The following is a 59,788-nucleotide window of genomic DNA, read 5'->3' as shown; positions in this document are numbered from 1 at the left end:
TATAGTTTTGGCAAGTCGGTTAGGACATCTACTTTGTGCATGACACAAGTAATTTTTCCAACAATTGTTTACAGACAGATTATTTCACTTATAATTCACTGTATCACAATTCCAGTGGGTGAGAAGTTTACATACACTAAGTTGACTGTGCCTTTAAACAGCTTGGAAAATTCCAGAAAATGATGTCATGGCTTTAGAGGCTTCTGATAGGCTAATTGACATCATTTGAGTCAATTGGAGGTGTACCTGGGGATGTATTTCAAGGCCTACCTTCAAACTCAGTGCCTCTTTGCTTGACATCATGGGAAAATCAAAAGAAATCAGCCAAGACCTCAGAAAAAATAATTGTAGACCTCCACAGTCTGGTTCATCCTTGGGAGCAATTTCCAAACGCCTGAAGGTACCACGTTCATCTGTACAAACAATAGTACGCAAGTATAAACACCATGGGACCACGCAGCTGTCATACCACTCAGGAAGGAGACGCGTTCTGTCTCCTAGAGATGAACGTACTTTGGTGCGAAAAGTGCAAATCAATCCCAGAACAACAGCAAAGGACCTTGTGAAGATTCTGGAGGAAACTGGTACAAAAGTATATACATCCACAGTAAAACAAGTCCTATATCGACATAACCTGAAAGGCCGCTCAGCAAGGAAGAAGCCACTGCTCCAAAACCGCCATAAAAAAGCCAGACTACGGTTTGCAACTGCACATGGGGACAAAGATCATACTTTTTGGAGAAATGTCCTCTGGTCTGATGAAACATAAATAGAACTGTTTGGCCATAATGACCATCGTTATGTTTGGAGGAAAAAGGGGATAGCTTGCAAGCCGAAGAACACCATCCCAACCGTGAAGCACGGGGTGGCAGCATCATGCTGTGGGGGTGCTTTGCTGCAGGAGGGACTGGTGCACTTCACAAAATAGATGGCATCATGAGGAAGGAAAATGATGTGGATATATTGAAGCAACATCTCAAGATATCAGTCAGGAAGTTAAAGCTTGGTCGCAAATGGGTCTTCCAAATGGACAATGACCCCAAGCATACTTCCAAAGTTGTGGCAAAATGATCAACAAAGTCAAGGTATTGGAGTGGCCATCACAAAGCCCTGACCTCAATCCTATAGAAAATGTGTGGGCAGAAATGAAAAGTGTGTGCGAGCAAGGAGGCCTACAAACCTGACTCAGTTACACCAGCTCTGTCAGGAGGAATGGACCAAAATTCACCCAACTTATTGTGGGAAGCTTGTGGAAGGCTCCCCGAAATGTTTGACCCAAGTTAAACAATTTAAAGACAATGCTACCAAATACTAATTGAGTGTATGTAAACTTCTGACCCACTGGGAATGTGATGAAATAAATAAAAGCTGAAATAAATAATTCTCTCTACTATTATTCTGACATTTCACATTCTTAAAATAAAGTGGTGATCCTAACTGACCTAAAACAGGCAATTTTTACTTGGATTAAATGTCAGGAATTGTGAAAAACTGAGTTTAAATGTATTTGGCTAAGGTGTATGTAAACTTCCGACTTCAACTGTAGGCGTAAATCTAGCTATACATTAATACGCCGATATGTGAATTAGTCCATAGTAGCCGTTATACCTTGGCTAGTAGAAACGGTAGGAAGCAAAAATATATATAATTGTCCCATAATCTCCAAACTGTTCCCTGTTTATTTTGTAAGAACATTTTCTATTTAGCCCTATCTATATATACTCAGTGGCCAGTTTATTAGTTACACCACCCACGGAAATAGTTTGATCCTACATACCGTGAGTCACGTGGCCGTGGCTTGCTATATAAAGCAGTCAGACAGGCAACGAGGCATTCAGTTACTGTTCGATTGAACGTTAGAATGGGCAAAATGAGTGACCTAAGCGACTTCGAGCGTAGTATGATCATCGGTGCCAGGCGCGCCGGTTCCAGTATCTCAGAAACAGACGGCCTCCTGGACTTTTCATACACAACAGTGTCTAGGGTTTACCGAGAACGGCATCTCGGAACGCACAACTCGTCGGTCCTTGTCACGGATAGGCTATTGCAGCAGACGACCACACCAGGTTCCACTCCTATCAGCTAAAAACAAGAAGAAGTGGCTCCAATGGGCACGTGATCGCCAACATTGGACAACTGAAGAGTGGAAAAACATTGGTCTGATCTGACGAATCCCGGTTCCTATTGCGTCATGCTGATGGCAGAGTCAGGATTTAGCGCAAGCAGCATGAGTCCATGGCCCCATCCTGCCTGGTGTCAACGGTACAGGCTGGTGGCGGGGTTGTAACACGGAGGTGCACACGTTAGGTCCCTTGATACCAATTGAGCAACGTTTCCATGCCCCAAAGAATTCAGGCTGTTCTGGAGGCAAAGGGGGGTCCAACTTGGTACTAGATGGGTGTACCTAATAAGCTGGCCACTGAGTGTAGGCTAGCCTTTGTGGGTGCTATGGATCTCCACTATCGTCTGGACTTAATGTGCCCAGCCGGTAATACTCTCGTGTCTCCCGGCTCCCGGTTCGTACTTAAAACATTCTCCATTCAGGCAGCAAAGGCTTCGATTTCCTCCTTAACCTCGATTTAATGGTGAGAAGGTGGAAAGAAACAGGGAAAATATGCATATTTTCTTTATGAAACACCATTTTCAACCACCATGCTAGAGTTGCTATATGCTAGTCCCGGATGTTACGTATCACGTTCAGCCAATCAGGTTGCAGCAGTCTGTTTTTTCACCCCTAACCTAACATAGCAGGCTTAAAAGTAACGGAACCCCTGGTCTGACAGTTTGTAACTGGATGCATCTATTCTTCCTCTTAATGAGCAGGGCTGCCCCAGGGCACCTACCTTTTTTGGGGGAAACAGCTGTTATTGAGATAACAGCAGTTACTGCACTTGCATAATCATGTCTAGTCATTCTGCTTTTTTGTATTGATTAATTTATTAGATTGACAGCATTTTTCCCGCTAACCGTCCATTCTGAGACTGGACCGCAGCAGACCGCAGCCTCCACACTTCGTCTTGCTATTCTCCTCCTGGTTTATGGTTTTATCTGTTTATGGGGGATATTGTGGTTATTTTCCACAGGACTAGTAGAGGCAGTAATCCAGTGTTTCCGCTGCAGTCATTTAGTTGTGGCGCCCAGGCAACAATTTATTTTTTGCCACGCCAAACAAATATGGAAGATGAAAATAAATTTCTGCCGAGGCGCACTTTGAAAATGCTAGAACAGTCCACATGTACTTTTCCTCTAAAAAACAAAACGAGTAATGAATACAAAAAACAACCCCATAGTAGAATAGTTTATTTATCTAGTCGGCTTGTTGTTGTGTGTTCTATGCCCGATAAATATTCTCAAGGTGCATTCAAGTCGCGAGTGACATAGTAGGGAGGGAAACATGCATTCTGACAAGCAGTCAATGCACAACAATTGATCACAACAATCGCGGGGAAAAAGCAGTTTTGGCATTTGTTAAAAAGAGGCGGATCCCAGCTTTCCATTCTTACTTTATTTATTTAACTCCTAAATATGAACTGCACCATTTAAACCCAGAGTTTTTAGCAGCTGCATGTTTAAACACTTTATGATCTGCAATTTGCATGAGTGGATAGGGGAGAGTGGGGCTAAATGTAACACAGGTAAATTGTAGGTTAACTTGGGGTAAAACGTCACCCTAAATAATTTTGGGGGAGTGATTTAAAAAATTGTGATGAGACAAATAAAAGTTTTAGTTGAGCAAGAATAATGGCAACCAGGAAAAGTGTTAGGGGGGGAAATTGTGACATTAAGTGGTTTCTGTGAGAAGTACAGGGTAAAACGCCCATGTGGTATTTTACCCCAAGTTACCCTAACATTATATTCACTGTGTTTATTCAAGTTTTTTGGGACATAAAATGAATCTAACAATATAGTTAAAAGATCACATTTGGGATCTAGCTAATGATTAGCCAGTGTTGGGGATTAGTGAACTACATGTAGTTCAACTAGTAAATTAACTACATTTTGCAGTAGTTTGGTGGTAGTTAAACTTTTTTTTCAGTGGTTAATTATGTACTTTTTTGCCATGTAGCAGTGTAGTTAACTACTGGAACTACACAAGCTACTTAGCTAAAATGGTCATACCATGGATCATTTAGCTATTTGATTTAGAATTTTAGGACCCCTTTAAGTATAAAAAATATTTGATAAAATATTGAGTTTGGCCTTCACTACTATAGCCCATAGAAACGCATTGAATAACATATTCATAAATGGCAAAAAAGACAGTAAAAAGAAATGTCTTAAGAAATAAGGTTTTAAAGTGTCTGTCCTATATCTAGGAGACATAAGATTTTTGTTGGCACAAAACTACCTCCGTACTTCCATTCATTTGTAAGGGTTACCTTCAGACAAGTCCTGTGGGGCTTGTGAGAGTCATCTTTCCATAGAGTGGTCATATTAGTTAGGCCAAACCGTTCAGACGCTACAGAAGTTTTTGTGAGAAAACCGATTTTTGGGATGTCTCATGGTCTGACAAACACCGCTGTAGCTGGGCCACCTTCCACTCCAGATGCGGAAGGCCGACATAGGAGGATGTGGTGGATTGAGACACAGCCCATGCAAAAAAACTGATATCTACCTTAAACTGACAGATTTTGATGTGGATTTTTTAAAGTATGTTACTTAGATTAGCGCACGGGTGTGTCAATAGACTCTTAAGGATTAAGTGATCTGTTCTTGCCATTTGTAGTCATTGACATTTCAGATTTACATATAACTTTTCACGAAGTAGTTTGGATGTAGAACTACTTTTTCAAAGTAACTTTAGTTAAACCTTTGTGTAAAGTAATTGGAAGCTTGGTAAACTATCTTTTCAGAGTAGCTTCCTCAACACTGTGATTAGCCCATGGTACAGTGGGGGAAAAATGTATTTAGTCAGCCACCAATTGTGCAAGTTCTCCCACTTAAAAAGATGAGAGAGGCCTGTAATTTTCATCATAGGTACACGTCAACTATGACAGACAAATTTAGATTTTTTTTCTCCAGAAAATCACATTGTAGGATTTTTAATGAATTTATTTGCAAATTATGGTGGAACATAAGTATTTGGTCACCTACAAACAAACAAGATTTCTGGCTCTCACAGACCTGTAACTTCTTCTTTAAGAGGCTCCTCTGTCCTCCACTCGTTACCTGTATTAATGGCACCTGTTTGAACTTGTTATCAGTATAAAAGACACCTGTCCACAACCTCAAACAGTCACACTCCAAACTCCACTATGGCCAAGACCAAAGAGCTGTCAAAGGACACCAGAAACAAAATTGTAGACCTGCACCAGGCTGGGAAGACTGAATCTGCAATAGGTAAGCAGCTTGGTTTGAAGAAATCAACAGTGGGAGCAATTATTAGGAAATGGAAGACATACTGATACACTGATAATCTCCCTCGATCTGGGGCTCCACGCAAGATCTCACCACGTGGGGTCAAAATGATCACAAGAACGGTGAGCAAAAATCCCAGAACCACACTGGGGGACCTAGTGAATGACCTGCAGAGAGCTGGGACCAAAGTAACAAAGCCTACCATCAGTAACACACTACGCCGCCAGGGACTCAAATCCTGCAGTGCCAGACGTGTCCCCCTGCTTAAGCCAGTACATGTCCAGGCCCGTCTGAAGTTTGCTAGAGTGCATTTGGATGATCCAGAAGAGGATTGGGAGAATGTCATATGGTCAGATGAAACCAAAATATAACTTTTTGGTAAAAACTCAACTCGTCGTGTTTGGAGGACAAAGAATGCTGAGTTGCATCCAAAGAACACCATACCTACTGTGAAGCATGGGGGTGGAAACATCATGCTTTGGGGCTGTTTTTCTGCAAAGGGACCAGGAAGTCTGATCCGTGTAAAGGAAAGAATGAATGGGGCCATGTATCGTGAGATTTTGAGTGAAAACCTCCTTCCATCAGCAAGGGCATTGAAGATGAAACGTGGCTGGGTCTTTCAGCATGACAATGATCCCAAACACACCGCCCGGGCAACGAAGGAGTGGCTTCGTAAGAAGCATTTCAAGGTTCTGGAGTGGCCTAGCCAGTCTCCAGATCTCAACCCCATAGAAAATCTTTGGAGGGGAGTTGAAAGTCCGTGTTGCCCAGCGACAGCCCCAAAACATCACTGCTCTAGAGGAGATCTGCATGGAGGAATGGGCCAAAATACCAGCAACAGTGTGTGAAAACCTTGTGAAGACTTACAGAAAACTTTTGACCTGTGTCATTGCCAACAAAGGGTATATAACAAAGTATTGAGAAACTTTTGTTATTGACCAAATACTTATTTTCCACCATTATTTGCAAATAAATTCATTAAAAATCCTACAATGTGATTTTCTGGATTTTTTTTTCTAATTTTGTCTGTCATAGTTGACGTGTACCTATGATGAAAATTACAGGCCTCTCTCATCTTTTTAAGTGGGAGAACTTGCACAATTGGTGGCTGACTAAATACTTTTTTTCCCCACTGTAGGTTACTGTTGGCGACTTGGGGAATACAGGCCTACGCAAAGTGGGTAACAGGGATTAGATTTATTGGCAAAGCAACTGGGGTCTATAAGTAACAAATAGGACATTTAGGGATAAGATATTGGTGTACTGGTACTTGATTGTATGACTATGAGGGTGTTGGCATGTGGGTGTTAGGGCATGGCGGTAACAGGGCTGGGGTGTGTGGGTAATTGGGTTTAGGTGTGTGGGTTAGTGGGCTGATGTACTGTATGTATGTGCAGTGAGGAAAAAAAGTATTTGATCCCCTGCTGATTTTGTACGTTTGCCCAATGACAAAGAAATTATCAGTCTATAATTTTAATGGTAGGTTTATTTGAACAGTGAGAGACAGAATAACAACAAAAAAATCCAGAAAATGCATGTCAAAAATGTTATAAATTGATTTGCATTTTAATGAGGGAAATAAGTATTTGACCCCCTCTCAATCAGAAAGATTTCTGGCTCCCAGGTGTCTTTTATACAGGTAACAAACTGAGGTTAGGAGCACACTCTTAAAGGGAGTGCTCCTAATCTCAGTTTGTTACCTCTATAAAAGACACCTGTCCACAGAAGCAATCAATCAATCAGATTCCAAACTCTCCACCATGGCCAGGACCAAAGAGCTCTCCAAGGATGTCAGGGACAAGATTGTAGACCTACACAAGGCTGGAATGGGCTACAAGACTATCGCCAAGCAGCTTGGTGAGAAGGTGACAACAGTGGTGCGATTATTCGCAAATGGAAGAAACACAAAATACTGTCAATCTCCCTTGGGCTGGGGCTCCATGCAAGAGCTCACCTCGTGGAGTTGCAATGATCATGAGAACGGTGAGGAATCAGCCCAGAACTACACGGGAGGATCTTGTCAATGATCTCAAGGCAGCTGGGACCATAGTCACCAAGAAAACAATTGGTAACACACTACGCCGTGAAGGACTGAAATCCTGCAGCGCCCGCAATGTCCCCCTGCTCAAGAAAGCACATATACAGGCCCGTCTGAAGTTTGCCAATGAACATCTGAATGATTCAGAGGTGAAAGTGTTGTGGTCAGATGAGACCAAAATCGAGCTCTTTGGCATCAACTCAACTCGCCGTGTTTGGAGGAGGAGGGAATGCTGCCTATGACCCCAAGAACACCATCCCCACTGTCAAACATGGAGGTGGAAACATTATGCTTTGGGGGTGTTTTTCTGCTAAGGGGACAGGACAACTTCAACGCATCAAAGGGACGATGGACGGGGCCATGTACCGTTAAATCTTGGGTGAGAACCTCCTTCCCTCAGCCAGGGCATTGAAAATGGGTCGTGGATGGGTATTCCAGCATGACAATGACCCAAACCACACGGCCAAGGCAACAAAGGAGTGGTTCAAGAAGAAGCACATTAAGGTCCTGGAGTGGCCTAGCCAGTCTCCAGACGTTAATCCCATAGAAAATCTGTGGCGGGAGCTGAAGGTTTGAGTTGCCAAACGTCAGGCTCGAAACCTTAATGACTTGGAGAAGATCTGCAAAGAGGAGTGGGACAAAATCCCTTCTGAGATGTGTGCGAACCTGGTGGCCAACTACAAGAAACGTCTGACCTCTGTGATCGCCAACAAGGGTTTTGCCACCATGTACTAAATCATGTTTTGCAGAGGGGTCAAATACTTATTTCCCTCATTAAAATGCAAATAAAAAATGTTTTTTATGTACATGCGTTTTTCTGGGTTTTGTTGTTGTTATTCTGTCTCTCATTGTTCAAATAAACCTACCATGAAAATTATAGACTGATCAGGTCTTTGTCAGTGGGCAAACGTACAAAATCAGCAGGGGAAGATCCCAGAAATGTTCCATATGCACAAAAAGCTTTTCTCTCAAATTGTGTGCACAAATTTGTTTACATCCCTGTTAGTGAGCATTTCTCCTTTTCCAAGATAATCCATCCACCTGACAGGTGTGGCATATCAAGAAATTGATTAAACAGCATGATCATTACACAGATGCACCTTGTGCTGAGGACAATAAAAGCACAAGGTCCACTCTAAAATGTGCCGTTTTGTTACACAGCACAATGCCACAGATGTCTCAGGTTTTGAGGTAGCGTGCAATGGGCATGCTGACTGCAGGAATGTCCAACAGAGCTGTTGCCAGAGAATTTAATGTTAAGGCACCTCCAACGTCATTTTAGAGAATTTGGCAGTACATCCAACCGGCCTCACAACCTGCAGACCACGTCTAACCACGCCACCCCAGGACCTCCACATCCGGCTTCTTCACCTGCGGGATAGTCTGAGGAGGGGTGGTGCTGAAGAGTATTTCTGTCTGTAATAAAGCCCTTTTGTGGGGAAAAACTCATTCTGATTGGCTGGGCCTGGCTCCCAAGTGGGTGGGCCTATGCCCTCCCAGGCCCACCCATGGCTGCACCCCTACCCAGTCATGTGAAATCTATAGATTAGAGCCTAATTTATTTATTTCAATTGACTGATTTCCTTCTATGAACTGTACCTCAGTAAAATCATTGAAATTGCTGCTTGGTGCGTTTCTTTTTATGTTCAGTATAAATGGGTTGGCTGACAATGTCACGAAAACTATGTGTGCACTTCCAAAGGGCAGAAGTCAGCCTGTTGTTGTGATTCTGGATGGCCAGATTGCAAGCAAGAATGACAAGAAACTGCCATGTGGGGAATCATAAGTGGCTTGTTTCAGCTTGTTTCATCTTGTTATTGATACCATGTCTTATTTTGAGGTGTTTAGACTGATTTCATGTCAATACTTATATGGCAAAAATTCGCTAGCTAATCGACAACTGTAACAATGTATTTGAAAGACAACAAGTGGTCATTGTGCAAATGTATTTATGTTTTCAATAAACGTTGGAGACGAAATACAGCTTACATGTTGTCAACAATCTAAACCAACCTCATCTGGTCTGCCCCATTGAACCTTCGCCATTGAACCTTCGCCCCAGTCTGAGGTCCTGAGCGCTCTGGAGCAGGTTTTCATCAAGGATCTCTCTGTACTTTGCTCCATTCATCTTTCCCTCAATCCTGACTAGTCTCCCAGTCCCTGCCACTGAAAAACATCCCCACAGCATGATGCTGCCACCACCATGCTTCACCTTAGGGTTGGTGCCAGGTTTCCCCCAGATGTGACGCTTGGCATTCAGGAGTTCAATCTTGGTTTCATCAGACCAGAAAATCTTGTTTCTCATGGTCTGAGTCCTTTAGGGGCCTTTTGGCAAACTCCAAGCAGGCTGTCAAGTGCCTTTTACTGAGGAGTGGCTTCCGTCTGGCCACTCTACCATAAAGGCCTGATTGGTGGAGTGCTGCAGAGATGGTTGTCCTTCTGGAAGGTTCTCCCATTTTTACAGAGGAATTCTGGAGTTCTGTCAGAGTGACCATTAAGCTCTTAGAGTGCCCTCTAAGCTCATCACTAAGCTAAGGATCCTGGGACTAAACACCTCCCTCTGCAACTGGATCCTGGACTTCCTGACGGGCCGCCCCCAGGTGGCCCCTCAGGGGTGCGTGCTCAGTCCCCTCCTGTACTCTCTGTTCACCCATGACTGCATGGCCAGGCACGACTCCAACACCATCATTAAGTTTGCCGACGACACAACAGTGGTAGGCCTGATCACCGACAACGATGAGACAGCCTATAGGGAGGAGGTCAGAGATCTGGCCGTGTGGTGCCAGGACAACAACCTCTCCCTCAACGTGACCAAGACAAAGGAGATGATTGTGGACTACAGGAAAAAAAAGAGGACTGAGCACGCCCCCATTCTCATCGACGGGGCTGTAGTGGAACAGGTTGAGAGCTTCAAGTTCCTTGGTGTCCACATCACCAACGAACTATCATGGTCCAAACACACCAAGACAGTCGTGAAGAGGGCACGACAAAGCCTATTCCCCCTCAGGAGACTAAAAAGATTTGGCATGGGTCCTCAGATCCTCAAAAAATTATACAGCTGCACCATCGAGAGCATCCTGACTGGTTGCATCACCGCCTGGTATGGCAACTGCTTGGCCTCCGACCGCAAGGCACTACAGAGGGTAGTGCGTACGGCCCAGTACATCACTGGGGCAAAGCTTCCTGCCATCCAGGACCTCTATACCAGGCGGTGTCAGAGGAAGGCCCTCAAAATTGTCAAAGACTCCAGCCACCCTAGTCATAGACTGTTCTCTCTGCTACCGCACGGCAAGCGGTACCGGAGTGCCAAGTCTAGGTCCAAAAGACTTCTCAACAGCTTCTACCCCCAAGTCATAAGACTCCTGAACAGCTAATCATGGCTACCCGGACTATTTGCACTGCCCCCCCACCCCATCCTTTTTACGCTGCTGCTACTCTGTTAAGTATTTATGCATAGTCACTTTAACTCTACCCACATGTACATATTACCTCAACTACCTCAACTAGCCGGTGCCCCCGCACATTGACTCTGCAACGGTACCCCCCTGTATATATAGCTTCCCTACTGTCACTTTGCACCACAACAAACCTGCCAAGAGAGGGCCGCCCACCAAAACTCACGGACAAGGCAAGGAGGGCATTAATCAGAAAGGCAACAAAGAGACCAAAAATAACCCTGAAGGAGGTCCAAAGCTCCACAGCGGAGATTGGAGTATCTGTCCATAGGACCACTTTAAGCCGTACACTCCACAGAGCTGGGCTTTACGGAAGAGTGGCCAGAAAAAGCCATTGCCAAAAGGCATGTGGGAGACTCCCCAAACATATGGAAGAAGGTACTCTGATCAGATGAGACTAAAATTGAGCTTTTTGGCCATCAAGGAAAATGCTATGTCTAGCACAAACCCAACACCTCTCATCACCCCGAGAACACCATCCCAACAGTGAATTATGGTGGTGGCAGCATCATGCTGTGGGGATGTTTTCCCAGGGACTGGGAAAATGGTCAGAATTGAAGGAATGATGGATTGCGCTAAATACAGGGAAATTCTTGAGGGAAACCTGTTTCAGTCTTCCAGAGATTTGAGACTGGGACAGAGGTTCACCTTCCAGCAGGACAATGACCCTAAGCTTACTGCTAAAGCAACACTTGAGTGGTTTAAGGGGAAACGTTTAAATGTCTTGGAATGGCCTAGTCACAGCCCAGACCTCAATCCAATTGATAATCTGTGGTATGACTTAAAGATTGCTGTACACCAGCGGAACCCATCCGACTTGAAGGAGCTGGAGCAGTTTTGCCTTGAAGAATGGGCAAAAATCCCAGTGGCTAGATGTGCCAAGCTTATAGAGACATACCCCAAGAGACTTGCAGCTGTAATTGCTGCAAAAGGTGGCTCTACAAAGTATTGACTTTGGGGGGGTAAATAGTTATGCACGCTAAATTTTTTATTTATTTTTTGTCTTATTTCTTGTTTGTTTCACAATCAAAAATATTTTGCATCTTCAAAGTGGTAGGCATGTTGTGTAAATCAAATGATACAAACCCCCCCAAAATAAATTTGAATTCCAGGTGGTAAGGCAACAAAATAGGAAAAATGCCAAGGGGGGTGAATACTTTCGCAAGCCACTGTAACTGTGGTGATCCTACAAACTGTGTGATTCAATCAAACTAACTTTCACACTGTGTGGATTGATTGACTTTTAGCTGATTCCGCGCCAACCTATTTTATTTGTGTGGATTTTAACATACTTTTTCCAGCGGTCTTTGGTGAAATGGCTTTGGGGGATCCCATCCTGCTGACCAACAGTTTCGCCCACCTGCTTCCAGAGATTCCTGCTCCTTCATCCTCTACCCTGTCTCCTGAGGGTCCAATTTCTACCACAGGCCAGTAACTCCCAGGCTCCCTCTCACGACAGGATATCACAGTATTTCTTCAGTCTGTCCTACATCAGCAGCCAAGGGTTGCTGCTGTAGTATTGCATGTGGGATCAAATGATATTGTAGTGTATTAAGATTATGTCTTTGTTAAATGTTTTTCATGAAGAAATGGAATGTTGGTTATGTTAGTATCAAAAGGGAATGTTTAGTGTAATGTCACATATAACCGACAGGAAGTGTGTTGTAGACAGGGGAGACTGGTGATTGGCCAGAAGAGGGAGCCCATCTTTTTGCATTGTTTATAAATAGGGGTAAACGAAGAAGAGAGGTCAGAGCAGCCATTAGAATTGGAGGACACTGCTCTCCAGACCTCGCGAGTCTGTAAACTTATGCTGTAAGCTTGTGATCTGAATAAAGACTTCTAATCAAGTTACAGCTTAAGCAGACTTCTTTGTTTGACAGCAATAGCCACCAGCAGCCGACGCGACACGACAATATCAAAAAGGGTAAAAAGTGCTAATGAAAAATAATTATATTGAGCTGATCAACACCCTGAAAGGCTCTGAAAAGCAGTTGATTATCTCTGGTCCTGTGCTGTCGCTGGGTTGTGGCTGCGAAAGGCTCAGCAGGCTCTTAGGTTAAACACTACTGCCACTCTGTTGGTGTAACTTCTATTGACAATTTCGACACTTTTTGGAAACAAAATATGCTCTACAGAGATGAAGGACTCCACCCAAACCATCTAGGAGCCTGGACCCTCTCTTCATATTTCAAAGCTGCATTAAGATATTGACTCAGTGACAGACCAAGCCCTGCTCAGGTAATACCTCCCATCCTTTCTAAGCGTTATCCTCACATTGTTGTCTATACTGCCAGGGGTGTTGTCAGTTGTAATCTTGTACCCATTCGTTTGAATTGCACTCTTAGATCTGCTATTGTTAGCTCAAAAGAGAAGTCCACTGTGGTCTGCTCACCCAGTGCTTTTAGTTCAAATGTGAATTCCATAAACTTGAATACCCCCTCGGTTTTCAAAGCACATAGAGGGCTTGGGCTGTTACACGATAGCAACCAAAGCCCATGTAAATCAGTTTATAACATTAGATCATTGGTTACTCTGAGAGTTCCCCATATTGACATTGGCTGCGGCCTCAGGCCCTATGGTGTTAACCTTAGACAAGTACTCCAATTTTTACTCCTTCCTCTACTACTAATAGAGATAGACCAAATGGTGCAGTTCTATGCAATCTTATAGCCATGCCAACTATATCAACCATCAGACAGGGCCTGCAACCGTAAAGGACTTGGGTTGATGCATCTGAACATTAGGAGCTTACGCCCTTAACTGGATTACATCAAGATATGGGCTATGCAGACGAATCCGGAAATTCTGGTGTTGACTGAATCTTGGATCTCTGGGGACATTCTAGACTGTGATATTAATATTGAGGGTTATAATGTGTTCAGAGCTGACAGACAGGGTAGAGGTGGTGGAGTGGCCATTCTGATTTTAAAATAATTTCTCTGTCTCTTTACTGAAATCCATTTCCCTTGCCAAAAAATTGTAGCTACTATCTTTAAGCCTTTGTCTGGAGAAAAATATATCCATAACTGTTATAGGGGTCTACCGTCCTCCCCCGGCTAACCTTTGTGTACTCGAGGAGTTAACTAGTTTGTTGTCGTCTTTTATTAAATCAGAAGTTATTATCTTGGGTGACATAAATTATGATTGGGAAATGTAGGCTTCAGACAATCTAAAAGACATGCGTAATGATCTAAACCTAACCCAGCTGGTGACTAAGACTACACGCCGCAACCCTAAAGATCCTTCAAAGTCAACTCTGAATGATCTTATATTAACGAATACACCAGAGAAATATGTTACTGGTGTCTTCGCCCAATACATTACCAGACCATTGCCCAGTTGTTTGTGTTAGAGATGTGAGAATAAAAAATATCTAAAGACTTGTGTCATCACAAAGAGGAACTTTAAAACTTCAGTGAACAGGCTTTTTACATGATCTTTATTTTAGTGACCTTGATTGTATTTCAGCTATCCCTTAACCTGATTTAGCTTTGAGCCTTTTTAGATGTCTTCAATACTATTGTGGATTATTATGTAACCGCTCTTTCAGATTGTAATGGGAAGCCAGCTAAATTCTGGAAAACTGTCAAATCCCTGAAGGGTTCTACTTCCTCCTCTCTGACACATCAAATTCATTCAGTCACTGGCCTCATTACGGGAAAAAAAAGTCCATTATTGATGCATTTAATCACCATTTTATTATTTATTTTGATCTCTTTGAAAGAACTTCTAAGTCTATTCACGATGATATGGGGCTGGATGCTGATAGGGGAAACTTGCTGAACAATCAGAGAAATTATAGTCAAAGCTTTTCTTTTAGGCTATTTACAGAAAAATAAGTCCTGGATGCTTTGCTAGCAATAGACAACAATAAATCCACAGGGGCTGACCAATTGGATCCCGTTCTGCTTAAGTGTGCAGTGCCCATCATTGTTGGGTCAATAACCCACATTTTTTATTTAACATTGTTATCAGGAAATATTCTACAAGTATGGAAATCAGCTCTTGTGCTGCCACTCCATAAGGGCGGGGGTTGTAGTGATCTTAATAATTATCGCCCCATTTCAAGGCTTTACACAACATGCCTACCACTTTGAAGATGCAAAATATTTTTTATTGTGAAACAAACAAGAAATAAGACAAAAAACTGAAAACTTGAGCGTGCATAACTATTCAATACTTTGTAGAGCCACCTATTGCAGCAATTACAGCTGCAAGTCTCTTGGGGTATGTCTCTATAAGCTTGGCACATCTAGCCACTGGGGTTTTTGCCCATTCTTCAAGGCAAAACTGCTCCAGCTCCTTCAAGTTGGATGGGTTCCGCTGGTGTACAGCAATCTTTAAGTCATACCACAGATTCTCAATTGGATTGAGGTCTGGGCTTTGACTAGGCCATTCCAAGACATTTAAATGTTTCCCCTTAAACCACTCGAGTGTTGCTTTAGCAGTATGCTTAGGGTCATTGTCCTGCTGGAAGGTGAACCTCCGTCCCAGTCTCAAATCTCTGGAAGACTGAAACAGGTTTCCCTCAAGAATTTCCCTGTAGCGCCATCCATCATTCCTTCAATTCTGACCAGTTTCCCAGTCCCTGCTGATGAAAAATTGTTTTTGCCCAACCCTGATCTGTACTTCTCCACAACTTTGTCCCTGACCTGTTTGGAGAGCTCCTTGGTCTTCATGGTGCTGCTTGCTTGGTGGTGCCCCTTGCTTAGTGATGTTGCAGACTCTGGGGCCATTCAGAACAGGTGTATATATACACTGAGATCATGTGACACTTAGACTGCACACAGGTGAACTTTATTTAACTAATTATGTGACTTCTGAAGGTAATTGTTTGCACCAGATCTTATTTAGGGGCTTCATAGCAAAGGGGGTGAATACATTTGCACGCACCACTTTTCCATTATTTATATTTTAGAATTTCTTGAAACAATATATTTTTTTCATTTCACTTCACCAATTTGGAGTATTTTGTGTATGTCCATTACATGAAATACAAATACAAATCCATTTAAATTACAGGTTGGAATGCAACAAAATAGGAAAAACGCCAAGGGGGATGAATATTTTTGCAAGGCACTGTAGATCTCTACATTGCTCCCTTTTTGTTTACAAAGCCCTACTTCATAAACTTCCATCTAACTTTGCTGTTGAAGTATAGAAACCTGAGTTGCCTAACCCGTTCACAGGATTGGTTAACTCAAGGTTCCTAGGGTCTCCACCGAGCTGATTTTAGTTTTAATGCACCGTATTGCTGGAACAAAATATTAAAAATCATTTTATCTTGATGTTCTGGTGCCGTTCGGGCAATTTAAAGTATTGATTGGAGACTTACTGTCACACCCTGGCCTTGAGAGGCTGGTTGTCTTTAGTTGGTTTGGTCAGGGTGTGAATTTCTATGTGTTGATCTAGTTTTGTATTTCTATGTTGGCCGGGTGTGGTTCCCAATCAGAGGCAGCTGTCTATCGTTGTCTCTGATTGGGGATCATACTTAAGCAGCCATGTTGCCTACCTTAGTTGTGGGATCTTGTTTATGTTCCTGTTAGGGTTGTTGTGTGTCTATAGCCCATAGGACTTCACGTTTTCGTTATTTTGCGTCCAGTGCATCCTGTGCTAACGCCACGTACAGTGGGGAGAACAAGTATTTGATACACTGCCGATTTTGCAGGTTTTCCTACTTACAAAGCATGTAGAGGTCTGTAATTTTTATCACAGGTACACTTCAACTGTGAGAGACGGAATCTAAAACGAAAATCCAGAAAATCACATTGTATGATTTTTAAGTAATTAATTTGCATTTTATTGCATGACATAAGTATTTGATATATCAGAATAGCAGAACTTAATATTTGGTACAGAAACCTTTGTTTGCAATTACAGAGATCATACGTTTCCTGTAGGTCATGACCAGGTTTGCACACATTGCAGCAGGGATTTTGGCCCACTCCTCCATACAGACCTTCAGGTTTCGGGGTTTCGGGGCTGTCGCTGGGCAATACGGACTTTCAGCTCCCTCCAAAGATTTTCTATTGGGTTCAGTTCTGGAGACTGGCTAGGCCACTCCAGGACCTTGAGATGCTTCTTACGGAGCCACTCCTTAGTTGCCCTGGCTGTGTGTTTCGGGTCGTTGTCATGCTGGAAGACCCAGCCACGACCCATCTTCAATGCTCTTACTGAGGGAAGGAGGTTGTTGGGCAAGATCTTGCGATACATGGCCCCTTCCATTCTCCCCTCAATACGGTGCAGTCGTCCTGTCCCCTTTGCAGAAAAGCATCCCCAAAGAATGATTTTTCCACCTCCATGCTTCATGGTTGGGATGGTGTTCTTGGGGTTGTACTCATCCTTCTTCTTCCTCCAAACACGGCGAGAGGAGTTTAGACCAAAAAGCTATATTTTTGTCTCATCAGACCACATGACCTTCTCCCATTCAACCTCTGGATCATCCAGATGGTCATTGGCAAACTTCAGACGGGCCTGGACATGCGCTGGCTTGACCAGGGGGACCTTGCGTGCGCTGCAGGATTTTAATCCATGACGGCGTAGTGTGTTACTAATGGTTTTCTTTGAGACTGTGGTCCCAGCTGGTCATTGACCAGGTCCTGCCATGTATTTCTGGGCTGATCCCTCACCTTCCTCATGATCATTGATGCTCCACGAGGTGAGATCTTGCATGGAGCCCCAGACCGAGGGTGATTGACCGTCGTCTTGAACTTCTTCCATTTTCTAATAATTGCGCCAACAGTTGTTGCCTTCTCACCAAGCTGCTTGCCTATTGTCCTGTTGCCCATCCCAGCCTTGTGCATGTCTACAATTTTAACCCTGATGTCCTTACACAGCGCTCTGGTTTTGTCCATTGTGGAGAGGTTGGAGTCTGTTTGATTGAGTGTGTGGACAGGTGTCTTTTATACAGGTAACGAGTTCAAACAGGTGCAGTTAATACAGGTAATGAGTGGAGAACAGGAGGGCTTCTTAAAGAAAAACTAACAGGTCTGTGAGAGCCGGAATTCTTACTGGTTGGTAGGTGATCAAATACTTATGTCATGCAATAAAATGCAAATTAATTACTTAAAAATCATACAATGTGATTTTCTGGATTTTTGTTTTAGATTCCGTCTCTCACAGTTGAAGTGTACCTATGATAAAAATTACAGACCTCTACATGCTTTGTAAGTAGGAAAACCTGCAAAATCGGCAGTGTATCAAATACTTGTTCTCCCCACTGTGTGTGTGTGTGTGTAATATATATATATATATACACACACACATACACACAGTACCAGTCAAAAGTTTGGACACACCTACACATTCAAGGGTTTTTCTTAATTTTTACTATTTTCTACATTGTAGAATAATAGTGAAGATATCAAAATGATGAAATAACACATATGTAATCATGTAGTAACCAAAGAAGTGTTAAACAAATCAAAATAGATTTTATATTTGAGATTCTTCAAGTAGCCACCTTTTGCCTTAATGACAGCTTTGCACAATCGTGGCATTCTCTCAACCAGCTTCACCTGGAATGCTTTTCCAACAGTCTTGAAGGAGTTCCCACATATGCTGAGCACTTGTTGGCTGTTTTCCTTCACACTGCGGTCCAACTTATCTCATAAACACACACACACACACACACACACAGAGAGAACAAAAATAGAAACACAATATGCAACAATTTAAAATATTTTACTGAGTGATAGTTCATATAAGGAAATCAGTCAATTGAAATAAATAAATAAAGCCCTAATCTATGGATTTCACGACTGGGAATACAACTATGCATCTGTTGGTCACAGATACCTTTTTAAAAAAGGCTGACATCTCCTTTGCATAGAGTTGATCAGGCTGTTGATTGTGGCCTGCGGAATGTTGTCCCACTCCTCTTCAATGGCTGTGCGAAGTTGCTGAATATTAACGGAACTGGAACACAATGTCGTGCACGTCGATCCAGAGCATCCCAAACATTCTCAATGGATGACATGTCTGGTGAGTATGCAGGCCATTGAAGAACTTGGACATTTTCAGCTTCCAGGAATTGTGTACAGATCCTTGCAACATTGGGCCGTGCATTATCATGCTGAAACATGAGGTGATGGCGACGGATGAATGGCACGACAATGGGCCTCAGGGTCTCGTCATGGTATCTCTTTACATTCAAATTGACATCGATAAAATGCAATTGTGTTCGTTGTCCATAGCTTATGCCTGCCCATACCATAACCCCATTGCCACCATGGGGCACTCTGTTCACAACATTGATATCAGCAAACCTCTCGTCCAGACGATGCCATCCATGTGGTCTGCGGTTGTGAGGCTGGTTGGACATACTGCAAAATTCTCTAAAACGACGTTGGAGGCGGCTTATGGTAGAGAAATTAAAATTCAATTATATGGCAAGAGCTCTGGTGGACATTCCTGCAGTCAGCATGCCAATTGCATGCTCCCTCAAAACTTGAGACATCTTTGGCATTGTGTTGTGACAAAACTGCACATTTTAGTGGCCTTTTTTTGTCCCCAGGACAAGGTGCACCTGTGTAATGTTCATGCTGTTTAATCAGCTTCTTGATATGCCACACCTGTCAGGTGGATGGATTATCTTGGCAAAAGGAGTAATGCTCATTAACAGGCATGCAAACAAATCTCTGCACAACATTTTAAAGTAATAAGCCTTTTGTGTGTATGGAACATTCCTGGGATCTTTTATTTCAGCTCATGACACATGGGACCAACAGTTTACATGTTGCGTTTATATTTTTGTCAAGTATATATTTATGTTGTATATACAGGGCACATTTGTAAAAGAGACCTAGGTCTTAATATGTCTTCCCTGTTAAAATAAAAGTTAAAATAAACAATTTTTTATTGACCGATTTACTCATATGAACTGTAACTCAGTAAAATCTTTGAAATTGATGCATGTTGCATTTGTATTTTGTTCAGTGTAGAGTGCGCACTGAACAGACACCAAAACCCCTATAACCATTCAGAATGAAAAACAAATAGAATATGTAAGGAAAAAATTAAGAGCTAATATGATATAGACAAGTCTCTTTTATTAACAGGATATTATGACCATTCACTACCGTAGCACTTTCAGTTTCAATGTTTTGGCACTGGCAATTATATTACAGCGTGCATTGATACTTTAAATTGTAATCACATAACCATTCTTAACAAAATTACATGAATTACATACGTTTTTTTAGAAAGGTGGAAAAAAGTGAGTATGAACATATTTAGTTATTTGAAAAGACATGAAAAATTATAATTCAAAGAGGACATTAGTGCACTTACAAATGTACAGCTTGAGTTATCAAAATGACATGCATTTAAAAACATGCCACACTTCTCGTTTCTCCTGATTCTTTATGTTTAAAAGGTTCACCTGTATAGAAAGTGTCAGTGTTGTGTACACTACTGGTCAAAAGTTTAGAACACCTACTCATTCAAGGGTTTTTCTTTATTTTGTAGAATAGTAGTGAAGACATCAAAACTATGAAATTACACATATAGAATCATGTAGTAACCAAAAAAGTGTTAAACAAATCAAAATATATTTTATATTTGAGATTCTTCAAATAGCCACCCTTTGCCTTAATGACAGCTTTGCACACTCTTCACATTCTCTCAACCAGCTTCATGAGGTAGTCACCTGGAATGCATTTCAATTAACAGGTGTGCCTTCTTAAAAGTTAATTTGTGGAATTTCTTTACTTCTCAATGTGGTTGAGCCAATCAGTTGTGTTGTGACAAGGTAGGGGGGGTATACAGAAGATTGCCCTATTTGGTAAAAGACCAAGTCCATATTATGGCAAGAACAGCTCAAATAAGCAAAGAGAAACGACAGTCCATTATACTTTAAGACATGAAGGTCAGTCAATACTTTCAAAGTTCAATACGGAGCATTTCAAGAACTTTGAAACTTCAAGTGCAGTCGCAAAAACCGCTATGATGAGGACTGCCACAGGAATGGAAGACCCAGAGTTTCCTCTGCTGCAAAGGATAAGTTCGACTGCACTTGAAGAAACTTTCAAAGTTCTTGAAATGTTCTCTATTGACTGACCTTCATGTCTTAAAGTATAATGGACTGTCGTTTCTCTTTGCTTATTTGAGCTGTTCTTGCCATAATATGGACTTGGTCTTTTACCAAATAGGGCTATCTTCTGTATACCCCCCCTACCTTGTCACAACACAACTGATTGGCTCAACCACATTGAGAAGTAAAGAAATTCCACAAATTAACTTTTAAGAAGGCACACCTGTTAATTGAAATGCATTCCAGGTGACTACCTCATGAAGCTGGTTGAGAGAATGTGAAGAGTGTGCAAAGCTGTCATTAAGGCAAAGGGTGGCTATTTGAAGAATCTCAAATATAAAATATATTTGGATTTGTTTCACACTTTTTTGATTACTACATGATTCCATATGTGTTATTTCATAGTTTTGATGTCTTCACTATTATTCTATAATGTAGAAAATAGTAAAAATTAAGAAAAACCCTTGAATGAGTAGGTGTTCTAAAACATTTGACCGGTAGTGTAGATGTGCTTAGTGCATTTGAAAGCTACCTGTATTACAAGTGCATCAATAACCCATAGTATAACCACATGGTATAAACCAAACATTAAATCAGCCAACAATAAATATATTCTTATTGAACTATTCAATTATCATTATGGGCCAAATTCTTACTTGAGATCTGTGCACGTAACCTTTGTGTTCTCACATTTGAATAATGTAAAAAACGTTTGTGCATTGTAAAAATTATAATATATATATTTTTTAAAGTGTGTTTCATTATGTTTGTGTAATCGTTTTTATTATTATTATCTATAAGTAAAATTGACAAATATCTTGGGTGCATAAATATTTTTTGAATCTGTGTGAATTTCATTACTCCAGTGATTTTTTGGGGTAAAAGTACCATTAAAGGGGGCTTAAGAGGTCCAGCATTCACTGCAGGACCCCCTACTAAGTCTGAGAGTAGAGCATAATAGTCAGCCACCACCATTATACTTTTTCAAGTAAGAGAACGCGATAGATTATCCCATCTTAAAGGACCATCCAGAGAACTATCGATCACAAAGTATCATGAGACCCTCCAAACTGTACTTCTGTCCTTGTTGATTTTTATAGTTGGCGTTAAGTTTGTCTACTGTAGCGTAATTGTTCTGGAGTCCCTTTGAAACGTGCCTGGATCTGCTCCAGAGTCTTGCCTTTGGTCTCTGGGACGAAGATGATGGTGAAGACTATGTTGAGCGCACAACACCCAGAGAACAGCCAGAAGGTTCCAGCACTGGTCAGGAGGTCCTGAGATACATTTTCATGGATCGTTATTACAATACCCAAATACATCCTTACAGTTACCAGTATTACCTTATAGACCTCTGAGCTGATCCTCTAAAATGTATTGACTGTGACACTACACATGAACTGCGGAGTAAATTCCTTTGTTAGGCGCGTTAAGTGTCTATCTGTATACATGGCAATACTTGTATATCTGTAATAAAACATTGTTAAAGTTCGCATAGACATTTGTGTCTCTGCTAGCCTAAGAAAATGCAAACCAGTAAAACCATAACTGCAAAATGGCTTCCTGCCAAGCACTCTTTATCTGCCCGCTCAACATCCCTTTATCCCCCACATCTGCCATACAGGATGTCCCAAATCAACACCAGCTCACCATCAGGTCCTGGAAGGTCTTGGTGATGATGAAGGCAGATCCCCAGTTGGTGAGGACACAAACAGAGCTGGCAAACCCCTTTACTCGCGTGGGAAAGATCTCTGACATCACCAGCCAGGGGATGGGACCCCAACCAAGAGAAAAACCTGAATTGCCCACAAGTTATGACGATGAGAAAACATCACACTAAGCAAAATGTCCGATCTGAACATAAAATATAAATGGTTATACGGTTAATAGTAAGTTCAAAACACATGGAAGAATTTATAGGTGACTAAACCAACTATACTCTAACAAAAACATTACTAGGCAATGCAGACAATTCACTTCAATTTGTTTTTATCTAGCCAGGATAGTTCGCTGGGCAACAATAGTCACAATCTAAGTGTGGAGTTCACCTGTAATGAAGAAGCCCATGCTGGCCAGTGCGAGCCATGACAGCTCAGACGCAGGGTTCTGGGCAAGGGGACTCTCTACAAGGCAGAGTTCTGAGGAGTTACCATGGGTTTCACTGGACATCTTGAAGTAGACACCAAAAGCAGCAGTGCTTAGACACATAGAAACTCCTTAATAGAGAAAGTGAGGAAGGAAGCGAGAGAGATAAATGGGCATTTCTTTTCACAATTGAACATGGATTTTCAGGTAGTTGAGGCCCAGTTTTGGTCATGGGTCTGGTCATTTGATGTCAAGCTTGACAGCGCCTTATTTCTGCCCAACAATTTTGGAGAGGGATTTCCACAAAGGACTATTGATGCATTATAAATCAGTGGAGGAAGAAAGATAAGTAACTGATAACATGCAGACAGAGACAGACACACGCTTGTGAGACATAAGCACCAGAGAGGATGAGGAGAAGCTTCCTTCCAACGCGGTCCATGACCAATGCTGCTACTGCAGTGAATACTACCTGGGTTGCTGCTACTACCACCGTAGCAACATCGCTGTTCTGAAAAGCAAATAATCACCTGTCATTTTAATACATATAACCCCACTGGTATGTCAATATTCATAGTCTCTATAGCACTTAGACATCATATTACAGCTTATGAAGAGTAATGATGAGATGAAAATACATCAAACCAATTAATCTATTAAAAATTACAATAAATAAAGCATTGCTCTTTCCAGCTGCCAAAATACAGAAAATAACACTGAACAATTCTTACCTTAAAATGGGCCTCCTCAAAGATAGTCTCAGCATAGAACATGATGGCGTTGATGCCGGTGAGCTGCTGGAAGAGCATCAACATGATGCCCACTCCAAGGGGCTTGTATACTCCAGGGTCCTTAAGATCAGCCATCCCCAACCTACCTCCCTGGTTTAACACAACACACACAGTCATCACATCCTCTTATGCCAATTAACATGGGTCAGATGTGTTAACATGCTTCTTTGTTCCAGATTCTCCTGAGACTAAATCCACAATGTGGAGGACAACCCTTTCTCAGCTCTGCCAAGTTTATCTCTGCTCTGGTTCCCTACAGTAGTGGGGCTGACCTGAATATATTCACTCAGATACATAACCGTGCAAGTAAAGAGTGGTCCCGCGATTAAAATTGTAGGATTGTCCCTCATGTTCCTACTGATTTGGTTAAGTGCAACACAGAGGTGTTACTCTCTCTCCCTACCTGAGTATTATTCTACAATCAATACCTTTGTCTCATACATTGTGAAATGGCATAATGCCTTTCTTAAAGCAAGTCTTATACCGCATGATTACAAGGGAATACACAAAACTCACCTGGTCGTCAGAAGCATCCTCGATGCGGGCACACTCCCACTCTGCAGGGGCGTCTGGCCCCCTCAGAAAGCGCAGTGCCTCCTCGGCTTCCCTCCGTTTACCCTGAGACAGCAGGAACCTGGGTGTCTCAGGCATGAAACACATGAACACCATCATCAGGGTGGGGGGGATGGAGCAGCAGATCGCCAGCCAGCGCCAGTCCAGAAACAGCCCTGGGAAGCGTTTACATTTAAGTCATTTAGCAGACGCCCTTATCCAGAGCGACTTACAGTTAGTGCAATCATCTTAAGATAGCTAAATGTAGGTGGGACAACCACATATCTCAGTCATAGTAAGTACATTTTCCTCAATAAAGTAGCCATCAGCAAAGTCAGAGCTAGTAAGGGGGAAAAGAGTAAAGTGCGAGTGTTAGTTCACAAAAGGTGGGGTGAGGAGGGGGTGCGAGGAGGGAGGGTGATGCAGGGATTATTTAAGATTCTCTTTGAAGAGGTAGGGTTTCAGATGTTTTTGGAAGATGGGCAGGGACTCTGCTGTCCTAGCTTCAGGGGGAAGCTGGTTCCACCATTGGGGTACCAGGACAGAGAAGAGCTTGGATTGGGCTGAGTGGGAGCTGCCCTCCCGTAGGGATGAGAGGGCCAAGAGACCAGAGGTGGCAGAACGGAGTTTGAGCATAGCTTGAAGGTAGGGAGGGGCAGTTCCTCTTGCTGCGCCGTAGTCAAGTTCCATGGTCTTGTAGTGGATGCGAGCTTCGACTGGAAGCCAGTGGAGTGTGCGGAGGAGTGGGGTGACATGAACATGGGAAGGTTGAACACCAGGCGGGCTGCAGCGTTCTGGATAAGTTGCAGGGGTTTGATGGCACAAGAGAGGAGCCCGGCCAACAGAGAGTTGCAGTAGTCCAGACGTGAGATGACAAGTGCCTGGATTAGGACCTGCGCTGCTTCCTGTGTGAGGTAGTGTCGTACCCTACGGATGTTGTAGAGCATGAACCTGCAGGAGCGAGTCACTGGAAGCAGAGAGAGACAGTAGAGTAGGGAATGTGAGACAGCAGTAGTGTGATGACCCTAGTAGAGTCATTCCGTGTGAAAATAAACCAACAATTAAGTTCTAGATTCCACAGCTGTGTTGTTGATATTATGTAATTTTATGTATAAAAAATATATTAAAAAATGAGGTAACTTCAGAACATGAACAATGAAAATGTAGAATGTTGATTATTAGTATCCATCACTAGCCTAAAACGAACGAGATCAGGATGGTTCGTACGAGGCAAATCCATCACCCCGGTTCATTAAATTAAAATGCATATTTAGAAGAGCATATACAGGCAATGGGATAATGAAAAGTTTCTTCCTTACAACATTCCTCAGCCAGAGACCATTGCCTCTAAATATTAGAGACAAAACAGCCAACCTCTCTTGCAATGGTACTGTCTATTGAGGAAAGAAGTAAATGGAGAAACACGCATGGTATGTTGGTAACTAGATTAGAAATAGCGGTGGCTTGTGAGGCCGGAAAAAATCTGAGAAAGCTCTCAGTTAGTAGGGTGTAATGATTATCATGGTTTGGTTGCCAATACCGATTGGGATTGGAAAAACTCTGCAGCTGAATAGCCTTTGATGGTGGTTTGTACCTTGAACAAAACACCACATCATTAAAACATTGACCTCTACCCGTATGACTACTGTTGTAACCTCTGCCATAAAGTTGTACAACACTGAGAAACCCTTAGTGACATGGTCAGGAGCTTGTAAAATCCTGTCTGCTGACCAGATACAGTATACAAATGTCCTAAAGTATTTCTCATATGATTTTACCGGTTTGAATCTCAAAATCCAAATGCTGCTAACAAACGGAAAAATACTGTGGCGTACCTGCTATATATGCTCCCATGATTCCCGTGACCACCATGAGCTGAACACAGGAGCCCAGTGTCCCACGGACACGCTCATGGGCCATCTCTGAGATGTACAGCTAGAGCACAGAGGAAGAGAAAAGTGAAAAACGATTCACACAGGAAGAGTATGCAGCATGACATATTGCTAGAAGCGATAAAACAGAGGTACAATATAAAATAGCAATATATGAGGAAATAAACTAATTAGAATGCATTCATTCATACAAGCAGGCATTCATACAGTCATGCATCTTGGTCAATTTAAGCAGATAGCATCAGAGTAGACATTCCATACTACTTACTGGGACCACTAGCGACGTAACCCCACTTGCCAGTCCTGTGAGTACCCTTCCAAGATACAGCATCCAGACATGCTGAGCAGCAATGATGATGACAAAACCAAAGATATAAGGTATGGAGCAGAACATAAGACTCAGCTTCCTCCCGATCTTGTCCACCATCCAACCGCCGAGTAGACCCCCTATAGCAGCTCCTATCGTCACGATAGACTGCAAAGCAGAAAACAAAACAGAGTCAATTAAATGGCTAATGTCCACTAATCCACTCAGGAATGATTAGGGCCCTGACCTGACCACGAAAAACTCTGGGTCCTTGTTATAGCATGACAATTATCCAAAGCTCATCCTGGTGGGGTAATGAGGGGTGGGGGGGGGGGGGAATCAGGGCCCCATGACAAGAATGTTATCTTACCCCAAACCAGGAAGCCTGTCCTTCGTCTAGTTGTAATCTTGGGTCAGGGATTGTGCTTAGTTCAGGAATGGCAGGGGAGCTGTACCCTAACACAAACCCAAAACTCAGGGGACCAAGGACTGCTGCAAAAGAGGCGAGGTACAGCTTTGCATTCTTCACCTTGCTGTTGAAATATAGAACAGGTGGGCTTACACAATCTGCTTTTATTGTAATAATAACACTATTTACATGCAAGACTTCACCAACCCAACAAAACTAGACCATGTTTTTAGTAAAGAACTACAATATGTTACTGCGGTCAAGTGAGCAGACACTCGCAAAATGCAGTCAAGCCATCCTCACTTTAGTCTCCTCCTGAATTTGGGTGCTTGAATACACAAGACTTTACCGGTATCGTGTGTTTTCTGGTAGGGAAACTGAGTCGGATGCATCTCATGCACATCGGGAGACGATAGCTACAAATCATTCCAAGCAAACAGTTTGAAGCACACTTATTCAATCTTCCTTTCATTTTCACACCTTATCAAAAATGACTATCATGGGTAGAGTGAGGCTGCAGTAGCCTACAGTGCGTGCTGATTAGCAAATATTAAATTGTGAAAGCAAGATGTGTTTACAGTCATGATATACAAACAGACACAGCTTCACAGCAAGATGTAAGTGAGCTTGATGGGTTTTTCATTAAAAGAGAGATTATAAATTTTTTAAGTGTTAAATAACTACATTTTACTTGGTCTATCCCCACATTCTTTATCTTTAGCATAATATTCTATTAAAGTGTACTTTGATGACTCCTATGTCAAAGAAATTCACAGTGAAAATGTGTGCTAGACTTTTTTATTTATTTATGCGTGACACTGGTAGATAATTAATCCAGTATGATGACCATTGCATACCATAAAATGCCCATATTATGCCATCTTAAAAGGAGCTGACACACACACACCAATTGTCTGTAGCCTCTTGAATGGTGTTCGTTTCAATTCTTGCCCCTTGGATCTGTCTCTCTCTCCCTTACAGGGTTCCCAGGGGAACTATGAGGAGCGGACACAGGAGAGAGGGATGAGGAAGATGACAGGAGAAAAGCGAGGGAGGGGATGTAGAGGAGGGCAAACAGAGAAGAGGTGTTGCCCAGGGGAGGGAGGTGGGGGGAGACACACGCACGAACCAGCCCCCACTCCTGATCTAAGCACACACACATTTGAGCCAGCTATACCCTTCCCGTGACATTATATGCTTGCATTCTATCTAAATACAGAATCATGTAAGAAAGAAGATATATACTGTGCTTGAATATGATAATATATTTATATGACTGACTTAATTACAATCTTTTTAAAGAATGTTAATTAATTTCAGGTAATTTCATATGTTATAGCTTGAAAAACATGAAACACTGTGGTGCTGTAGAGTAGGAATGGTGGAGGTGAAAACTAAATGTCTTGTTTTTCCACCAGAAATTGGTATAGGGGATTTCAAAGGGCTTCTGATGTTCTTATGCTTATATCAAATCAAATGTATTGGTCACATACACATGGTTAGCAGATTATGCAAGTTTAGCGAAATGCTTGAGCTTCTACTTCCGACAGTACAGTAATATCTAGCAAGTAATATCTAACTGTTCCACAACCAATATCTAAAACACACAAATCTAAGTAAAGGAATGGATTAAGAATATATAAATATATGGATGAGCAATGTCATTGTCAGAGCGGCATAGGCTAAGACGCAATAGATAGCATAGAATACAGTATATACATATGAGATGGGTAATGCAAGATATGTAAACATTATTACGATAGTATAGAGTTATTTGTGTAACTGTGTATTATTGTACAAAAAATATTTTAACTAAGTAGAAGTTAGAGCAGGGAGGGAGGGGTGGGTGGGATATGTGCTTATAACCATGACTATTGCTCGATTCCAAATGGACACCTAAGCCCAAGGCACTTAAAGTAGTTATTTAATCCACTCATATAGTCACCTCTGGAATTATTGGCACCCTTCATAAAGCAATGGTTAATTGAACACAAAGATCAACATTTTGCAATTGCCATCTCAGACTCAGTTCGAATCCTTTATCTCGTGACACATTCACAAAAATAGTAATGGCCTCTAAACCTTCCAGCTGTCTACTGGATCCTATTCCAACTAAACTACTGAGAGCTACTTCCTGTTTTTGGCCTCCTTTGTTGAACATAATATAAACAGCTCCCTATCCTCCGGATGTGTACAAAACTCAATAAAAGTGGCAGTAATATAGCCTCTCCTGAATAAGCCAAACCTTTAACCCCCCAAAATAAAATAATAATAAATAAATAAATAGCCTATATCGAATCTCCCATTCCTCTCAATTTTTTTGAAAAAGTTATTGCTCAGCAACTCACTGCCTCCCTGAAGACAAATCATGTATACAAAACGCTCCAGTCTGGTTTTAGACCTAATCATAGTACTGAGACCGCATTTGTGAAGGTGGTAAATGAGCTTTAAATGGCATGAGACCAACGCTCTGCTTCTGTCCTCGTGCTCCTAGACCTAAGTGCCGCTTTCAACACCATCGATCACCAAATTATTTTGGAGAGATTGGAAACCTTAATTGGTCTACACTGAAAAGTTATTGCCTGGTTTAGATCTTATCTGTCGGAAAGACATTGGTTAGTCTCTGTGGATGGTTTGTCATCTGACAAATCAAAGGTAAGTTTCGGTGTTCCTCAAAGTTCCGTTCTAGGACCACTATAGTTTTCACTTATATATATATATATATACAGTGGGGAAAAAAAGTATTTAGTCAGCCACCAATTGTGCAATTTCTCCCACTTAAAAAGACGAGAGAGGCCTGTAATTTTCATCATAGGTACACGTCAACTATGACAGACAAATTGAGAAAAAAAAATCCTGAAAATCACATTGTAGGATTTTTTATGAATTTATTTGCAAATTATGGTGGAAAATAAGTATTTGGTCACCTACAAACAAGCAAGATTTCTGGCTCTCACAGACCTGTAACTTCTTCTTTAAGAGGCTCCTCTGTCCTCCACTAGTTACCTGTATTAATGGCACCTGTTTGAACTTGTTATCAGTATAAAAGACTCCTGTCCACAACCTCAAACAGTCACACTCCAAACTCCACTATGGCCAAGACCAAAGAGCTGTCAAAGGACACCAGAAACAAAATTGTAGACCTGCACCAGGCTGGGAAGACTGAATCTGCAATAGGTAAGCAGCTTGGTTTGAAGAAATCAACTGTGGGAGCAATTATTAGGAAATGGAAGACATACAAGACCACTGATAATCTCCCTCGATCTGGGGCTCCACGCAAGATCTCACCCCGTGGGGTCAAAATGATCACAAGAACGGTGAGCAAATATCCCAGAACCACACGGGGGACCTAGTGAATGACCTGCAGAGAGCTGGGACCAAAGTAACAAAGCCTACCATCAGTAACACACTACGCCGCCAGGGACTCAAATCCTGCAGTGTCAGACGTGTCCCCCTGCTTAAGCCAGTACATGTCCAGGCCCGTCTGAAGTTTGCTAGAGTGCATTTGGATGATCCAGAAGAGGATTGGGAGAATGTCATATGGTCAGATGAAACCAAAATAGAACTTTTTGGTAAAAACTCAACTCAGTCGTGTTTGGAGGACAAAGAATGCTGAGTTGCATCCAAAGAACACCGTACCTACTGTGAAGCATGGGGGGTGGAAACATCATGCTTTGGGGCTGTTTTTCTGCAAAGGGACCAGGACGACTGATCCGTGTAAAGGAAAGAATGAATGGGGCCATGTATCGTGAGATTTTGAGTGAAAACCTCCTTCCATCAGCAAGGGCATTGAAGATGAAACGTGGCTGGGTCTTTCAGCATGACAATGATCCCAAACACACCGCCCGGGCAACAAAGGAGTGGCTTCGTAAGGAGCATTTCAAGGTCCTGGAGTGCCCTAGCCAGTCTCCAGATCTCAACCCCATAGAAAATATTTGGAGGGAGTTGAAAGTCTGTGTTGTCCAGCGACAGCACCAAAACATCACTGCTCTAGAGGAGATCTGCATGGAGGAATGGGCCAAAAAACCAGCAACAGTGTGTGAAAACCTTGTGAAGACTTACAGAAAACGTTTGACCTGTGTCATTGCCAACAAAGGGTATATAACAAAGTATTGAGAAACGTTTGTTATTGACCAAATACTTATTTTCCACCATAATTTGCAAATAAATTCATAAAAAATCCTACAATGTGATTTTCTGGAATTTTTTTCCTCATTTTGTCTGTCATAGTTGACGTGTACCTATGATGAAAATTACAGGCCTCTCTCATCTTTTTAAGTGGGAGAACTTGCACAATTGGTGGCTGACTAAATACTTTTTTTCCCCACTGTATATATATATACATACACACACACACACACACACACACACACACACACACACACACACACACACACACATACACACACACACACACACACACTACCTCTTGGTGATGTCATTCGGATCAACTTTCACTGTTATGCAGATGACACAGCTGTCCATTGAGGAAACATGGTGAAGCCCCCAAATTGCCTACTCTGCAAGCCTGTGTTTCAGACATAAGGAAATGGATGGTGGCAAATGTTTTACTTTTACATTTACATTTACATTTTATTCATTTAGCAGACGCTCTTATCCAGAGCGACTTACAGTTAGTGATTACATATTTTTTTTATACTGGCCCCCTGTCGGAATCGAACCCACAACCCTGGCGTTACAAACGCCATGCTCTATCAACTGAGCTACATCCCTGCCGGCCATTCCCTCCCCTACCCTAGACGACGCTGGGCCAATTGTGCGCCGCCCATTAGTCTCCCGGTCGCGGCCGGCTGCGACAGAGCCTGGATTCGAACCAGGATCTCTAGTGGCACAGTTAGCACTGCGATGCAGTGCCTTAGACCACTGCGCCACTCAGGAGTGAAAACCTCCTTCCATCAGCAAGGGCATTGAAGATGAAACGTGGCTGGGTCTTTCAGCATGACAATGATCCCAAACACACCGCCCGGGCAACAAAGGAGTGGCTTCGTAAGGAGCATTTCAAGGTCCTCGGACAAAACAGAGATGCTAGTTCTAGGTCCCTAGAAACAGAGAGATCTGCTGATCTGACAATAAATTGCGATGGTTGTACAGTCGTCTCAAATAAAATAGTGAAGGACCTCGCCGTTACTCTGGACCCTGATCTCCCTTTTGACGAACATATCAGCATTTTTCCACCTTCATAACATTGCAAAAAATCTGAAACTTTTTGTCCAAAAATTATGCAGAAAAGCTAATCCATGATTTTACACTTCAAGATTAGACTACTGCGATGCTTTCCTCTCCGGTTACCCGGATAAGACACTAAATAAACTTAAGCTAGTGCTAAATACGGCTGATAACATTTTACTTGAACCCCAAAATTCATATTACTCCAGTGCTAGCCTATCTACACTAGCTCCCTTTTAAGGCTAGGGCTGATTTCAAGCTTTTACTGCTAACCTACAAAGCATTAAATGGATTTGTTTCTACCCATCTCTCCGATTTGGATCTGCCCTACATACCTACATGTACACTATGGTCACAAGATGCAGGCCTCCTTATTGTTCCTAGAATTTCTAAGAAAACAGCTCCTATAGAGCTACATTTTCATGGAATGGTCTGCCGATCCATGTGAGAGACGCAGACTTGGTCTCAACCTTTAAGTCTTTAATGAAGACTCATCTCTTCAGTAGGTCCTATGATTGAGTGTCCCTAGGAGGGGTGCAACACTTAGTGGCAGACTTTTTTTTTATAGCTATACTCGACTTGAGTGTGTTGAGTCACTGTCGTCATCTTCCTGTCCGGTTTTGCAGTTCCTCGGGTTCATGCGGTGGGGGAGATCTTTGTGAGATATACTCGGCCTTGTGTCAGGGTAGTAAGGTAGTGCTGTTGATATCCCTTTGGTGGTGTGGGGGCTGTGCTTTGGCTAAATGGGTGGGGTTATATATCCTGCCTGGTTGGCCCTGTCCTGGGGTAACGTTGGATTGGGCCAGTGTCCCCCGATCACCCCATCTCAGTCTCCAGTATCTATGCTGCAATAGTTTATGTGCCAGGGGGCTATGGCCAGTCTGTCCCATCTGGTGTAATTCTCCTGTCTTATCTGGTGTCATCTTAGGTATGCTCTCTCTAATTCTCCCATCTCTCTCTCCCTCCTGGAAGACCTGAGCCCTAGGACTATGCCTCAGGACTACCTGGCCGTCCCCTTCCCAAGTCCACCTGGTCGTGCTGCTGATCCAGTTTCTGCTGTTCTGCCTGCGGCAATGGAACCCTAACCTGTTCACTGGACGTGCTACCTTGTCCCGGACCCACTGTTTCGACTGACACTCTCCCTACCCCCTCTCTCTAAATCTGAATGCTTGGCTATGAAAAGCCAACTGACATTTACTCCTGAGGTGCTGACCTGTTGCACCTTCTATAACCACCGTGATTATTATTTGACCCTGCTGGTCATCTATGAACATCTTGAAGAACGATCTGGCCATGTACTCTTATAATCTCCACCGGCACAGCCAGAAGAGGACTGGCCACCCTTCAGAGCCTGGTTCCTATAGGCTTCTTCCTAGGTTCCTGCCTTTCTAGGGAATTTTTCCCCTAAACACTGTCCTTCTACATCTGCATTGCTTGTTCTTTGGGTTTTTTAGGATGGGTTTCTGTAGAAGCACTTTGTGACAACTGCTGATGTAAAAATGGCTTTATAAATACATTTGATTGATTGAGTCTCCAGACTGTATCTCCATTTAAAACCTGTAGTTTGAATTGAAGAGAGGAGTCCATAAGTGCAGATGAAGGATATCAAGGATCTGGAAAGATCCTGTTAGGAGGAATAGTTTAAAAGGTCCCAAAAAAATTTATATTTGTATTATTTTTCATTTTTTCGTTTTGGATAGAAATGCTTAAAATTTGACAAAGTACTTACTCTCTCATGGCTAACTACCAGGAAGTTTGAAAAGACATGCTGAGTAGGCGGGGAGCTTATATTCATGAGCTCACCTTGACTGACAGCTCTTTGAAACGCTTACATTAAGCAACTTGGATTCAGTGAGCAGTAAAATAATCACACAAAGCAACTCAAACAACATTGAAATTGCATCAATGATGTCAAAAATGTTTTCTACATTTCCCGTTTGGCATGTCTCTTGTGATGTGGTTCACAGCATCACTGAAGGATGTGTTGACTTGACAACTGCATCGGAGTTTGAACGACCCTTCCCCCTTTTGCTCCATGCTGGCTGAAGCCCTAGCTAGCCAGTAACTAGCTAACACCAGACACAGATGAAAGGGGAAACATAAGTATCTTTGCCATAGATGAAGTGTAAACTTTTAATTATATTTGCTGACACACTAGTCAAATTTTGGCACCAGTAGAACAGCTATCTAGCTAGGCTATACAAAAACGCCTTCATTACAAGGCGGTACTTATTTAAATTAGGTAAGAAAATATAATGTTACCATTGGTGTATTAAAATTAGTGTTAGGGTGATGTCACCCTATCCCCTTAATAATCCTGTCTCCTGAATCCAAGTATTTGACACGGGAAAGGGGGCCAGTAACTTTATGATCAAACTTTATCAGTGTAGAAGCAACAGTCATTTTTCATACTTTGGTCATCATTCTCTGATCTGGTTTCATCCAAATACTGTATCATCCAATTCCATGAAAAACATGATTTTGACTATTTATGAACATTAAGATTGCTCCCAACCTCAAAACACTTTAGAAAAAGGCTATGCTGTTATCATCGCAAGGGGAGGGTGCCGGAGTATTGAAAACAGGTGCCAATAATTTGGACCCCTATCTTTTTGATAGAGAAAATAATTACTTTTTAAACAAAATTTCTTTCTGAGAAAATTGTATTAGTAGAAAGTAATATAATTTCCCAATTTTTTTCCAGCATAAAATATTTCTTTTATTTATTTGATTGTCTTTTTTGCTCATCTTTATCAAGGGTGCCAATCACTTCTGAGGTGACTATCTACACTAGGGTTTGGTTTGGAACTGGACATATCTTATATTACCCAAGTCAAGTGCACTGGGTGTGACAAAGTGATAGGCCATATAATAATGATGTGTTATATTATAATTATTTTAACATACTTTTGTGACAGGCACGCATACTCTCACTGCCCTTTGGGGATATGTGTTATGCAGTATATACACAATTTATACTGAACAAAAATGTTAAACAACATGCAACAATGTCTAAGATTTTACTGAGTTACAGTTCATATGATAAAATCAGTCAACTGAAATAAATTCAATAGGCCCTAATCAATGGATTTCACAGATATGTATCTGTTGGTCACAGATACTTTAAAAACAATGGGCCTCAGGATCTCGTCACTGTATTTCTGTGCATACAAATTGCCATCGATAAAATGCAATTGTGTTCGTTGTCCTTAGCTTACGCCTGCCTATACCATAACCCCACCATGGGGCACTCTGTTCACAACGTTGACATCAGCAAAGCGCTAGCCCAGACGATGCCATACACTTGGTCTGCGGTTGTGAGGCCGGTTGGACACACTGACAAATTCTCTAAAAACGACGTTGGCCTCCAAGCCGCCTCGGCTTAATGTAGAGAAATTAACATTAAATTGTCTGGCAACAGCTCTGGTGGACATTCCTGCAGTCAGCTTGCCAATTGCACGCGCTCTCAAAACTTCAGACATCAGTGTAATGATCATGCTGTTTAATCAGCTTCTTGATATGTCACAACTGTCAGGTGGATGGATTATCTTGGCAAAGGGGAAATGCTCAATAACAGGGATGTAAACAAATTTGTGCACAAAATTTGAGATGAATACGCTTTTTGTGCGTATGGAAATGGTCGGGGGTCTTTTATTTCAGCTCATGAAACATGGGACCAACACCTTACATGCCGCGTTTATATTTTTGTCCAGTGTAGTTGTATGACTGATACAGTGCATTCGGAATGTATTCAGACCCCTTGACTTATTCCACAATTTGTTACGTTACAGCCTTATTCTAAAATGGATGAAATAAATAAAACATCCTCAATCTACACACAACACCCCATAATGACAAAGCGAAAACAGAAAAACCTTATTTATATAAAGTATGAAGACCCTTTGCTATTAGACTCGAAATTGAGCTCAGGTGCATCCTGTTTCCATTGATCATCCTTGAGATGTTTCTACAACTTGATTGGAGTCCACCGGTGGTAAATTCAATTGATTGGACATGATTTGGAAAGGCACACACCTGTCTATATAAGGTCCCACAGTTGACAGTGCTTGTCAGTGCAAAAACCAAGCCATGAGGTCGAAGGAATTGTCCGAAGAGCTCCGAGACAGGATTGTGTCGAGGCACAGATATGGGGAAGGGTACCCCAAAAGATTCTGCAGCATTGAAGGTCCCCAAGAACACAGTAGCCTTCATCATTCTTAAATGGAAAAGGTTTGGAACCACCAAGACTATCAGGGGAGAAGGGCCTTGGTCAGGTAGGTGACCAAGAACCCGATGGTCACTCTGACAGAGCTCCAGAGTTCCTCTGTGGAGATGAGAGAACCTTCCAGAAGGACAATCATCTCTGCAGCACTCCACTAATCAGGCCTTTATGGTAGAGTGGCCAGACGGAAGCCACTCAGTAAAAGCCACATGACAGCCCGCTTGGAGTTTGCCAAAAGGCACCTAAAGGACTCTCAGACAATGAGAAAGAAGATTCTCTGGTTCACCTTCCAACAGGACAACGACCCTAAGCACACAGCCAAGACAACGCAGGAGTGGCTTTGGGACAAGTATCTGAATGTCCTTGAGTGGCCCAGCCAGACCCTGGACTTGAACCCGATCGAACATCTCTGGAGAGACCTGAAAATAGCTGTGTAGCGACGCTCCCCATCCAACTTGACAGAGCTTGAGAGGATATGCAGAGAAGAACGGGATAAACTCCCCAAATACAGGTGTGCCAAGCTTGTAGTGTCATACCCAAGAAGACTTGAGTCTGTAATTGCTGCCAAAGGTGCTTCAACAAAGTACTGAGTAAAGGGTCTGAATACTTATGTAAATGTGATTTCAGTTTATTAGTAATCCATTTGATAAATTTCTAAAAACCTGTTTTTGCTTTGTCATTATGGGGTATTGTGTGTAGATTGAGGGGAAAAACTATTTAATCCCTTTTAGAATATGGCTGTAAAGTAACAATGTGCCATAATCATAACAAACTTACTCAAGATATGCGTCCTGCTCCGACCTCACTCCTGTCGCTTCTTCTCCATATTCTGGATCAAGCAATCGTCTCGACTCATGATTTTGGTTTTCCATCATGTTTTGTCCTGTTGTTCGCGGTCACTTGACAACAAAGGCCATGAATGCTGGACATGCAGAGCCAGCAAAAGCCTTTGCAAAAAATATTCGCGAAGGGAAAACCACAGCACGCGAGACAACAAACTCTCAATTCAAAAAGAAAATGATAAGGAAAGCACGAAAATCATAATTATATTAATATTTTTGCACGCAAAACATATCAGTTTCAATGTTGTCAACTGACCGACCGAACGATGATTGTCAAATTTGGTCGTATGCTTTCATAGAATCAACTGAATCGCATTCTAGCAATAAATTGATATTTCCGGTTTCGTTTTTCAAAATAAAAGTTATCTGGGAACGGCTGTTCCTTAGAAAGATTATGTCATAAATGTTAAAACAAAGAGTAAGAAGGTGGTGAATCTTATTCGCTCGGTCTCTGGTTATGAATGGGGTGCTGACAATCGTTGATGGATATTTATAGAGCTCTGATCAGGACGACAATTGATTACGGGTGTATAGTTTATGGAACAGCACCGAAGACTTGGCTTCAGAGGCTGGACAGAATCCAGTATATACAGTGCATTCGGAAAGTATTCAGACCCTTAACTTTTTCACATTTGCTACTTTACAGACGTGTTCTAAAATTGATTAAATCGTTTTTCCCCCTCAATCTACACACAATACCCCATAATGACAAAGCAAAAACAGGTTTTTAGAAATGTATCAAATGTATTACAAATAAAAAATGGAAATATCACCTTTACATAAGTACTCAGACCCTTTACTCAGTACTTTGTTGAAGCACCTTTGGCAGTGATTACAGCCTCGAGTCTTAGGTATGACGCTACAAGCTTGGCACACCTGTATTTGGGGCGTTTCTCCCATTCTTCTTTGCAGATCCTCTCAAGCTCTGTCAGGTTGGATGGGGGGCGTCGCTGCGCAGCTATTTTCAGATCTCTCCAGAGATGTTCGATCAGGTTCAAGTCCGGGGACTGGCTGGGCCACTCAAGGACATTCAGAGACTTGTCCCGAAGCCACTCCTGCATTGTCTTGGCTGTGTGCTTAGGGTCGTTGTCCTGTTGGAAGGTAAACCTTGCCCCAGTCTGAGGTCTTGGATCTGAGGTCAAGGATCTCTCTGTACTTTGCTCCATTCATCTTTCCCTCGATCCTGACTAGTCTCCCAGTCTCTGCCGCTGAAAAACATCCTCACATCATGATACTGCCACCACCATGCTTCACCGTAGAGATGGAGCCAGGTTTCCTCCAGACGTGGCGCTTGGCATTCAGGCCAAAGAGTTCAATCTTGTTTCTCATGGTCTGAGTCCTTTAGTTGCCTTTTGGCAAACTCCAAACGGGCTGTCGTGTACCTTTTACTGAGGAGTGGCTTCCGTCTGGCCACTCTACCATAAAGGCCTGATTGGTGGAGTGCTGCAGAGATGTTTGTCATTCTGGAAGGTTCTCCCATCCCCACAGTAGAATTCTGGAGCTCTGTAAGAGTGGCTATCGGGTTCTTGGTCACCTCCCAGACCAAGGATTGCTCAGTTTGGCCAGGTGGCCAGCTCTAGGAAGAGTCTTGGTCATTTCAAACTTCTTCCATTTGAGAATGATGGAGGCTACTGCTGCAGAAATGTTTTGGTACCCTTCCCCAGATCTGTGCTTCGACACAATCCTGTCTCTGAGCTCTATGGACTCATGGCTTGGTCTTTGCTCTGACATGCACTGTCAACTGTGGGACCTTATATAGACAGCTGTGTGCCTTTCCAAATCATGTCCAATCAATTGAATTTACCACAGGTGGACTCCAATCAAGTTGTAGCAACATCTCAAGGATGATCAATGGAAACAGGATGCACCTGAGCTCAATTTCGAGTGTCATAGCAAAGGGTCTGAACCCTTATGTAAATAAGGTATTTCTGTTTTTTTTTTTATTATTAATTTCTAAAGATTTCTAAAAACCTGTTTTCACTTTGTCATTATGGGGTATTGTGTGAAGATTGATGAAGAACATGTTTTATTTAATATATTTTAGAATAAGGCTGTAACGTAACAAAATGTGGAAAAAGTCAAGGGGTCTGAATACTTTCCGAATGTACTGTAGCTTTAAGGATATGTATTGGTGCATTTAAATCAACATCTGTATGTGCCTTACTAGTTGAGGCAGGTGAGATGCGTTTGGATATACGGTGTAAAAAAAATAATTAGCTTATTGGGTTAGGTTGAAAGGCTGTGAGGTTGAGCATCCCACTGCTACTGTTCTAGATGACTGTTAGGAATATACTAATAGACAAGGCAGTGGTTTTGGTTGGACAGTTGGAAAGCTTGCTGATGAGAGTGGGTTGAGGGAGTTGGAGGTTGGTCCTTCAGTGGTGATAGAGGATGTTCCTCCATGGTTTCTCCCAGATCCTGTTGTTGATCTAACCTTGGTAGAGAAAAGCAAAGATTGGTCAGAAGTCAGTGATATAGGGAAACTGGTTGACAATTACATTGGTATATGTTTTTATGCTTTTTTACCGCTTTTCACAGATTGATCGAAGGACACAGATAGTGGGCGCACAGGAGCAGGTGTTTACGTTCCTGAATTTGATGTGCAGATATATAGTAGACTAACAGATGAACTGTCAGTATACTCAGTTGAACTGTTGGCGATAGTAGTTGCCCTCCAGTGGGTGGAAGACATAACCTGTTAGAATTATAGTATGCTTAGATTCTCTGTCTGTATTGAATAGTTTATCATCTGGTAAATCTATTAGGAGTGATCTACTATTGGAGATATGAATGTTATTATGGAGACTTGAGAGACTGGGTAGTAGTGAGATTCTGCTAAGTCCCAGCACATTCGGGTATGGAAGGTAATGAAATTGTAGACCAATTAGCCGAAAGAGCTTTGAAACAAGATATAATTATATTAATGTTCCACTCAGTAGAGGTGAGGCCAAATGTAAGATCAGAGCCATTTTGATAGATGTGTGGCAGAAGAGATGGGACTCTGAGCCCAAGGGCTGGCATTTATATGCCCTCCAAAGAAAGGTTGGTGGACCAAGATTCAAAGGTCAGATTAGGAAGGAAGAGGTGGTGTTTGCTCGATTGCGCTTAGGACATTGTACATTGAACTCGTCATTACATCTGGTTGGCAAGCATGTGAATGGTTTGTGTCTGGAGTGTATGGTCAATGAAACGGTGGAGCATGTGTTGTTATATTGTTGTAAGTATATTGAAGAGAGGGAAAGATTGAAGTGTAGGGTCGTTGAGGTTTGACGGGGTTGGGAGGGTTTGGAAGGGATTTTGGGAATCGGGGAGGGTCTATTAGTAGGGCTCTTTTTTTTTTATTTTCTGAGAAGTACTGTGTTAGGTAGGAGGATTTAGAAATGTTGTAAACCGTGATTGACCAGACACTCCAGCACTATAGGTGGCGTCATGCACCTTTAACGTTTGTTTGCAGACCGCTGTTATATCATAGAAGAAGAAGGGTGTTCCATAACTGTATCTGCATAATGTGACTTTTGTTTCGAAACCAGCTGCAAAGTGTAAGCAGAGTTTGGTAAAAGTTTGAAAGACTTCTCTAAAAAGTAACATGTGATTATTTATGCGAAACATGTGATTATTTATGCGACAAACGTGTGTGATTAATCAGGCAGGCAGAAAAAAAAAAAAAGTGGTTGTCCCACTGGCTATCATAAGTTGAATGCACCAATTTGTAAGTCGCTCTGGATAAGAGCGTCTGCTAAATGATGTAAATGTAAATGTATCGGTTTGTTCCCTTGGTTACATGGCGCTATCAACGCTGAAAGCAAAGAGAGAAAAACAACTGCTGAAACTATTCGCACTAGCTAGGTAATATAGCTAAGTAGCTAGCTAGCCAGTTGCCATTCATATGCAAATACTTTTGTCCAACGTTGCTGTTACAACGATAAAGTAGACATTGTTGCTATCCCCTAACGTTAGCTACATTAGCTAGCTAAATTAATGCCAACAATTTGCTAGCTAAGGTTAGCTGCAGCATGGCAACAGCGGTTCCTGCTCTGAAGCTGGACCAACAGGTCGAAGACAATAGGGGTTTGTTCACCACTGCCTTGTCGGAGGAAGTGCTCGTGGAGGCGCGTCTTGAACGGGCCATCTGCCGGGTCCAGCAGCATCTTACTATCACCTGGAAGGAGAGGGGACCGGCCTGAACACATTCACGTTATAACAAACAAAGCCATTGAACAGTGAGTTTGACATGTCAACAGGTTGATTCAGCTTTGACATGAATGTGTATTAGCTACTTTGATCACAATATGATCTCTGAAGATGAGTTGAGTTTGCAACTATGGAGAAGAGGCAATGCCAATGGCAGTCTCAATTTCCAAAGCCTGTGACTTGCTTCGCCAAAGGCATCAATATTCAACCGAAACAGAACCACATAAATTGAATATCTACATTAGCTGCTGTTGGAAGTAGAACAGATGGGAGTGAGATTGATTGTTTGACTGAAATATAGTCTGATTTGTCTGAAAGAATAGTCTGAAGTTGTCATGTGTTCTGACTTCCAGACCAAGCTCTACAGTGAGGGAAAAAAGTATTTGATCCCCTGCTGATTTTGCCCACTGACAAATAAATGATCAGTCTATAATTTTAATGGTAGGTTTATTTGAACAGTGAGAGACAGAATAACAACAACAAAATCCAGAAAAAAGCATGTCAAAAATGTTATAAATTGATTTGCATTTTAAATAGGGAAATAAGTATTTGACCCCCTCTCTATCAGAAAGATTTCTGGCTCTTAAAGGGAGTGCTCCTAATCTCAGCTTGTTACCTGTATAAAAGACAGCTGTCCACAGAAGCAATCAATCAATCAGATTCCAAACTCTCCACCATGGCCAAGACCAAAGAGCTCTCCAAGGATGTCAGGGACAAGATTGTAGACCTACACAAGGGTTACAAGACCATCGCCAAGCAGCTTGGTGAGAAGGTGACAACAGTTGGTGCGATTTATACGCAAATGGAAGTAACACAAAATAACTGTCAATCTCCCTCGGCATGGGGCTCCATGCAAGAGCTCACCTCGTGGAGTTGCAATGATCATGAGAACGGTGAGGAATCAGCCCAGAACTACACGGGAGGATCCTGTCAATGATCTCAAGGCAGCTGGGACCATAGTCACCAAGAAAACAATTGGTAACACACTACGCCGTGAAGGACTGAAATCCTGCAGCGCCCGCAAGGTCCCCCTGCTCAAGAAAGCACATATACAGTCGTCTGAAGTTTGCCAATGAACATCTGAATGATTCAGAGGAGAACTGGGTGAAAGTGTTGTGGTCAGATTAGACCAAAATTGAGCTCTTTGGCATCAACTCAACTCGCCGTGTTTGGAGGAGGAGGAATGCTGCCTATGATCCCAAGAACAGCATCCCCACCGTCAAACATGGAGGTGGAAACATTATGCTTTGGGGGTGTTTTTCTGCTAAGGGGAGAGGACAACTTCACCGCATCAAAGGGACGATGGACGGGGCCATGTACCGTCAAATCTTGGGTGAGAACCTCCTTCACTCAGCCAGGGCGTTGAAAATGGGTCATGGATGGGTATTCCAGCATGACAATGACCCAAAACACACGGCCAAGGCAACAAGGAGTGGCTCAAGAAGAAGCACATTAAGGTCCTGGAGTGGCCTAGCCAGTCTCCAGACCTTAATCCCATAGAAAATCTGTGGAGGGAGCTGAAGGTTTGAGTTGCCAAACGTCAGGCTCGAAACCTTAATGACTTGGAGAAGATCTGCAAAGAGGAGTGTGTGCAAACCTGGTGGCCAACTACAAGAAACGTCTGACAAGGGGTTTTGCCACCAAGTACTAAGTCATGTTTTGCAGAGGGGTCAAATACTTATTTCCCTCATTAAAATGCAAATCAATTTATAACATTTACATTACATTTACGTCATTTAGCAGACGCTCTTATCCAGAGCGACTTACAGTTTGTGAATACATTATTTTATTTTTTTACTGGCCCCCCGTGGGAATCAAACCCACAACCCTGGCGTTGCAAACGCCATGCTCTATCAACTGAGCTACATCCCTGCCGGCCATTCCCTCCCCTACCCTGGACGACGCTGGGCCAATTGTGCGCCGCCCATGAGTCTCCCGGTCGCGGCCGGCTACGACAGAGCCTGGATTCGAACCAGGATCTCTAGTGGCACAGTTAGCACTGCGATGCAGTGCCTTAGACCACTGCGCCACTCATAACATTTTTGACATGTGTTTTTCAGGTTATTTTTGTTGTTATTTTGTCTCTCACTGTTCAAATAAACCTACCATTAAAATTATAGACTGATCATGTCTTTGTCAGTGGGCAAACGTACAAAATCAGCAGGGGATCAAATAATATTTTTCCTCACTGTATGTGCATGAAAATGAGTAGAGTTGTTTATGTTTCCACTATTTACAAACACTTTCTTTGGTTTTATCCAAATGTTATCTGCCTAAGGAGGGCATGTGAGATCCTTTGATCTCAGCCATCTCTACAGACAGACACTCCTTGCACAGCCAGCAGATGGTGGTATTCACCTAAGATTTAAAAAAAAATATTTCATGAGCGTGAACCACTGAAGTGTCTCCCTTTGTTGCTGTTGTAGCCTGGCATGTCTGACGGCCCTGGGCCGCTATACTCACTGTCTGAGGCTGGTTAGTAACTGGCTAGAGATAGACTCTCAGACCTCAGATCTGTTCACGCTCAGAGCACATCTCCACAAACAGCTCAACCAGGTCAGCAGTACACTCTCACACTCCGTTACCTCGGTGTTAACGCTTGGCAATATCTGACAGAACCATGCTATAAAGAACGCAGGTGTGACTATTTCTAGCACCAAATACAATTTCAACCACTAACCTTATGAATAATAAATAATAATATGCCATTTAGCAGACGCTTTTATCCAAAGCGACTTACAGTCACGCGTGCATACATTTTTGTGTATGGGTGGTCCCGGGGATCGAACCCACTACCTTGGCGTTACAAGCGCCGTGCTCTACCAGCTGAGCTACAGAGGACCACATGAACTGTAACCTTTGGGACAAATGGCTTATGTACTAGCTCAACACTTGTTTGTCATTTCCACTTTTGTCTGTTCTGACATGGGGGGAAAAATCGATACAGTTACATATCGCAATGTTATTTTTGGATGATATTATATAGATATTTGACTCGCAAAAATTGCTACTGTAGGTAGAGTTAGCTAGCGCTAGTCAGCTGTACCTCTGCCAAAACCCAAGTATTTTTCATCCTATAGCTTGTTCTCCATCTTCTTTTTAAATAGTGAGCCAACATGTTTTCAGCACTTTTATTTCCCTGACTGATCAACTTGTTTTCTCATGCTCTCTCTTGTCTCTCTGCAGCAGACATATAGTGAGCAATATGTTTGGAATATCAAATCGCAATAAAATTGCAGTATGGAATCGCAATACAATAAGAATCTTGAGAATCGCAATACATATCTTATTGGCACTAAGTATCGTGATAATATCGTATCGTAAGGTCCTTGGCAATTACCAGCCCTTTTTTCCATACAGGTAACACAGTGCTACCATGATCTGAGGTCAGCCTTGGCCCTCAGTCCGTCGTGCCTAGAGGCAGGTGCACTGCTGGGCTAGAGGAGGCCAGTAAGAGGGCCAGACAGCAGGCTGTCAGCAGGGCCCTGGCAGGGAAGCTCACAGAGGCCCTGTCCAAGGTCAACACGGCCCTGGAGCATTGCCATGAGACTGAAGAACGATCTGGCCTTAATAGCCATGTACTCTTATAATCTCCACCCCGGCACAGCCAGAAGAGGACTGGCCACCCCTTAGAGCCTGGTTCCTCTCTAGATTTCTTCCTAGGTGCCTGCCTTTCTAGAGTTTTTCCTAGCCACTGTGCCTTTACATCTGCATTGCTTGCTGTTTGGGGTTTTAGGCTGGGTTTCTGTATAACCACTTTGTGACATCTGTTGATGTATTTATCTGTACATGTCTAGGTTCTGATACAGCAAGCAAGGGTGTTGATTAGGCCTGTGGTTTAGCTGATACATGCCTGGTTGATCCCATTTTACCAGACCATTCTCCTCTACCAATGAAGAGATATACACTGAGTGCACAAAACATGAAGAATACAATCATATTTTTGAGTTGCAACCCCCCCCCCCTTTTTTGCCCTCAGAACAGCCTCAATTCGTCAGTGCATGGACAACAAGGTGTCGAAAGCGTTCCACATGGACGCTGGCCCATGTTGACTCCAATGCTTCCCACAGTTGTGCCAAGTTGGCTGGAAGTCCTTTGGGTGGTGGACCATTCTTGAGTGAAAAGCCACCAACTACCATACCCCTGTTCAAAGGCATTTAAATATTTTGTCTTTCCCATTCAACCTCTGAATGGCACACATACACAATCCATTGTCTCAAGGCTTAACAATCCTTCTTTAACCTGTCTCCTCCCCTTCATCTGCACTGATTGAAGTGGATTTAACAAGTGACATCAATAAGGGATCATAGCTTTCACCTGGTCAGTCTATGTCATGGAAAGAGCAGGTGGTCATAATGTTTTGTACACTCAGTACATGTTCTTGTTAGAAGCTAGATAATGTTGACACATGTTATCAGACCGATTCTCCTCTACCAATCTACAGTATAATATAATAATATGCCATTTAGCAGACGCTTTTATCCAAAGCGACTTACAGTCATGCGTGCATACATTTATTTTATTATTATTTTTGATTTTTTTTGTGTATGGGTGGTCCCGGGGATCGAACCCACTACCTTGGCGTTACAAGCGCCGTGCTCTACCAGCTGAGCTACAGAGGACCACGGTAAAAGAATGAGGTTACATACAGTACATTATGTTGTTGTGATTTGCTCCATACTGTCTATTATCCACTAATATGTAGTATTTTGCACCATAGGGGTATTCTGTACCGCAGGCTGAAAGACTTCACTTCTGTCATTGAGGACCTGGTCCTGGCTGTGGAGCTGAGTGAGGCTTGACTCCAGGGTGCGGAGCCGAGCAGAGACACCCAGGAAGACCTGGGTGTGCAGGAGGAGGCCCAGGCCCAGCTGGTGCTCACCTATAACGACTTTGCCGTGCAGTGCTTTTCCTGTAGCTCCTCCATGTTGCTCAGCAAGGCTATCCAGGAGCAGAAGGAGGAAAGCGGCCTTTACATTAACTGAGGAGGTGAGGGGAAAGGAGAGGACGGGAAGGGAGTTATGTTTGAGGGGGTGGGAGGAAGTGGAGGCGAAGGAGGTGAGTTTGGCTGAGGTAAAATGAGGTGAGAGAGGTTGTGGGCTCCCTCTTGAAAAAGGTGCAATTGAAGTCTGGCCCTGTGAAATAGCAATAGTGTGTGAATATAGACGGTGGGCCGGAGTCTCTGAGATCAAGAGAGGATGTGTTTAAAGTGACTGGAGAGTTGATTTCATATCACCTCACAGACCTTGAATACATCAATGCATAAAGTCAGTACATATAGCCATTATATCCCATTTCAGAAAGGAGTGCATCTGAGTAGACAGTAGATATCACCTCTGATATTTACAGAGGTGGTTGTGGTTTGTGCAGACTGTTTCTTCAAGCAGGAAGAGTGGGAGTTTGCCCTGGCTGACTACCAACAGGCGGAGGAGATGACTCCTGATGACCAGGCCATCTGGATCCGCCTTGCTGTCATCCACAACACCCTGGGCACACACTGCTATCAGGACTGGTGAGTCTCAGTCTGTCATCCATAACACTGTATTGTCTTCACCGCAGGAAGTACCAGGAGGCAGCTCTGAGAAGTTGTCTGAAGCCATCAAGTACAACCCTTGAGTCAGCCAGGACTATGAGAACCGGGCCAAAGCCCCACCGTAAAGTGCCTAACGTGGAGGGGGCCAAGCAGGATGCTATCAGTACCCTTGTCCTGGACCCCACTAATGATCAGGCAAGACCCTCAATGCCTGTACTGTATGTCTCATCCACTCTGTCCATAATACTGAGCTGTTATGGCTAGGGCCTAATGTGGACTAAGGACCCTAGTTATGCAAGTACTAAGCTCTCACCACTTGCTTCCTATGCAGATTGGGGGGAAAAAAATAAGTGTTTTTTTTATAAGTATATGAACAGGTTATTCTTTCTTTTAACGCACATTTCATTTTATGTAATACATGTTTCATAAAGTGGTGCGGAACTCCCACTTGGTGCAGAACTGACTGCTGTAGTAAATCTGTCCCTCTGTCTGCATGTGTTTTTCAGGTTTCAAGTTTTAATGTCACATGCACAAGTACAGTGACATGCCTTTCCTGCCAGCTCTAACCCCAACAATGCAGTAATCAATAACAATGTAATACTAAAAATAACAAGCTAGAGCAAAACCACACGAGATATAGAAATAAGAAGAACACAATAAAATAAGTCAGCATACTATTTACAGGGTCAGTTCCAGTACCATATATATGCAGGGATACTGGATCGATAGAGGTAGATACTGTATGTGAAGTGCATTCGGAAAGTATTCAGACCTCTTGACTTTTTCCACATTTTGTTACGTTACAGCCTTCTTCTAAAATGGATTAAAAATAATAATAATCCTCATCAATCTACACACAATACCCCATAATGACAAAGCGAAAACTGGTTATTAGAAATGTTTGCACAATTATTAAAAAAACAAGAACAGAAATACCTTATTTACATAAGTATTCAGACCCTTTGCTATGAGACTCGAAATGGAGCTAAGGTGCATCCTGTTTCATTGGTCATCCTTGAGATGTTTCTACAACTTGTTTGGAGTCCACCTGTGGTCAATTCAATTGATTGGACATGATTTGGAAAGGCACACACCTGTCTATATAAGGTCCCACAGTTGACAGTGCAGGATTGTGTCGAGGCACAGATCTGGGGAAGTGTACCAAAAAATGTCTGCCTTCATGAAGGTCCCCAAGAACACAGTGGCCTCCATCATTCTTAAATGGAAGAAGTTTGGAACCACCAAGACTCTTCCTAGAGCTGGCCGCCTGGCCAAACTGAGCAATCGGGGGAGAAGGGCCTTGGTCAGGGAGGTGACCAAGAACCCGATGGTCACTCTGACAGAGCTCCAGAGTTCCTCTGTGGAGATGGAAGGACCTTCCAGAAGGACAACCATCTCTGCAGCACTCCACCAATCAGGCCTTTATGGTAGAGTGGCCAGATGGAAGCCACTCCTCGGTAAAAGGCACATTCCAGCCTGCTTGGAATTTGCCAAAAGGCAACTAAGATAGGCAACTAACTAACAAGATTCTCTGGTCTGATGAAACCAAGATTGAACACTTTGGCCTGAATGCCAAGTGTCATGTCTGGAGGAAACCTGGCACAATCCCTACGGTGAAGCATGGTGGTGACAGCATCATGCTGTGGGGATGTTTTTCAGCGGCAGGGACTGGGAGACTAGTCAGGATCGAGGCAAAGATGAACGGAGCAAAGTACACAGAGATACTTGATGAAAACCTGCTCCAGAGCGCTCAGGACCTCAGACTGGGGCGAAGGTTCACCTTCCAACAGTACAATGACCCTAAGCACACAGCCAAGCCAACGCAGGAGTGGCTTCGGGTCAAGTCTCTGAATGTCCTTGAGTGGCCCAGCCAGAGCCCGGACTCAAACATCTCTGGAGAGACCTGAAAATAGCTGTGCAGCAACTCTCCTCATACAACCTGACAGAGCTTGAGAGGATCTGCAGAGAAGAATGGGAGAAACTCCCCAAATACAGGTGTGCCAAGCTTGTAGCGTCATACCCAAGAAGACTCATGGCTGTAATTGCTGCCAAAGGTTCTTCAACAAAGTACAGAGTAAAGGGTCTGAATACTAATGTAAATGTGATATTTCAGTTTTTCCATTCTTTATAAATTAGCAAAAAATTCTTACCCTATTTTTGCTTTGTCATTATGGGGTATTGTGTGTAGATTGAGGAGGAAAAAATACAATTTAATTAATTTTAGAATAAGGCTGTAACGTAACACAATTTGGAAAAAGTCAAGGGGTCTGAATACTTTCCGAATGCACTGTAAATGTGTGTGCATATTATGTGTGTGTGTGTTTGTTTGTATGTGTGTTGGAGTATTAGTGTGTGTAAGTGTGTAGGGCCCTTTGAGTGTGCAAAAAAATAAATAATAATATACAAGGGTCAACTCAGATAGTCCGTGTAGCCATTTTGTGTGCTTACGTGGCCGCTCTGCTGCTGAGTCTGTTCCCAGGCTGCTCGGTGTCAGATGTGCTGTCCAGTGAGACGGCATTTTCCGTGCTAAGGTTCGGTTAGGCTAACACTGTTTGTCTACAACCCCTCCCTGCCATGGCTAAAACTGGTCAAACCTGAATCAGAAAGATATATAAGTACTTAATCTTCGCTTGGTTTAGTTTTCCAGGTACAATAGAATGGAATAGCCCCCAAAGTACAGAATCAAAGCTAAATCAAGCACACCTCAAGTACTTTTAATGTTTTTTTACATATTTATTTAACTCAGGTCTGAAAATGGTCAAAAGGGCGGTTGCACAGATCCAGATGAACACTTCTCCTGGACAAAAAAAAAGCTTGTTCCATGGAGAGTCTCAATTGGAAGTGCTTTGTTGTCCTTCCTTATATAGCCTAAATATGGGTGTGTACACCAGTCCCAAAGTGTACAAACTAACTGTGGTTGATGCTAATTTCAGATTTTCCCTAACTGTTTCCCCAGAATGTGCAGTGGGCTTGACAAGATGACCCTGTCACATGACGCAGACAGCCAGTCTTACAGCCAATCCTCAGAGGACCAGTCTGACCAGGGGGCGGAGCCGCTTAAAGCCTGTGTGGCACCGCAGTACGTGTACCAGCAGATTGTCAGGATCAACCAGCAGACAAACTCATCTACCCTCATCTAGTGAGGTCACTCAATAAAGCCCTTCAGTTCAAACTCTCTTTCCATAACTCTTATTCACAAAATCACATAAAACACTCAACTCATGCTTCACCATTGATCAGTATTTGTTTTAGTTGGGTCCTCCACCCGTTGAGAGCATTGAAAGAGTCTCTCATACTGAGCAGAGGTGCACTTCCTGTGTTGGCTGTGTCAGGTGAAGAGAGCAGTGCTATTGGCCCTTGAACGGCGACAGCCTCTGCAGTGTGACGGGCCCTGTCTGGCCCCCATCCGCACAGTGGAACAGGAGTAGTCTGCACTGGTCTCTAAGGACAGGCTGTACCACTGGAGGAAGTTTGGGGGGTTTGGAGTGAATTCCACATAAGCAGCAACACTATGGTGTTTACTACTCTTAGGGTGACATGGTGGAGTCTGGCCATAGTACTGTAGCTTGAGGTTGTCATGGCACCATATTGTTCTCAAATCCAACAGGTGTCAGTAGAGGCACAGTTTTCCTTAGTTCCACCTCACCTGTTTGGATTTAAAGTAATTTATCCATTAGTCTAGATTGTCAGGGCACAAGGATTTTCTTATGGGATTGTTTTGTAATTTTTATGTCCATAACTATGATTGACAGGCATATGGAGACATGTGAAGGACGTATGACAAAAAGGAAAATGTTGGCCAGTTAGATGAAGGCAGTTCAATGATGTGACAGATATAAATGATAGAGAAACTGTAGCTCTAATGTGTAGATTCTCTACGCTTGAGAATTTAGTTAAATTGCAAAATGGACCATTTTTTCAACAGTACAGTAAATCTTTATTTTTAACAGATTATTTAGCTATGTAAATTTGCCTGAAAATGAGGTTTTACTCCCACCAAATTAATAAACATATGTATCAAGATTATAGACAAGTGTATAGATTGAATACACACTCTAAATGTATCTAGAGTTTAAAAGATTTGATGTTGGGGATTGTAGCATACTGTACATGGTGGAGACTGGAGAAGAGAGGGGGTTGTTTTGAGAGAGAAGCAGCTGCCCCCTCCCTGCTCTGACAGCAGCTATAATAACAGCTGATAAGGAGATTGTGACACTCAACCCTGTAGAAAACACCCCAGCAGCATCTGATCACATGCACTCCATCCACACCAGCAGTTGTTTCAATTACTGAACATACAATACTTCATTTGGATTCATTTGTGATTAGAATGAACGTACAGTACCAATTCTACTCAAGCTCCCCCTTGCATGTATAAGCCGTCATTGAGAGCAGTGGCATAGTCACATGCAGAGTGTGGAATAGCAGAGAAAGTAGATTAAAAAGTACATGTTCACACAGTATGCCCGGTACCACCCAAATCTTCTCAATGGTGTCTGTCCAATGTTTGTGCAGACGACCACGGAGCCCATGCCCAGACTGATGTTAATCATCAGATGGGGTGTTGACGTTGTCGCTCCATTTGGAGAGCGTGGTCGACCGCCGCCTCACAATGCGGTGTCTAGGTGGGGATGGGGCTTGGTTCTGCTCCCTCAGACAGTGTGTGTGGGCTGCAGCCCCTGAACAAAGTGGTCTGGGACAGACAGTGGTCATAAAGGAGCTGAAAAGTGTTTCACCCCCACGCAATAAAAGTTTAAGGTTACCGTCCTGTCAGGAATGGGAAATGCAGCCAGGAGAGCCCAGTGGCTGCCAGGTTCTACCTCAGACAAAAACACCTTTCTCTGGGCACAGGAGCTGGTGGCTTTGCCCCCAGTCAAAAAAGTATTGGTGGACTGGAGTAGTTTCATTCACGTTTGGCTGGAGACTGTTTTGTCTAAGACATGCAGAACACGTTTGTAATCTTTGGGTAGTGTTCGGAACAGGTGACGTGCAGCTAACGCACGCCGCTATGTCCTCCTGAAGGGAAATGTAGAATTTTGCAGTTTTATGATGAGAAGGGCTTTAAGTGGATTAGTGCTGCTTGAATTAAGTATGTGCCAGTCAGGGTGTGTATCAATGGTGAAAGAGCTGTTCTTGTGCAAAATAAAATGTCTCCTATACAGAAAGTTATTTTCACGTGTCTGCTCAATTCCATACCTAAAGCAAGGTTGCAGAATCAGATCAAATGAAACATTTTATTTTCAAATATTTATTTTAAAAAGATTTACATACATCATAGTGAAACCATCATGGTTAAATAAAACCCTTCCCATTTCAATAAATACGTATTATATAAAGTAAAGTTCATCATCAAAACAGTTAGAGAGAGTGAGGCTGAAATGTAAGGAAACAAAGTCAAAGTTGCTTGGTCACTCAATATACTGGAATAAATACCTGCCGCCTCATTCGAAACATTCTAAAGCACTGCAGTTGGTTTACAGCCTTGTGTCTGGACCGGATTCTGCTGCACTCAAAAGTCTGATGCACCAGATGACATGTTTGGCACCTAGGGGATATATAAAGCGAGTAAAATGTGCTTTTACAATCTTGTAATTTTCATAACCGAATTTAACTGCATAGTTCCTTTCTCAGAGAGAGAGAGCAGCAGACGAAAGGTCCCTCCTGAGAAACATTTGAAGGACAATTTATTCATCTTGGAGAGAAAAAATGTCTGCCGCTTTGTGCTACTCACAAATTTTCCAGTCAGTTTTACAGGCTTGCCTCAGGAACCCTTCTCCCTGTCACTCTCCCCATGTTTTGAAGTAAAGGGCTGCTCTCCTGTTTTCTTTACAGGCAGAAGAGACAACCATACTCTTTGTCCTTGAGGGCACAGCACAGGGCTTGACCTTTGTGGATGATGTCTGTGTTCCTGTAACCCTGTATTGTATGACATCGTTCTCTATTTGCTTTCTCTCTGGACATCACCAAGACCAACTGACTCATAAAAGTTTATCTGTCTTGTGGGGTCACTTCCACCCATTCTGTTCTTTGAGCTTGCTGATGTCCAGTCCTTTGTGAACAGGTTTAGTACTGCTAATATCTAGTCTGATGTCCAGTCCCTTCTGAACTGGTTTAGTGCTGCTGAAGTCCAGTGCTCTCTTAACAGTTTTAGTGTTGATGTCCAGTGCTTTCTTAACAGGTGTAGTATTGATGATCTCCCATCCTTCCTTAACAGGTGTAGTGATGTCCAGTGCTTTCTTAACAGGTGTAGTGATGTCCAGTGCTTTCTTAACAGGTGTAGTGATGTCCAGTGCTTTCTTAACAGGTGTAGTGTTGATGTCCAGTGCTTTCTTAACAGGTGTACTAGGTGGGTTGTACAGAGGGAGAGTTGGTGAGCTGCAGGCCCGTGTCCAAGGCCGTTCAGTGGGAATGGTCCAAATGGTTCGAGACGGGGTCTTCTTCTTGTCCTTCTCCTTCGTAGAAGCAGGAAATGGTGTCTGATAGTACATGACAGTGAGAAAAGTTAGAGAAACCTTGGTAAGGAGATGTGTTGGAGAGACAACTAATATTTTTCAGTGCTGAGTTTAGAATCAAAGGTGACTATAGGAGCTTACAGCACATTCTCTCTGACTAGCAATTCAGCAAGTATGTTTGTTCAACTGTAAAATACATGGCAGCGCTGTGAATGATAATCTAAGTTATAGGCAGAATCCAACTTTTCATTGAACAAGCTGAAATGAACTTGTTCTGTACTTTATGCAATCTGTTTATAGCACTGAAACCCTGTGCATTGTTGAGATATAAAGGGTGACATACACAGCAGAGGAGGGTGTAGCAGCTAAGCTTGGCAGGGTTGCTGTCTGTCCCTGCATAGCGGTTCTTCTTTGGTAGCAGCAACACGAAGGACACAGCCATAGACAGGTGGTAGAAACTGTGGACATAGGCATAGTCCCACTCCTGCGAAACAAATTGAAATCAATCATTAAAAAAATGAGACTTTCTGATGTTTCCACTTGTGCAAGCGAAACACAGATCTCAACAAGGATTTAGAATTTGACCATTTAGTATTGCCTTCACTGTGAATGGTAAGGGTAAGGAGGGAGATTGAGTTGTTATGAGACCTCAAAGTAGAAGCGGAGCATCAGAGCCAGGGCACCGAAGCAGCATCCTGGTCCCACCTGTTGGGTGTATACGCTCTTCTCGGGGTAGAGGCCCTTTATCTCTTTCATTTTCTGTAACTGAAATATGATACACAGGATGTGTTTAGAACAAAATAGGTTTAGTTGAAGAGATAATCAATACAATGTTGCTAGGCAATACCTCAACTAAGTATACATTTCACATTGATGAGATTATGAGATATCTTATCAGATTACTGTAAACATGACCATATTAGGGTGTATGGTTATCAGTGTTTGTCATAGCCATATTGTAAGTTGTCATCACACCCATTTGACAGTGATTATGAATACTGCTGATCCTATTGGTCCAGAGTAGATCCCATAGCCCCAGCGGTCCTGGTAGATCCTCACAGCACAGGTCAAAACCCCAAACATGGTCAGAGTAGAACGCTTTGGCTCATCAAAATCCCCTAAAGCTAGAGAGAGAGAGCATGTGAATGAGTGTGTGCGTGCATGCATACAAGTGTTCATGTGTGTGTAAGAGAGAGATTAAATGTGCATGTGTGTGTGTGTGTGTGTACAGGAGAGCGTGAGAGACACACAGCACATGCTTCCAAACAACTGTTCAGTGGTACTGAATACAGAACTCACTTGCTCTCTGAACATAGTTTTAGGCCACTTAACACACTCTGACGGTAAGCCATTAAAGTGTCACGATACAACAGTGTGCTGTTTACACTCACCTATCAGTGTGACCCAGATAGAGATGGCTGTTCCGTACACGCTGAAGTACTCCAGGATCTCATACTTCATGAAACATATGATGGAGAGGCCTGGCCCATCACAAGCATGGTAAATCTAGGGTTAAACAGATCCCATAAGTTTAAAGTACAACAGTATTACACAGTAACTTCATTTCTGTTCATTTCAGTTCTGATAGGACAACAAATACTGTCTGGTAGGTTAGCAGTGATAGAGACACAAAGTAAAAATAGACCCACACTTTAGGCTGTAATCATATGTACCCCTAAGAAATGACTGAAATGACTGTACAAGGGACTGTACCACAGGAGGTTGGTGGCACCTTAATTGGGGAGGACGGGCTCGTGGTAATGGCTGAAGTGGAATTGTCGAATGGTATCAAATACATCAAACGCCATTCCATTTACTCCGTTCCAGCTATTATTATGAGCCATCCTCCCCTCAGCAGCCCCCACTGGACTGTACAATGCATTTTCTTCAGTATTACAGTACTAATCATAGCTTCTTTGAAGTTGTCTACACAATCACTCACAAGTACAGTACACACACACAGCCCCACTCACAAGCAGTGTCAGTAATACACAGACAGTCTCCGTAATATAGTAATGCACATCGTCAACATCTCAGTGTCTTGCCATGGTTCTTACCGTGGTGAAGAACATGGTGAAGAAGTAGACCATGGCCTCCATGTGGAAGCCTCTCTTGGTGGCCACACTGGCTGCAGGCAGGAACACCAGGCTACTAACGGTGGGCAGTAGCATCTTGGCAATGTAGGCTCCCATGGTGGCTAACTACAGCAACACCAACTCACTGGGTGTTGGGTATCTGGTGCAGATGATCTAGTACTGCTCTTGATAGATAGTTTGATCTGATCCAAGTTTTCAACCAGCAATAATCACACCTCAGCTGAATTGATATTGATACAGGCTGTCTACAGTAGTACTGCTCTGGCAGCGCTGGATGGGAAGATGTCCTTTGAGTACCTTAGTCTCTTAGTCCTCTCCCAGAGAAATAAGAGAGCTGGTAAGTGGACAGGGAAATGTACAACACACCACACACACTCTCACACACAGCTGTCCTGTTTGAGCTCTTTAAAGTTTAAATTTCCCCCAGTGAGGCAAGGCCACAGTGAGTCATGTATGTGCACTGTCATCGTAGGACAGCTGTCTGCATACCAGGTCTAGCAGGCACGGCTGGGAGGGGAGAGTGATCGCATGCCATGACATTGTGGCATATTTGTGAAGTGTCGTATTTCAGGTCAATGGTGAAGCATAAATTATATTCAAAGCACTGTCATGGGTTTTGTTGTGGTTGTATGATTGTTATTGAGAACCTCCATCTCTTGTGTCAGTCACTAGACAAGTTAACTTTTTAGCAGTGGATCTGTTGGTCTCCCATACAGAGAAACACTGCTCGTCTGAATTTGCCAATGGTGTTGTGACAATGCAATACCAGTCCATCCCAGGCAGCACTCATAAAGTACTTTTACGAGTATGTATTGTACATTGAATCAATGTTTTTCCAGAGCCAATCGTGAAGTAGCAAGTATAAAACGTGCATGGATCTAATTCAATTAGGAGAGAGTGGTAGAGAGGGAGCCCTTTAAGCCCTTAGATTAGCTGGTGGTGCAGCAGTTGCCCTCTCCTCTCCTTCACTCCTCCTTTCCTTCTCTCCTCCTCTCCTCCCTGCTCAGCTGTTGCACCTGCCCTGTGGGGCTGAGGGGGAACACAAAGGGTGCAGTGTAGTTGGGAACACACCCCACGCCTCAGATTCCTGGAGGGACTCCGTAACATGAGCATTCAGGACATGGTCAGAACGGCACTCTCAGGCTTGGCTTGGGGACCCCTACGAGCTGGACCCTGCACTCTGTCAGTGTCCTCTCCATACCAGCCCATTGTACAGCCTTTGGGATTTGGAATGGCCCCTGGAATGGGGTGGGCTGGCCCCCACGATTCTGAGGTTGAAGTTCGTGGGCTGAGTCTGTTGAGAGTGCAATGTGAGAGCAGGGGGATAGTTAACAAAATGAAAGTGTATCATTGTTACTTTCACCCCAGCAGGCCCATGCCCCTGCTCTGTCCCTGTCTAAACATGGGCATGGACGGTAGTGTGGGAATGTGGAAGCCAGGGACTTCCTGTAAGCATCTGAGAAAACACTGGGCTTCCTTTTGATTCGCTCATAAATAGTTCTGCCCTCTGCCCTCTAGTTCTTTTACAAATAATTGAAAAGTAGATGTTTTAGTTAATCATCTCTGTGAGCGCACAATTACAAAAAATATATTTGTTTTAAAGCTGTGGGAATGTATCCAAAGTACAGTGCATTCAGAAAGTATTCAGACCCCTTGACTTTTTCCACATTTTGTTACGTTACAGCCTTATTCTAAAATGGTTTAAATCGTTTTTTCCCCTCATCAATTTACACACAATACCTCATAATGACAAAGCAAAAACAGGTTTTTAGAAATGTTTGCAAATTTATAAAAAATTAAAAACTGAAATATCACAATTACATTAGTATTCAGACCCTTTACTCAGTACTTTGTTGAAGCACCTTTGGCAGCGATTACAGCCTCGAGTCTTCTTGGGTATGACGCTACAAGCTTGGCACACCTGTATTTGGGGAGTTTCTCCTATTCTTCTCTGCAGATCCTCTCAAGCTCTGTCAGGTTGGATGGGGAGCGTCGCTGAACAGCTATTTTCAGGTCTCTCCAGAGATGTTCGATCGGGTTCAAGTCCGGGCTCTGGCTGGGCCAATCAAGGACATTCAGTGACTTTTCCTGAAGCCACTCCTGCGTTGTCTTGGCTGTGTGCTTAGGGTCATTGTCCTGTTGGAAGGTGAACCTTCGCCTCAGTCTGAGAGGACATTCAGAGACTTGTCCTGAAGCCACTCCTGCGTTGTCTTGGCTGTGTGCTTAGGGTCATTGTCCTGTTGGAAGGTGAACCTTCACCTCAGTCTGAGGTCCTGAGCACTGGAGCAGGTTTTCATCAAGGATCTCTCTGTACTTTGCGCCGTTCATCTTTGCCTCGATCCTGACTAGTCTGCCAGTCCCTGCTGCTGATAAATATCCCCACAGCATGATGCTGCCACCACCATGCTTCACAGTAGTGATGGTGCCAGGTTTCCTCCAGACATGAAGCTTGGCATTCAGGCCAAAGAGTTCAAGCTTGGTTTCATCAGATCAGAGATTCTTATTTCTCATGGTCTGAGTGTCCTTTAGGTGCCTTTTGGCAAATACCAAGCGGGCTGTCATGTGCCTTTTACTGAGGAGTAGCGTCCGTCTGGCCACTCTACCATAAAGGCCTGATTGGTGGAGTGCTGCAGAGATGGTTGTCCTTCTGGAAGGTTCTCCCATCTCCACAGAGGAACTCTGGAGCTCTGTCAGAGTGACCATTGGGTTCTTGGTCACCTCCCTGACTAAGGCCCTTCTCCCCCGATTGCTCAGTTTGGCCGGGCGGCCAGCTCTAGAAAGAGTCTTAGTGGTTCCAAACTTCTTCCATTTAAGAATGATGGAGGCCACTGTGTTCTTGGGGACCTTCAATGCTGCAGACATTTTTTGGTACCCTTCCCCAGATCTGTGCCTCAACACAACCCTGTCTCGGAGCTCTATGGACAATTCCTTCGACCTCATGGCTTGGTTTTTCCTCTGACATGCACTGTCAACTGTGGGACCTTATATAGACAGGTGTGTGCCTTTCCAAATCGGTCCAATCAATTGAATTGACCACAGGTGGACTCCAATCAAGTTGTAGAAACATCTCAAGGATGATCAATGGAAACAGGATGCACCTGAGCTCAATTTCGAGTCTCATAGCAAAGATTCTGAATACTTATGTAAATAAGGTATTTCTGTTTTTTATTACATTTGCAAACATTTATAAAACCCTGTTTTTGCTTTATAAATATGGGGTATTGTGTGTAGATTTATGAGGATTTTTTTCATTTGATCTATTTTTGAATAAGGCTGTAACGCAACAAAATGTGGAAAAAGTCAAGCGGTCTGAAAACTTTCCGAATGCACTGTATATTTGGAAAGGAAGGTAGATATACATATGAGTATAGAATAGTTTTGTGTATAAACTGTTATTGCGAGTGCATTGTGCTCTACTCCCCATGGAGAAAATATTTCCAGGGCACGTGCATACGTGTGTGTGTGTTGGTATGTAGTTGTATTTTGTGTGTGTGTCAGTCTGTGTCATCTGCTTGATGATGTGTAGGTCTGCCAATCTGTCTGGCTGTCTGACGTCCCGCTGTCTGTCTGTCTGTCTGTCTGTCTGTCTGTCTGTCTGTCTGTCTGTCTGTCTGTCTGTCTGTCTGTCTGTCTGTCTGTGAGCATGAATGTGTCTGTCTAAAGTGCAGTACAAGCCTGAATAAACCTGGGCTGTGAGCCAAGAGGACATCAGAGAATTTTATGACAGCTGCTCTCCTCTCCTGCTGAAGAGGAGCAGTCACTGTGCTTCTAAACTCAGAGGAAATAGGTTAGAATTTGAAAAGATAAGACTATAACCATTGAAATGGACTGAAATCAATTTATCAGGTACCTAGATAGCTTATATACATTTAAGAGAAATGAGACCGTTTAAAAGAAAATGTGTGAAAGACACCTCAGCAGTGAAGAGGTTTATCACTAAACAATTCAGATAGGTTTATAATTCAGGTTTTAGACATATAAATGATAATATACTGTAAATTACGTTTTTTCCAGTATTGTTATATCTCAGTTTGGGAATACACCATTTTATTCTAGAACCTCTCTCTCAGTGAAAGAGTGTCATTGACTTAAAAAGTATATATTTATTTTCCAACATCTGTGTAGGGGAAAAAACTCTCTAATGTTTCTTCTTGTCTGTGTGTAGCCGACTAACCATAACACAACACCTCCACGACACATTTCCTCTGTTTGCCTCTGTGAGAGAGAGAATGCTTCTCGACTTGCAGACTGTTCTCCCCCTGAACTACTGTATGTCTATCACCATATAAATCTGTGTGATGGCATGGAGGATGTGATTGAAGCCTAGCAGTGTAGCAGAGCAGGC

At 42.8% G+C, this 59,788-nt stretch overlaps 2 protein-coding genes and 1 long non-coding RNA gene across 4 annotated transcripts; 1 reads left to right on the top strand and 2 right to left on the bottom strand.

The window, feature by feature from the left end:
- Nucleotides 1–21,729: 21,729 nt before the first annotated feature.
- On the bottom strand, nucleotides 21,730–37,486 carry LOC121550668 (solute carrier family 2, facilitated glucose transporter member 8). Its single transcript, XM_041863014.2, has 10 exons — nucleotides 37,107–37,486; nucleotides 26,882–27,044; nucleotides 26,473–26,679; nucleotides 26,148–26,247; nucleotides 24,277–24,488; nucleotides 23,701–23,850; nucleotides 23,372–23,480; nucleotides 22,933–23,100; nucleotides 22,535–22,680; nucleotides 21,730–22,161 (listed from the first exon to the last, which is right to left on the bottom strand). Exons 1-10 carry the CDS (start codon nucleotides 37,202–37,204, stop codon nucleotides 21,994–21,996), a joined length of 1,521 nt encoding a protein of 506 aa, XP_041718948.2. The 5' UTR covers nucleotides 37,205–37,486; the 3' UTR covers nucleotides 21,730–21,993.
- Nucleotides 37,487–40,972: 3,486 nt separating this feature from the next.
- Nucleotides 40,973–47,648, top strand: LOC121551258. Of its 2 annotated transcripts, none has more exons than XR_006661981.1 (3): nucleotides 40,973–41,391; nucleotides 46,083–46,351; nucleotides 46,922–47,648. It is a non-coding gene; the product is annotated as an uncharacterized LOC121551258 (long non-coding RNA). The 2 variants fall into 2 exon arrangements; XR_006661982.1 differs by having other exon boundaries at nucleotides 46,733–47,648.
- A 4,524-nt stretch (nucleotides 47,649–52,172) lies between these two features.
- Nucleotides 52,173–55,818, bottom strand: mymk (myomaker, myoblast fusion factor). The gene is made up of 6 exons (XM_041862725.1): nucleotides 55,405–55,818; nucleotides 54,739–54,853; nucleotides 54,323–54,471; nucleotides 53,996–54,112; nucleotides 53,691–53,831; nucleotides 52,173–53,371 (listed from the first exon to the last, which is right to left on the bottom strand). The coding sequence occupies exons 1-6, from the start codon at nucleotides 55,537–55,539 to the stop codon at nucleotides 52,901–52,903; spliced, it is 1,128 nt and encodes a 375-aa protein (XP_041718659.1). The 5' UTR covers nucleotides 55,540–55,818; the 3' UTR covers nucleotides 52,173–52,900.
- Between the last annotated feature and the right edge of the window lie 3,970 nt (nucleotides 55,819–59,788).

Source organism: Coregonus clupeaformis, chromosome 18 (genome assembly GCF_020615455.1).
Source record: "Coregonus clupeaformis isolate EN_2021a chromosome 18, ASM2061545v1, whole genome shotgun sequence".
Classification (NCBI taxonomy): domain Eukaryota; kingdom Metazoa; phylum Chordata; class Actinopteri; order Salmoniformes; family Salmonidae; genus Coregonus; species Coregonus clupeaformis.
This window is presented reverse-complemented; position numbering and strand designations above follow the sequence as displayed.

What these genes read in the sequence shown, in the direction of transcription:
- LOC121550668 (XM_041863014.2), bottom strand. Translation starts at nt 37,204, where the DNA reads ATGATGGAAAACCAAAATCATGAGTCGAGACGATTGCTTGATCCAGAA. An exon ending in GACAGGCTTCCTGGTTTGGG is followed by an intron (nt 26,680 to 26,881) that starts GTAAGATAACAT and finishes TCTGCTTTGCAG; the next exon opens with TCTATCGTGACGATAGGAGC. An exon ending in TTGAGGAGGCCCATTTTAAG is followed by an intron (nt 23,481 to 23,700) that starts GTAAGAATTGTT and finishes TTTGCTTTTCAG; the next exon opens with AACAGCGATGTTGCTACGGT.
- mymk (XM_041862725.1), bottom strand. Translation starts at nt 55,539, where the DNA reads ATGGGAGCCTACATTGCCAAGATGCTACTGCCCACCGTTAGTAGCCTG. An exon ending in TCATAATCACTGTCAAATGG is followed by an intron (nt 54,113 to 54,322) that starts GTGTGATGACAA and finishes ATCATATTTCAG; the next exon opens with TTACAGAAAATGAAAGAGAT. An exon ending in GCTACACCCTCCTCTGCTGT is followed by an intron (nt 53,372 to 53,690) that starts GTATGTCACCCT and finishes ATGTACTATCAG; the next exon opens with ACACCATTTCCTGCTTCTAC.